The 58,523-nt window shown below is 40.6% G+C and overlaps 2 protein-coding genes across 2 annotated transcripts; one reads left to right on the top strand and one right to left on the bottom strand.

The window, feature by feature from the left end:
- Window positions 1-14,324: 14,324 nt before the first annotated feature.
- On the top strand, window positions 14,325-39,235 carry LOC134666843 (helicase POLQ-like). Its single transcript, XM_063524159.1, has 17 exons — window positions 14,325-15,166; window positions 16,962-17,140; window positions 17,603-17,794; window positions 18,161-18,242; window positions 20,585-20,775; window positions 21,198-21,343; window positions 21,647-21,808; window positions 22,040-22,209; window positions 27,362-27,554; window positions 33,524-33,663; window positions 33,950-34,104; window positions 34,482-34,577; window positions 34,746-34,837; window positions 35,591-35,698; window positions 36,040-36,127; window positions 38,238-38,372; window positions 38,741-39,235. Exons 1-17 carry the CDS (start codon window positions 14,476-14,478, stop codon window positions 38,810-38,812), a joined length of 2,892 nt encoding a protein of 963 aa, XP_063380229.1. The 5' UTR covers window positions 14,325-14,475; the 3' UTR covers window positions 38,813-39,235.
- A 340-nt stretch (window positions 39,236-39,575) lies between these two features.
- Window positions 39,576-46,981, bottom strand: LOC134666783 (uncharacterized). The gene is made up of 5 exons (XM_063524068.1): window positions 46,802-46,981; window positions 45,573-46,278; window positions 44,653-44,827; window positions 43,504-43,740; window positions 39,576-39,810 (listed from the first exon to the last, which is right to left on the bottom strand). The coding sequence occupies exons 1-5, from the start codon at window positions 46,868-46,870 to the stop codon at window positions 39,600-39,602; spliced, it is 1,398 nt and encodes a 465-aa protein (XP_063380138.1). The 5' UTR covers window positions 46,871-46,981; the 3' UTR covers window positions 39,576-39,599.
- Window positions 46,982-58,523: the final 11,542 nt, after the last annotated feature.

The raw sequence follows: 58,523 nt of genomic DNA, 5'->3' as shown, positions 1-58,523 counted from the left end.
AGGATGTCAGTAATGTATTTTGCAGCGGTCAATCCACCGCCACGGCCCCCGCCAGGCACGAAAACCAGCTCTGTTTGCGCGTCGTAGGAAACGCCGCCCCAGAACATCACGGATCCACCGCCATATAGCTCAATAGTGGGACCGGATTTTTGCACTAAAAGTTTTGATAATTCTAAAGTTGAAAAAGTGATACTTATCTGATATAGGACATATTTTTAAGCATATATGCTATATATGATGAAAAGTTAGAACGAGCGTTAGATATAAATTAGGTATTTATATATTTTTAGTAATGATTTTTTAATATTGAATTAAAGTGCAATGTTTAAGTTCTATTGTTTATAATATGTATGACGCTTTATAATGTAAAATTATTAGAAACTTTTTTAACGTGCTTCTTTGTCAAACTACAATTAGCTTATTATTTTGTCGATATTGAATTAAAGTTTAATAAATCCACAACAACATATCTAAATTTATAAGTTAATAGGCAAGCTAAAAAGCTAGAAGAATAAGATACATGCTTTAGAATTAATATGCGTTTTTTGTCCTATAAGATCTAATATTGAATTAGAGTCTGTAAAAATACGTCTATTACTATAAAATAATATACGCAGCCATATTATGGAAAGTAAGAAATTTCTGTGTGTAGCTTGCATTGTAATAGTAAAATCTAGTTAAAAAGGCGCGAAATTCATAGATACGCCGCGCTGGTCCGTCAGTCGCCGGCGCGGCGCTCGAGAGCCTATCATAGCCTACCTATACCTCGCCCCTCGCCCCACCTCCCGCTCAGTAACACTGTCTGTCTTTTCTTATCATTAATTTGTTTGTTTACCGTGCACATATATAAATTAGATGCGGACATTACGTGAAATTAAAATATCTTATTAAGTAAAAATACCTACAGCTGGTCAATCAGATCTTGTCAGTAGAAAGAGGCGGCAAATTTGAAAAATGTAGGCGCGAAGGGATATCGTTCCATAGAAAATTTGAATTTCGCGCCTTTTTTTAGTGACAAGATTTGCTTGACCAGCTATATTTCATTATCTTGACTAATATTGTAATAAAAATGTACAAGATATTCACAGCTATTTTTTACTATACATAGTTTGTCGAAGGACTGTCTCATTTCAAACATAGACAGGGAGAATCATCATACTATCTTTGACTTACACTAGTACTAGCACCCAAAAGAAAAGGATGAATAAGTATAGTTTTTTGTTTTTATTTACTGACAAATTGGTTTGACCAACTATACCTATTTCTGGTTCCTATTGTCATGTCCTGTCCTATTCAACGTCAATATCATAATATGTATATTAAAAACCAACTGCTCAATATTACACGGTATACATCCTGAATATACAATAAGGTAAGTGGCCTCACTTACCTTATTGTATATTCCGTGTGGGCCGTATATGCCTATATACAGCCCACCTTAAATTAAAATGGTTTTTTTTTTTAATAAACAGGATATGCAGTATGAAAAACTCACTCAAATAGGTTTCTCATTTATTTAAGTTTCTTCATTATACCAAAATAGTTATAAAAATATTACGATACTCTTGGAAAATATACCTTTTATAAAAGTCCTATTATGGGCCTTATTGAACACTACCAGTGTATTACTTAATCCCGCAAAAAATAATCATTTTGACAGGAGGTAATAACAGATTTTATTGTTTTTAACTTAAGAGTTATACATATACAAATAACAATATTTGATACTTCATAACAGGAGGATTTATTTATAATAAGTGAAAATAATTATTTTGGGTCTTAATAACTAAAGATATAAAAATTGTCTAGTTTACGCGAAAATAGTAGGTAACTAAACATAAATCTTTATTAGTTACAGTAGTCTCATCTTTTAACATCTGGGTGCACGGCAGTGCCCTCGCCAAGACGAGAAAAGCGCAAGGGCACTATCTACCTTTTCTCGAAGCGCTTCGTCGTTTTTTGGAACCCTCATAACTTGGGGTTGGATTATACCAGATAAACAAAGTTCTCGGACTTATTAAGCATATCAATTGCATAGCTCTTATACTTTAGATTTTATTCATATCTAAAAACTTCGATTTCGTCACTGACTCACTCACTTGATGATCATCAATACCGGGTACTGCCTGAAGTCCTCTAAGAAGCTGAAATTTGGTATGTAAGATAGTTTTAGTACACAAACAACAAATAAATTCAAAAAAAATTTATCCCTAAGGGGATGAAGATGGGGTTTAATTTTGTATGGGAAATCAACAATCGCTGCACCGATTTAGTTGAAATTTGGTATGTAGATAGGTATTGTTATGGGGAAGGATATAGAATAGATTTCAACCTCAAAGTTTACCCTTACGGGGTGAAGGCAGATTTCAACCCCAAAGTTTACCCTTACGGGGTGAAGGGTTTATATGGGGAATCAGTAAGAAGTACATTGTGTAACAGATGCCCCCAGATACTTATTTCAGGATTTTTAATAGTAAATCACCCCCAACCCTTTAAATTAGGGGATGGAAGATTGTCATAAACAACTTACAAAAAGTTACAAGAAGTGAAATCCCATCAAAAACATTTTGATGTAATATGTTGCCCAAACGAAACCATAAGGCTCGCACTGTCAAAAAGTTATCAGATCTCTTGCCAAGCTTCTAACTCTACAAGCCCCCTAACTTTACTAGCTCTACACCAAAAGTGTGTGGCTTGGCCGTTTCGTTTCTACAAGAACTATTGTATGTAATTATAATACAAAAAGTAAAATGTCTTTAAAAAACCCGTAGGAATCGGAAAACTAGGTACTTAAGTCCGACTCACGCTTGACTGCACATTTTTAATAGGTTTTCCTGTCATCTATAGGAAAAGAGCTAATATGTGTATTTTTTTCATAATTTTAGACCCAGTAGTTTCGGAGATAAGGGGGGGGGGGGGGGGAATGGTCATTTTTTGCGTATTTTCTTAGTTTCTATATATATATATTTATTTTAATTTATTGAACAATAAGCTAAATAAAGTAGTACATTATTATTCATCTCCTCCTAGCCGTTTTCGGCTACAGCGACTGCTATGCTACAGCTGAGAGCGTCGCTGGTGCGCTCTCAGGTGACTGACGTAGCCAATCCTTGCAGCAAATGTGCGGCCACATTCGCTGCATGTCAGCACCCCTCCGACGTAATTGTACGTGATGGCCACAGGTGGTCTGGCCTTTAGCTCGTCACGCTTAACGTCGAGCTCTGTGCGTCGCCTGGCTTCAAACTCACGCACCTGCGTCTGCACAATATGCCTCCACTGTGGACGGTCACCAGCTAGTGTCTCCCATGTTGACGGGGCTATATGAGCTCTCTTCATTATTATTACAAGACCCATCGTGGGCAAAACCTTGAGGAGGTTTGTATGCCGATGGGGAGTTCGAGAAAATAACATGACAATATACATATCTATCTTATACTAATTAAAATTCTAACAAAATTCTCTTATATTAATTCTTATTCTAATTCTCTTATATTAATTATAACAAGATATAGTTTTTTTTTCTTCTATTTATCATACATCTCAAAAGTGACCCCTTTATTTGAATTTCTATTATTTACTTTACATGTATGTCCTTGGGCTATAGACTTACATGTGTATACCAAATTTCAACTTATTGGTGCAGTAGTTGCGGAGCAAATAGGCTGTGACAGACGGACAGCCAGACACACGAGTGATCCTATAAGGGTTCAGTATTAATAAGAGATTAAAAATATTGAAAATTATCTTAAAATATTTTAATCTAATATTTCATCTCATACGTTCAATAAGGCCCGGGACTAGACCTTTTTACCTGCACTGACAGTGGGCCTTCTTAGCAACAAGTACAAATTCAGAATAATTGGGAATAATAGGGAGCAACTGCTATTTTTGAATGCTGGGCCTTGTTACCCGCCGGGCCTCATATGCCTGCACCTCACCTACCTTATTTATTTGTTTTACAAGGGGAAAAGTTGTTGATTAACCGCTCGTGCTAATATTGATACCCAAACAAGCGAAACATTTTTTTTTATTAAATAGGAGGCAAACGAGCAGACGGATCACCTGGTGGTTAGCGATTCCCGCTGCCCATGGACACCCGCAACACCAGAAAGGTTGCAAGCGCGTTGCCGACCTTTAAGATGGGGGTCTTTGAAGGTTTGAAGGTCGTATCGGACAGTTCATTCCACAGTTTGGCTGTGCGAGGCAGGAAGCACATTCACAAATTCAAACATTCTAAAATTGAACCACGAGCGTAGTGAGTGGTTCGTAAAGTTGATCCTTGAGCGTAGTGAAGGTTTCAAGGGACGAAGGTTAAATAAAATTTTCACCACATCAGCTCGTAGAGGCCCTCTTGATTGTTCGAAACGGATAAGAAAAGTGGCATTTAATTTGATGCAAATTTCGAGTTGTTACCGTAGGTAAATTGGATCAGTTGGTTGGTAATATTGACTTTAAAATGATAAATATTGAATAACGTTAGTTTGAAATTGATTTTATGATAAAGTAAATATTATCGGAGATGATCGCTCTTAAAAAATATATGTCGCTAGTCATTTATAACCTAAAAGCGCCAAATTACGCAAAATTATATTGAAATGACACCTGTGTATTGAATTTGAAGAATACTTTAACAAGGGTAGTTATCTGTATGACAATGCACCTAAAATAATTTTCAAATGTATCTATTATTTCTATACTTAACACGATAACGAATTCTACGTAAACGAAACCCCGGCCAATCCCTAGTACATATAGAAATAAATAATGGAAGGTAAGTTTCCATTAGTGTACTGTGTAAAATAACTATTTACCATTGATAATAATTTTATAAACGCTTTGCGTATTTTTAAGGGCACCGCGCTAACCGCTAGCCCGCGACCGTCGATCGCTGCCTCCTGCCACGGCGCACAGCGCGGCGCGCGCAAACGCCGCGCGTTTGAAATGTAACTTAATATAAGCTCGGAATGCATACTTACCAGCGAACTGATATACATGGAAGTATTCTGTCCGCTCAGTTATGACCCAACGTAAACTATTCGATTGTAGGCGGTGCTTACAAACTATTCGATTCGCAACTTCAGTTCGTCCGAGATGACAGTCAGTGACGGATGGCTAAATTGATTTATAAAAACAACGTTTTTTTGTAATTAAAAATGTCTTCATGTGTCGTGAAGTGGTGCAGAAGTTATTTTAGTTCATACCAAGGATAGTGGAATCACTTTTCACTTGTAGTAAACAGATAACTTCAGTAAAATTTGGAATAAACATGACGATTTGTTTTCAATACTACCGTGCTAAGCTAAAACGTAACAACTGCATACGACTTTCATAACAACATACGACTTTTTAAATTACGAGGATAATAGGGATGGTGTTATGCCAAATGAAGTAGACTATTTTATTAACTTGTGCTTGGTTTAGGTATTTTTTATATAAACTTGGTCAAGCAGATCTTGTCAGTAGAAAAAGGCGGCAAATTTGAAAAATGTAGGCGCGAAAGGATATCATCTCATAGAAAATTTGAATTTCGCGCCTTTTTCTACTGACAAGATTTGCTTGACCGTCTATAATTATAAATGTAGTAATGAATTCTTTCTTACAGATTTGTATTTTCCTTTTTTATTTCATGAGATGGAGCTGTAAAAAAACTACCTAATTATTTCAAATTAATAATCAAATTTGATATTATCATTTTACATTATTTCCCATGCAGATTCCCACAAGATGCTATTCGCAGAGAACTATGAAAAAAAGCTGTCCAATTAGAGAGACATGAAATTAAGTGGATGCCTGGAAAGATATCTAGAATATGTTCTATTCATGAGATATAACTCGTGAGATAATCATACCCGGTCTCCTATATGTAGATACACTTCCACTGAATTAATTTAACAAATACACACATTATCTGAAAATGTTGATCATTCGAATCCACCCTCTACCGTCACATATATGTAGGTTCTCTCTCAAGCCATTTCCGTCAGTAGAAAAGAGCGGCAAATTTAGAAAATGTAAGCGCGCGAACGGGTGTGGTCCCATACAAAATTTTAATTTTGCACCTTTTTCTAGTGACAAACTTGTTTGACCGGCTATAAACATATAAAATATTTCCATTGGAACTGAAAGTGGGGATTTATTGTGACCCCGCCTATTCAAATATTTTTGACCCGATTCGTGTACCCATGTAAATTTTGCAGGCTGTATAGCCAGTCCGAATTCTAAGACCTGAACGTGACTTTGCACTGCCATACAAATTGATAATAAAATTTGTATAAAATACTTATTGTAGCGGAATACATTTATACAACAATGATATTTACTTATGTTGAGTTAGTCTGTCATTTCATAACAACATTTTAACTAGTTATCTTTTAATATGCATTAAATTATTACATGTGAATGATTTGACTGGTTCTTCAATGTATGGCATAAACCTATCCCTGTCCAAGTCATATTCTAATCAAATATGAACCGCAAACTCTCAGCGGCCAGTACGTACAGCAAGAAGGTTATTAGCGGATTAATGTCGCTGATTGGTAGTTATTGACATTATATGCATTTCATCTACACTTAGCTATGTACCATTAGTGTAATAAAGATGACTATTATTTTGTTTACCAGCTTTGATTACAGGCTCTGTAAACGCGTCGTCTTATTTAAATGTAGGCGTAATTTTGTATGTGTGCTAATTTGGCCCGAGAATTTGAACGGTAATGTTCCTAAAGGCGGTTTCCATACTAAATATATGCGTTCACTGATACTTACGTATCAGTATTTAGTGTCGCCGTGATTTTATATTTCTAATCTTTTGTGTGAGAAGTAAGATCTTTATTATGACCGTGTAATATTAACTCTACAAACTTTAATTCAATATTGGCCATACTGCTTAACGAGAAATCAATATCTAGACAAGCACATTGTCTACATTTCTAACTTTTTACATGTATACTAAGTTGATAGATAATATCGTAATTTTGCAATATCAGCTACTCTAATTCTGTATTTACATAATAATTCCTGTTTTTACGTTCACCAGAAAGCAGCTGTTCCAGATTTCTAAAAACCGAATATTGTGAATAAATTAAAGTGTTATTGAATATGTTAAAGTTTTTTGTAACTTTAATTTTATATTTACATAGTTATTTAGCAAAAATTGAAAATTTAAATATGGCCGAACGCTCCACCTAAAATTTTCTAACTTTTTACATGAATGGTATTTAACATGCTTACAACAACATATCAAAAAAGAAAAAACTTTAATGTTATCAAAACCCATTTTTGTTCCACCGCTGGTCTAATAGGCGACCCTTTCGGAGAAGCAACATTGGGCGAACCGTTCTTCTGGCCTTCTATAGACTCTTCCTCTTCGGTCACATCCATTCAAACATATTCTGCACTCGTCCGAGAAGAGAACTGGGGTCCATTGCTCAATGGTCCAGTCCATATGTTTTTCTGCAAACTATCTTCGGGCTGTACGGTGTCGCGCCAGCAATCTGGGCCCTGTTGCAGGCCTCCTGGGTGTCAAGTTCGCTTTCTTGAGTCTTCTTCTTATTGTCCACTCACTGGCAGCCACTCCTCGTATCTCACGCAGACGCTGCTGGATGGCAACGCTTGTCAGGTGTTGATCTCGGAGAGATGTTGTGACAATGAAGCGGTCGTCCCTCTCTGATGTACACTTTTTGCGGCCGCTTCTTGGTCTTGAAGTAAAGGATCCAGTCCGTTGGAACCTCTGGTAAACTCTGCAAACTGTAGATTGACTTAAATTCAGCGTGGCAGCTACTGAACGTTGGCTACGCCCCTCTTGCAGGAGCTGGACGACTTGGCGGACTTCAGCTTCAGTGGTTTCCATTTTTCACAGGTCTTCTTCACGGGAAAATATGCGGAGATGTGTACCGGTCAACTTTTGATAAGTGACTGATAACAACCCCTCCCCTACCCCCCGTTTTATAGGGGTCAAGGGTAGCGCAACTCGTGCGCGTGATAACGCGAAATCGCTCACAAATCGGGAAAATCATATAAGAACTGTTGAAACTTGGTAAGTATAGATGGTCAAGCAAATCTTGTCATTAGAAAAAGGCGCGAAATTCAAATGTTCTATGAGACGATATCCCTTCGCGCCTACATTTTTCAAATTTGCCGCCTTTTTCTACTGACAAGATCTGCTTGATCCAGTATAGATGTATTCTGTGAACCGCATTATGATTTCAACACAAAAATAGAAAAAAAAAACAATAAATTTTGGGGGTCCCCCATACTTAGAACTGAAACTTAAAATGTCTTTTTCATTAAACCCATACGTGTGGGGTACCTATGGATAGGTCTTCAAAAATGATACAATACAATACAATAAAATACTCTTCATTGCACGCCTCACATACACTTAGTTTACAATAAATGGACAATAACATAAACAAAGACAATAGAGGTAACAACAGGCGGTCTTATCGCTTATGATATTGAGGTTTCTAATATCATTTATTTCTAAACTGAATAGTTTGCGCGAGAGACACTTCCAAAGTGGTAAAATGTGTGCACCCTCCCCTCCCCCTTTAACTTCTAAAATAAATTTAACTTCGCACTGAATGATGACATCGTACGGGGCTTAAAGCCCCCGTAACGCAGTAAACGTGTTAAAGTCACATTAAAATTCCATTTTTCGAAATAGAGATTTCAACATTTAACTTTGCAAAAGTAGATAATTGAAATATTCTAAAAGCAATAAAAATAAATTAGGTTAGATTCGAGCTACAATGACATTAGTTTGGGTTCAAGGCAAGGTTGCAGGGCCTCAACAAGGGAAAAAAGGGGGAGGGACTGTTGGCCTGGCTCAGTGAGCCAGAACTCACCCACTTATCCCTACTACTGCCGTAAGCAGGTAATGAATTCCCAATGTATTAAGTTTAGGTTTAATAAATTATAAATATATTTTATTAATAACATAATAATATACAAATATGTATAAGCATAAAGTAATAAATAAGCCTACAGCTATTAATAATGGCCGTAATCTGTATAATCCCAAAATACGGATCCCTCGTATGTGGATGCTGCTTACATAATCTCGTCTGTCAAGGTGTTTCGGCAGGAAAGGCCTTGGCAGACTTATAAATTCCTGAAATGAGGGTTCATACCTACCGACTAGAATTGGTTTCATGGTGGTATCAGATGGGTTACTGTACGGTAACCGATGGTCATCTTGCTTATAATCTCGTCTGCCAAGGTGTTTCGGCAGGAAAAACCTTGGCAGACTTATATATTTCTAAAATGGGGGTTCATACCTACCGACTGGAATTGGTTTCATGGTGGTATCAGATGGGTTAGTGTAGGGTAACCGATGCCGACCTTGCTTACATAATCTCGTCTGCCATGGTGTTACGGCAGGAAAAGCCTTGGCAGACTTATATATTCCTGAAATGAGGGTTCATACCTACCGACTGGAATTGGTTTCATGGCGGTATCAGATGGGTTAGTGTACGGTAACCGATGGTCATCTTGTTTATAATCTCGTCTGCCAAGGTGTTTCGGCAGGAAAAACCTTGCACAAGTAAGATACACAGAATAGAATCTATAGATGACAGGAAAACCTATTAGAATTATGCAGTCAAGCGCGAGTCGGACATTACTTATAGTTTTTGAACCGATCCCTACAGGTTTTTTAAAGGCAATTCACTCGCGTTTCACATATATAAAATACACTGTTAAAAATTGGGTAATGTACGGAACCCTTGCAACGCGAGTCCGACTCGCGCTTGGCCGGTTTTTATTCATTTTGAGGTACGGAACCCTAAAAAGAGAAAAGTGTTCCACATGTCTTTCGTAGAAAAATTTATATCGATTATTTATTTACAAGAACATTTAAGAACTTATTTTGCTATGAGCCTTATTTTTCGAGTCATTTGCGAAATCCTAAAATCAGGGACCTGGAAATTGATTATAATTAACTTACCCCCTTTAATATCTCTTTAAATATTGATCGTAGCGAAAAAGTGTACAGAACCTTTTTTGTGGACAATTTTATGTTTAATATTTATGTAGAATATTGTTTTGCAACGGGCCACCATTTACGAGTTATTTACGAAAAACTAAAAAAAAGTGACATGTGAACTGATTGTAATTAACTTTCTTCCTTTAATATCGCTTGAAATATTGATCCTAGAGAAAAGTGTTCTAGATGTTTTTTGGAGGAAATTTTATGTAGATAATTTATTCTTAAAAACCTATTTCGCTATGGGACACCGTTTACGAGTTATTTACAAAAAACTAAAAAGGGACTTTAAAATTGATTATAATTAACTTACCGGTGCTTTGTCTTTTTAAATATTGATCCTAGCGAAAAGTGTTCTGCATGTTTCTTGTAGGAAATTTTACGTTTATTATTTATGTATAAGATTTTTTTTTGCTATGAGTCATACTTTTCAAAATATTAACGAAAAAATAAAAACAAGGAACCTTAGAATTTATTATAATTAACTTTCCCTCTTTATTATCTTTTTAAATATTATCCCTCCCCCTTCCCCTTTCCCTGCAAAAAGTGTACTGAATCTTTTTTGTTCAAAATTTTGTGTAGATTATTAACGTCTTACAACATTTTTTGATATTGGCCACCGTTTATGAGTTATTTACGAAAACCTAAAAAACGGGACCTTAGAAGTGATTATAATTAAATCTCCCGCGTTAAAATCTCTTTGAATATTGATCCTAGCGAAAAATTGTACTGAATCTTTCTTGTAGGCAATTTTATGCAGAATACTTATGTAATAGAACATTTTTTGCTATGTGCCACCGTTTAAGAGTTATTTACGAAAAACGAAAAAAAGGGACCTTTAATGTCAAATATCTCACTTCCGGTCAAGATTTCGATCGAGCAACCGGAAAATTCGGATTCAGCGGGGTCTAATTAGGTTAAAAAACCCGGTTGTCAAAAAGTAATATGCTTTGCCAGTCGAAATCGATTTTATGAAAAATATGACCAGTCTAATTACTATATATGTTCAGAATATTATTTGAATAAACTTAGGATAGGATACTTAGGATAGGAAATAAAATGTGTGTTTTTATATCTTTAAACCCAATTACTAAGTAGACTGCACATACATTAAAGTCACATTAAAATTCCATTTTGCGAAATAGAGATTTCAACCTTTAACTTTGCAAAAGTAGATAATTGAAATAATCTAAAAGCAATAAAAATAGATTAGGTTAGATTCGAGCTACAATGACATTAGTTTGGGTTCAAGGCAAGGTTGCAGGGCCTCAACAAGGGAAAAAAGGGGGAGGGACTGTTGGCCTGGCTCAGTGAGCCAGAACTGACCCACTTATCCCTACTACTGCCGTAAGCAGGTAATGAATTCCCAATGTATTAAGTTTAGGTTTAATAAATTATAAATATATCTTATTAATAACATAATAATAAACAAATATGTATAAGCATAAAGTAATAAATAAGCCTACAGCTATTAATAATGTCCGTAATCTGTATAATCCCAAAATACGGATCCCTCGTATGTGGATGCTGCTTACATAATCTCGTCTGTCAAGGTGTTTCGGCAGGAAAGGCCTTGGCAGACTTATATATTCCTGAAATGAGGGTTCATACCTACCGACTGGAATTGGTTTCATGGCGGTATCAGATGGGTTAGTGTACGGTAACCGATGGTCATCTTGTTTATAATCTCGTCTGCCAAGGTGTTTCGGCAGGAAAAACCTTGGCAGACTTATATATTCCTAAAATGGGGGTTCGTACCTACCGACTGGAATTGGTTTCATGGTGGTATCAGATGGGTTAGTGTAGGGTAACCGATGCCGACCTTGCTTACATAATCTCGTCTGCCAAGGTGTTTCGGCAGGAAAAGCCTTGGCAGACTTATATATTCCTGACATGAGGGTTCATACCTACCGACTGGAATTGGTTTCATGGTGGTATCAGATGGGTTAAATTAGGGGTCCCGTTGGCCACCTTTGAGAGCGTCTGCCAAGCACTTCCGGCAAAAAAAATACTGGCAGACTTCGCTTTTATGTGTCTACATGTAAATTTCTAACTGCTGCCATAACTATTATTTCGGTATCAGATGGGTTAAATCAGCCCCCTTTTTTCGCACCGGAAGTGGCCTTCTTTTTCGTACTTTCGGCAAGTTCCGCCGTGGCAGACTATCGAATTCGGACTTAGCATCACTTTTATGGGAAACCATTGTGCATTTCATCGTGGTATCAAGTCGGTTAGAAAATTTGCGGCCGGCTCTTCTACTATTCCTTCGTGTAGGTATTCTAGGTTTAATTACTTAAGTGATTAATGATTGCCTATCTAATTTACTCAAAACTTAATGGGGGAGCTAATTATTTGGTCAGTCGTTTTTAAAATTGATCTGCAAAAAAATAGCAATTACCTAAATTATTTGGAAAGCATACAAATATTTTGTAGGCATTAATAAAAATCGAGCTACAACTCATGTTCAGCAAATAATTCACAAACGGACAACATTATAAACCAATATCGGTCTGCTTTTATTATAATTTATCAGCTTAATAAATACTTGGTCCGCAAAATTATTATTTGATCAGCAAGATATAGAAATTGGTCGGCAGGAAAATAATATCTGTAAGCAGTTTCATTGAAACGTATGCATATTAGGAATGGTAAGCTGATATAATAAAGTGGATTACATTTGATTTGAAAAATCAGCAGAGTTGCGGGCGGAGCAGAATCAAACCTTCAAAGAAGCCAACTGCTACTAGAAAAGTGGGTTAGGTTAGGTTCGAACTGCGACCTTTACAAAAACCAACTGTTGCTAGAAAAGTGGGTTTGGTTAGGTTAGAACTGCGACCTTTACAAAAACCATCTGTTGCTAGAAAAGTGGGTTAGGTTAGGTTAGAACTGCGACCTTTAGAAAAACCAACTGTTGCTAGAAAAGTGGGTTTTTGCTGATCAACTGATTTTTCAGCTAACCAATTTTTGCGGATCAGTTAAATTGTAATCCAAAATGAAATAAATCGCTTACCCACTGATTGCTTACCAAAATTAGATTAATGGTGGATCGCTTACTGCCGCTCAAATAATTAATTTGCCAATCAAAACAATTTAGAGCAGCTCAGTATGACATTAATTGCGAACTGGTTTAGAAATAGGTACTTGCCTACCAAAGATTGCCGACCAACTAACAATTTCTATTTATTTTTGTGTTCATTACAACAGGAATATTCTGCAGATCGATTAAATAACACCCAAATTTTATTTATCAGCATCCGTTCCGTATTGCTTGCGGTGCAACTCTAAGTACTTATACCTATTACAATACTCGTCTTTGAAGTAGGTATACCTAGGTACCTACCCAAATAAAGTTTTGACTAGTTTTGAGATTAGTTTAGTATCCCGTCTTCCATGACTAGGTACCTAAGTACCTATATGAAGTCCATGCACATAATAAACCTGATTATGTGCATCAATCGCACTAGATGCTAGCAGCGGCTGAGCAGCGGTGATGAAGTGCTTTGTATAGTTGGCGCTTGGCGCTAAGTGATAAATGCATTGCCAATAAACAATCCATCACGTGTTGCATGTGAAGCGTGCAATGAACCTTGTAGTGTATTAGTAGAAACAAAACAAACAACTCCTTATATGCAATTTTTAATGCCCTTAGTTATTTTAGAATTTTAGCGTTAGAATACGCTTAAAGTGTGTCACCGAAGCTTTATTAAACTGGGAGAGCTGGCACACAATTTGTGCACATTGTTCACAAATTGCGTAGCAAACAAACTGCTATACCTAGAGTTACGTGCCGCCTATCTCCGATCTCTTCGATGCTCTGCTGGATTCTGACACCCGGCATCAAAAGCCCCCTCCAGCTGTCTGCGAAAATCGACTCCACACTCGCGTTCGCGGCTTCGCCCGCGATTCACGCGCATAGTCTGGAGGGGGCTTAATGTTATTGTCATCTAAGGGGTTATAAGCGAAAGTAGGTATACATACCTACCGTCCTGTAGTTGTAGGTGGACAATTTAAAGAGCCCAATTACTTTCTAACATGACTGAGTTTTATGACTTTGGAGAAACTGAAACCAAAGAGTAAAGTAAGTACTGAAACCCTCTGCTATTTAGTTTGGCTTCCTTAAGCCATTGTATTGAAACCTGAACTGAAAGAAACCATCTGACAGAACATAATTGAAGGCACCAAGAAGGTAAGACGGCGATACTTACGTAGTTATATAATAATGTATTTTAATCTTGTTAAATAATTAAAATTAGAATAAAACAATCAAAATATTCGGGTCATGATGGGGCCATGTATGTATGGAATTGCGTGAAACGAAACGCAAGCGTCAAATCAACGTCAATATCACTGAAAAAAAATTATTGTCGAACCGCAAGCGCAAGTTTAGGTACAATGCGCTTGTTTACATCAACAAAAGATCGTGTTTTCATAAAAATCATCACATTAAAACCTATTAAATTATAAATACCAAATGTGAAGTGACTTTAAAAATGTATTCGATCAGGAAGTCAATGAAAGAAAATTCATCGACGCCCAAGCGGCGCCGTCTCGGCATGTCAAAGATTTTGCGGTCGCCAGAATTCTTAAATAAAAAGAATCTAGATGTGTTTTCGGTATGTAGTCCGAAAAGTGTACAACTACTGAAGCAAACAGAGCGTTGTGAATCTCCCCCGCTTCCTTGCAACCAAATAGAATATTTGTGTGACTCCGGTAACAATAGCTCAACATGTAGTGAAATACCATGCTCGCCCGGCGTTTTGAACAGCTCCGTAGTGAGGGATATTGAGAACTGGGATTCTTTATTAGTAACGAAAGTTTCGACAACGCAGAATTTGGCAGAAATTGAAGATATTTCTGATGACATGTTCTATTCAAGATTAGAGCAATCATGTAACGACGAAATCCTGACATTGCGATGCGAGCAGCATTTTCGAGAGAATATCGAAGAAACTTTCGCAGCTGTTAATGACTCTATTTATCAGAAAGTTCACAATCAAGAGGCTAAAGATAGTTTATTTGAAACAAAAGATTCCTTTTTGCTGGATATCAAAGAAACTTGTATATTAAATGAAAATGGAAAAGTTAAAGGGATAATGTCTGACAATGTAGATCATTTCTATGGCTTACCGGCTAAGACAAAGAGTTTTTTCAAAAGTTACAGGAATATTGAGAAATTTTATGGTAAGCATTTAGTATTCAAATTTATTGTTGTACATACCTACATGAAAATTTTGAAATAGCCTTTATTTCAGATAAGTATTTTGTAGTACATTTCATTTTGTTGTTAACATATATATATAAGGACTGTTCAGTTTACTAAGCGGACACTCTTACACCTCTTTTAATCGGCGAATTTAAAATCAATTGATGTACAGCTCATAACAATATAATTAACAATCCCTTATTTATCAATTGCTACATATTTGTTCCCATAATAGTCAAATATTTTTCCCGAAGGACCGAACAAATTTGGAACATAGCAAGTTAGTTCTGCAATAAGGATGCACAGGCTAGTATTCACTGCGAAAAATCGTAAATATGTACAAATTTTCCAAGTTAAACGTGAATAAAATTATTAAAACATTTGCAGAGCATCATATGCTTGAAGATTTTACAAAATCCCGGCACGGAAGCGGCCCGGCCAATCCAGAAACAAAAGTATTGTCATGCGGCTGTTAAAATCAATAAATTACTTATCGGTTCGCGAAATTCCTAAGACAGCAGGCGTTAGAGTAGGCACAGATTAAAATATAAGAAGTATGTACAATAAATGGACCCATAGAAAGAAAAAAATGGACAAAAGAATTACAGAGCAGCGAAAGCAATCGAAAAAAAGAAGCGTCAAACTGTACTACATTTTACATTAAGATAAATTTCGTAGCATTTTAATGGACAACGGAAAATGCGTAAAATGTTGCTGTAGTACGTTACCAATGGCCCTGATGCTACCATGCCGTTGTAGAAGATCATATATTCGACGAGGAGAGTAACATCAAAATTGACCAATTCATGAAGAAAGTCCTTGTCTGGCAGGCAATTGGTTCCTGTGGCCTTAAAAAGTTTGTTCTATTTTGCGACATGAACTTTGGTTGCGACATTTACAGAAAATAATGCATCTAATAACGAGTACTTTCCGTCTATCAGACGCATAATGTCACCTCTTCATTTCGGCCTGATTTGGCAAGTGCCCACTATGCTGGTCAGAAAGTAAAGCTACTGAATTTGAAAAACATTGATTTCGTTCAAAAACAAGTCAACTCATCTAATTGCCCGGAGCTCCACTCCATCGAGTGGCACTAGACCAATGTGAAGATGCACTTAAAAAAGGGTAGATGAGAAGCTAAAACATTGAAAGAATTCCAACGAATGTTGTTTACAACTTGTCAAAAAGTGTCAAAAATTTATGTGCAGGCACTTGAACGGCGCAACCGTGTAAAAGTACGAAAATCTTACCGATGTTATTATATTATACTATATTTACATTAAAATGTTTTGCGTTGGTTTCCGTTTTTATTATATTTATCTAAATAAAGCGATTCCAGAATTAGAAAAATGTAATTTATACTTTTTTGTGTGTCCGCTTAATAAAATGAACAGTCCTTATATATCTAATCTAAATTTATATCTGTATGCCTTTTGTAGGCATGAAACTTTTGTACATGAAAATGGAAAACAATTATAACTAACAGTGAATATTAGTTGTTCTTGTACTCACAGTCACAGTACCAATCAAGTTGAAAACGATATAAGTTTAATTCTTGTTTAGCTAGTAGGCCAAATGCATGTACCCACTTTAAGAATGAAATACTTATTCTTAAAGTGGGTATGCACTTTTGCAGCTGTATGTACATATTTTTAAATCATCTGTGAATGCTAATCGTTATTCATATATAAAATTAAGAAAGGTATACAAAAATTAGTTCTTCAAGCTCCTTTGCTGATGCATTAAAACACCCTGCTTCTTTTATTTCATCAGATTGGCAAGAAGAGTGTCTAAAGTTAGATGCAATCAGAGAGAGGCGTAACCTAATTTATGCCTTACCAACAAGCGGGGGCAAGACGCTGGTAGCGGAGGTCCTAATGCTGCGTGAGGTGCTCAACAACAAGAAGAATGTGCTGTTCATCCTGCCGTTTGTCGCTATTGTGCAGGAGAAGGTAAGTTGACAAGAAAAAATTGATACTGATAAATTTCAATTATGCACATCACATACCATCTCGGAGTAATTAACAATGGAGCCGCCATTAACAGGCGTTCCCCTCTGTCGAAAATAGGCGGCCAATGGTCAACCTCATGTCAACCATATGTATGGACTGACGTTTATCTGACATGACGTACCTATACATTTGATGTGCCCCTCCCCCACAAAAAACGGCAGACTATTTTGTACCGAAAATTTTAGACATGGCGTCTCCGTTGGTTATATCCTCCAAGCATACCATCATGAAGATATTGATAATTCAATTTATTAAAGTGATTTACCAATTTTCTATTTAATTTTCCGTTATGGGTAGGTTCCACTCTAGTAAGAAACATACTGAACCTATTTTTAATGAATTATGATTCTGATTGATATCCTTTGATAATATGTCTGGAACTTTTATTTTGCCATTCTACAGATCTGGGCACTTTCCCCATTCGCCGTCAACCTGGACTTCCTAGTAGAAGAGTATGCCGCAGGCAAAGGCCACATTCCCCCGAAGAAGCGCAGAAGCAAGCACAGCATCTACATAGCAACAATAGAGAAGGGGCTGGCGCTGGTGCGGAGTCTGATCGAACTTGGCAGGCTGAATGAGATCGGACTCATGGTGGTAAGTTTTTTTTACCTTACTGTTCCAAAAAAGGCAATGTCACTTTTGGGCTATTTCACAAAATATATAGATAATTAAGTGACCTATTTAATTAATTAATTTTTATTATTGTATGAGACTTAGTTCTGAAGTTATGTTTTTCAGCTGTGAAAGAGGCCACCAGGCATGACAGAAGCGTGAATTAAATTGAAACTATTATATTAAATTTCAAGTCACCAGATGATGCTGTTATGATTACATCGAAAGCGTATAAGTTAGTTTAGTTGTCTTCTTTTCTATATTATTTTATGATGAATTGATGACCAAACCCAAATTACTACAGTATGAAGGCTGATAATATGTCATTGTATTGTATGGTACTTGTAGGTAGACGAATTGCATCTGATCGGCGAAGCGGGTCGCGGAGCCACGCTCGAGACTCTGCTGTCCACGGTACTGTTCGCTAACCGTAAGTTATATACTTGCAAACAATTCAAGAAATTATATACTGATAACAGATTTTGTGGTTTGGTCGAACGCAGCCCTACGGTCCACCGACCGAGCCCAATAGTGACACTACGATTGGCGCGACCCGAACGGTCAGAGGAGGATCGCCCGCCGTTACTGCGTCGGAGTGTAATTTACTTGAAGCTACGCCTGTTTTTCGTGTTTTATGTATTAAATCCTTTATTTATTGATGTATGGTGTTTTCTCTCTTAATAATACCTAATTGTAAGCCCTGTGTGTATGTGTCTATTTTGATATTTACAGTACTTATAACAACAATGGTCCACAAAATACTAATAGTAATAAGGATGAAGGATTTGGGACTAGGTTGCCGGCTTCGGAGAGAGGGTGAAGTCATTTCTCACCTTCTGTACATGGATGACCTCAAATTATTTGCACCAAACAACCAGGACCTGTCGGAGCTACTGAATCACGGAAGTCTTCAGTAGTGCCATCAACATGGAGTTTGGTGTCGATAAATGTGCGGTTATTCATGTACAGCGGGGGAGGGTTGTAAATTCAACAAATTTACAACTGTCTGAGACAATGTCTTTCAGATCTATCTCTGAATCAGAAACCTATAAATACCTTGGTATGTCACAGTCGTTGGGTGTTGAGGACGAGGGTATTAGACGGTCGGTGAAGGAGCGCTTTTTCAGTCGGCTCACAAAAGTCCTTAACAGTCTTTTGTCAGGAGGCAACAAAGTGCGCGCCTTCAACGCCTGGGTAATGCCCCTACTCACATACTCCTTTGGCATACTAAGGTGGACTCAGACCGAGCTGGACGCCCTGGATCGGAGGGTCCGATCACTGCTCACCACACATCGCATGCTACACCCACGCTCGTCAGTTATGAGATTGTACATCCCACGTAAGTGTGGAGGCCGAGGCTTCCTAAACGCCAAGGATCTCCACAACCGTGAGGTGTACAGTCTCAGGAACTATTTCCTTAACAACGAGTGTGGGATGCATCGTGATGTGGTGGTAGTGGATAGGAACCTCACGCCGCTCTCCTTGGCAAACGAGAACTGGCGCAAACCTGTGGTACTAAGTACTGCGGTACGCAAGGCGGCATGGGAGAGTAAGGTGCTACACGGGCGGTTCTACAAGGCCCTCACGGGACCCGATGTGGACCTGCTCGCGTCGGTGAACTGGTTACGATTCGGGGACCTCTTCGGAGAAACCGAGGGTTTTGCCTGTGCAATTGCAGACGAAGTGATGATGACGAACAATTATCGGAAATATATCCTGAAGGACGGTACACTCGACATTTGTCGGGCATGCTGCCGTCCCGGAGAGTCACTCAGGCATATCATTTCCGGTTGTTCTCATCTTGCTAACGGCGAGTACTTGCACAGACATAATCTCGTAGCCAGGATTATTCACCAGCAACTTGCTCTTCTATATGGCCTTGTGGACCGCGAAGTACCGTACTACACTACAAGTACTCACCTGCGCCTGTTCTCGAGAATGGTCGTGCCACGCTCTATTGGGATCGATCTATCATCACTGACAGGACTATTGTAGCCAATAAGCCTGATATTGTGATAATAGATCGTTCGCAACGTCGGGCCGTGCTCGTTGACATCACCATCCCCCATGATGAGAATCTCGTGAAGGCCGAGAAGGACAAGTCCAGTAAGTACCTAGACTTGGCTCACGAGATAACCGCCATGTGGGATGTTGATTCGACGATCATTGTCCCGATAGTACCAACATCTTGAGAGACTCTCGCTAGGTGGTTGGATCAAGGGACAGATGCAGAAGGCGGTGATCTTGGACACGGCGCGGATAGTCCGCCGGTTCCTCTCTCTGCAGCCCTGACCACCGGTAGCTTGGGCCTTGCCCCGCTGCTGGCGGCACCCTAGGTTAGGTTTTTTATAATGTGTTTATATGTATTTTTTATTGTTTTGTAAGTGTTTTTATATTTTACTTTTATATACATATTATAAAAACCTAGCCTAAGAAAAATGATGAATAAAGGAATAAAATATAATGAAAAATTATAATAAAAATTAAATTAAATTACTTAAATGAACTTAGGCAACTGAAGCCAGGGGGCTTTAAATTATGTAACAATGTAATATTTCATCATCATCATCTCGGCCACAAGACGTCCCCTGCTGAACATAGGCCTCCCCCTTCATAAATAAATGTAACATTTATAGAGCACGAATTTGTCTTTTTATTTTCATAAATACCAGCGGCGAGTATCGAGCTCACAGAGAAAAGGAAAGCTTGCCTACGAATGTTTGGCTCTTTCTCACCATTAAGTATACCACTTTCTTGTGTCAAAATGCGCAGAGGGTATCCAGATAGTGGGCATGAGCGCGACCATCGGCAACCTCCCGGCGGTGGCCCGCTTCCTGCGCGCCGACGTCTTCCAGCGGGACTTCCGGCCCGTCACGTTGGACGAGTACGTCAAACTGGGCTCCACACTGTATAAGATCAGCGCAGGCGGCGAGGCGGAGCCCGAGAGGGAATTGAATTTCAATGTGAGAACCATTATAATAACACTACTAACTTCTTCACGCCCTTCGTTTGCATGAAATAAATGCTTCTATAGTAAATTTCCACCCCCTTAAGGGCCGATTTTCGTAACATAAACCACGTCTACTCCCGGCTATATAAATCCTGCACTAGTGTGAAGAGGTGACAAACAAAAAGACCGACGTTACTTTAGACTTTATTCAAGTGCTAGAGTCCGTCTTAGACAACTTTGCCTCGGCTTCAACAGAACAGGGAGTGTCATTATAAACGACATATTTTGATATAAAAGAGGTCATTGTCATTGCCACACTTGTTCGTTGCAAGTGCCATGCAGACTTAGCTTGGTCCATCTCTAGGAATGTTTACTATAGTTAGTTTTCATTAAATTGCTATCATGCGTTACTTCTAACCTTTCCCTTGTTCCCAGTACACGTCAGCGGCCACAACCCTCGACCCTGACTGCGTGGGTGGGCTAGTCTCCGAGGTGGTGCCGTCCTCCTCCTGCCTCGTCTTCTGCCCCACCAAGCGGAATTGCGAGAACGTGGCCAATCTACTGTGCAAGCTGCAACGCAAGTTGGTACAATAAACGTATAAATAACTAGCCCACGGTACGATGAGTAAGCAAGTTGTCATAAATTGTAGCATTTGGATTTGACCGGCCTTTGTTTATCAAATGTTGATGTTTGATAATCCAGCGACCATAAATATGTGGCGCTGTACCAATAGCGCCTCTTCAGTTATCAAACTGGGGCATGATTTTTCTATTACCTACAATCAATGAAATTTTACTCTCAAGTCAATGTTCATTATTTTTTTATTATAATGATTTTTTTTAAATATTCCTTTTTTATTTTCAATCAAAGTTTTTGTCTATAGAGAGATGGCGTTGCACCGAACAGCGGAGCGCCAATCGTTAGAAGCGGCGCTGAAGGCCGAAGGCGCGGCGCCGGCGCTCGCGCGCTCCGTGCGCTACGGCGTCGCCTACCATCACAGCGGGCTGGCCAGCGACGAGCGGACGCTACTGGAGCAAGCTTTTAGGTAACACATTTCTCCCTAACGCCCTTTCATTGAAAGATATTAAAAAAACGTGACATAAATGTATCAATGCTTAATTATGTAGAGTTATATGCACACATATATTTTACAAACATACGATGTTTTAAGGAACCGCATGTGTGTGTGTGACACTTACGACCGCTATTGCGGTATTTTATCACACGGTTTGCAATTGACATTTTCATACTCGAATGAATAAACCTGATTCCCAAGGTCGGGCGTGATATCGGTGTTGTGCTGCACGTCGACGCTGGCGGCCGGCGTCAACCTGCCCGCGCGCCGCGTCATCATCCGCGCGCCGCGCGTGGGGCGGGGCTTCATCACGCTCGGCGCCTACCGCCAGATGTGCGGCCGCGCCGGCCGGGCCGGGGTCACGGACTCCGGTAACATGTCTATACATACAACCTGCCCGCGCGCCGCGTCATCATCCGCGCGCCGCGCGTGGGGCGGGGCTTCATCACGCTCGGCGCCTACCGCCAGATGTGCGGCCGCGCCGGCCGGGCCGGGGTCACGGACTCCGGTAACATGTCTATACATACAACCTGCCCGCGCGCCGCGTCATCATCCGCGCGCCGCGCGTGGGGCGGGGCTTCATCACGCTCGGCGCCTACCGCCAGATGTGCGGCCGCGCCGGCCGGGCCGGGGTCACGGACTCCGGTAACATGTCTATACATACAACCTGCCCGCGCGCCGCGTCATCATCCGCGCGCCGCGCGTGGGGCGGGGCTTCATCACGCTCGGCGCCTACCGCCAGATGTGCGGCCGCGCCGGCCGGGCCGGGGTCACGGACTCCGGTAACATGTCTATACATACAACCTGCCCGCGCGCCGCGTCATCATCCGCGCGCCGCGCGTGGGGCGGGGCTTCATCACGCTCGGCGCCTACCGCCAGATGTGCGGCCGCGCCGGCCGGGCCGGGGTCACGGACTCCGGTAACATGTCTATACATACAACCTGCCCGCGCGCCGCGTCATCATCCGCGCGCCGCGCGTGGGGCGGGGCTTCATCACGCTCGGCGCCTACCGCCAGATGTGCGGCCGCGCCGGCCGGGCCGGGGTCACGGACTCCGGTAACATGTCTATACATACAACCTGCCCGCGCGCCGCGTCATCATCCGCGCGCCGCGCGTGGGGCGGGGCTTCATCACGCTCGGCGCCTACCGCCAGATGTGCGGCCGCGCCGGCCGGGCCGGGGTCACGGACTCCGGTAACATGTCTATACATACAACCTGCCCGCGCGCCGCGTCATCATCCGCGCGCCGCGCGTGGGGCGGGGCTTCATCACGCTCGGCGCCTACCGCCAGATGTGCGGCCGCGCCGGCCGGGCCGGGGTCACGGACTCCGGTAACATGTCTATACATACAACCTGCCCGCGCGCCGCGTCATCATCCGCGCGCCGCGCGTGGGGCGGGGCTTCATCACGCTCGGCGCCTACCGCCAGATGTGCGGCCGCGCCGGCCGGGCCGGGGTCACGGACTCCGGTAACATGTCTATACATACAACCTGCCCGCGCGCCGCGTCATCATCCGCGCGCCGCGCGTGGGGCGGGGCTTCATCACGCTCGGCGCCTACCGCCAGATGTGCGGCCGCGCCGGCCGGGCCGGGGTCACGGACTCCGGTAACATGTCTATACATACAACCTGCCCGCGCGCCGCGTCATCATCCGCGCGCCGCGCGTGGGGCGGGGCTTCATCACGCTCGGCGCCTACCGCCAGATGTGCGGCCGCGCCGGCCGGGCCGGGGTCACGGACTCCGGTAACATGTCTATACATACAACCTGCCCGCGCGCCGCGTCATCATCCGCGCGCCGCGCGTGGGGCGGGGCTTCATCACGCTCGGCGCCTACCGCCAGATGTGCGGCCGCGCCGGCCGGGCCGGGGTCACGGACTCCGGTAACATGTCTATACATACAACCTGCCCGCGCGCCGCGTCATCATCCGCGCGCCGCGCGTGGGGCGGGGCTTCATCACGCTCGGCGCCTACCGCCAGATGTGCGGCCGCGCCGGCCGGGCCGGGGTCACGGACTCCGGTAACATGTCTATACATACAACCTGCCCGCGCGCCGCGTCATCATCCGCGCGCCGCGCGTGGGGCGGGGCTTCATCACGCTCGGCGCCTACCGCCAGATGTGCGGCCGCGCCGGCCGGGCCGGGGTCACGGACTCCGGTAACATGTCTATACATACAACCTGCCCGCGCGCCGCGTCATCATCCGCGCGCCGCGCGTGGGGCGGGGCTTCATCACGCTCGGCGCCTACCGCCAGATGTGCGGCCGCGCCGGCCGGGCCGGGGTCACGGACTCCGGTAACATGTCTATACATACAACCTGCCCGCGCGCCGCGTCATCATCCGCGCGCCGCGCGTGGGGCGGGGCTTCATCACGCTCGGCGCCTACCGCCAGATGTGCGGCCGCGCCGGCCGGGCCGGGGTCACGGACTCCGGTAACATGTCTATACATACAACCTGCCCGCGCGCCGCGTCATCATCCGCGCGCCGCGCGTGGGGCGGGGCTTCATCACGCTCGGCGCCTACCGCCAGATGTGCGGCCGCGCCGGCCGGGCCGGGGTCACGGACTCCGGTAACATGTCTATACATACAACCTGCCCGCGCGCCGCGTCATCATCCGCGCGCCGCGCGTGGGGCGGGGCTTCATCACGCTCGGCGCCTACCGCCAGATGTGCGGCCGCGCCGGCCGGGCCGGGGTCACGGACTCCGGTAACATGTCTATACATACAACCTGCCCGCGCGCCGCGTCATCATCCGCGCGCCGCGCGTGGGGCGGGGCTTCATCACGCTCGGCGCCTACCGCCAGATGTGCGGCCGCGCCGGCCGGGCCGGGGTCACGGACTCCGGTAACATGTCTATACATACAACCTGCCCGCGCGCCGCGTCATCATCCGCGCGCCGCGCGTGGGGCGGGGCTTCATCACGCTCGGCGCCTACCGCCAGATGTGCGGCCGCGCCGGCCGGGCCGGGGTCACGGACTCCGGTAACATGTCTATACATACAACCTGCCCGCGCGCCGCGTCATCATCCGCGCGCCGCGCGTGGGGCGGGGCTTCATCACGCTCGGCGCCTACCGCCAGATGTGCGGCCGCGCCGGCCGGGCCGGGGTCACGGACTCCGGTAACATGTCTATACATACAACCTGCCCGCGCGCCGCGTCATCATCCGCGCGCCGCGCGTGGGGCGGGGCTTCATCACGCTCGGCGCCTACCGCCAGATGTGCGGCCGCGCCGGCCGGGCCGGGGTCACGGACTCCGGTAACATGTCTATACATACAACCTGCCCGCGCGCCGCGTCATCATCCGCGCGCCGCGCGTGGGGCGGGGCTTCATCACGCTCGGCGCCTACCGCCAGATGTGCGGCCGCGCCGGCCGGGCCGGGGTCACGGACTCCGGTAACATGTCTATACATACAACCTGCCCGCGCGCCGCGTCATCATCCGCGCGCCGCGCGTGGGGCGGGGCTTCATCACGCTCGGCGCCTACCGCCAGATGTGCGGCCGCGCCGGCCGGGCCGGGGTCACGGACTCCGGTAACATGTCTATACATACAACCTGCCCGCGCGCCGCGTCATCATCCGCGCGCCGCGCGTGGGGCGGGGCTTCATCACGCTCGGCGCCTACCGCCAGATGTGCGGCCGCGCCGGCCGGGCCGGGGTCACGGACTCCGGTAACATGTCTATACATACAACCTGCCCGCGCGCCGCGTCATCATCCGCGCGCCGCGCGTGGGGCGGGGCTTCATCACGCTCGGCGCCTACCGCCAGATGTGCGGCCGCGCCGGCCGGGCCGGGGTCACGGACTCCGGTAACATGTCTATACATACAACCTGCCCGCGCGCCGCGTCATCATCCGCGCGCCGCGCGTGGGGCGGGGCTTCATCACGCTCGGCGCCTACCGCCAGATGTGCGGCCGCGCCGGCCGGGCCGGGGTCACGGACTCCGGTAACATGTCTATACATACAACCTGCCCGCGCGCCGCGTCATCATCCGCGCGCCGCGCGTGGGGCGGGGCTTCATCACGCTCGGCGCCTACCGCCAGATGTGCGGCCGCGCCGGCCGGGCCGGGGTCACGGACTCCGGTAACATGTCTATACATACAACCTGCCCGCGCGCCGCGTCATCATCCGCGCGCCGCGCGTGGGGCGGGGCTTCATCACGCTCGGCGCCTACCGCCAGATGTGCGGCCGCGCCGGCCGGGCCGGGGTCACGGACTCCGGTAACATGTCTATACATACAACCTGCCCGCGCGCCGCGTCATCATCCGCGCGCCGCGCGTGGGGCGGGGCTTCATCACGCTCGGCGCCTACCGCCAGATGTGCGGCCGCGCCGGCCGGGCCGGGGTCACGGACTCCGGTAACATGTCTATACATACAACCTGCCCGCGCGCCGCGTCATCATCCGCGCGCCGCGCGTGGGGCGGGGCTTCATCACGCTCGGCGCCTACCGCCAGATGTGCGGCCGCGCCGGCCGGGCCGGGGTCACGGACTCCGGTAACATGTCTATACATACAACCTGCCCGCGCGCCGCGTCATCATCCGCGCGCCGCGCGTGGGGCGGGGCTTCATCACGCTCGGCGCCTACCGCCAGATGTGCGGCCGCGCCGGCCGGGCCGGGGTCACGGACTCCGGTAACATGTCTATACATACAACCTGCCCGCGCGCCGCGTCATCATCCGCGCGCCGCGCGTGGGGCGGGGCTTCATCACGCTCGGCGCCTACCGCCAGATGTGCGGCCGCGCCGGCCGGGCCGGGGTCACGGACTCCGGTAACATGTCTATACATACAACCTGCCCGCACGCCGCGTCATCATCCGCGCGCCGCGCGTGGGGCGGGGCTTCATCACGCTCGGCGCCTACCGCCAGATGTGCGGCCGCGCCGGCCGGGCCGGGGTCACGGACTCCGGTAACATGTCTATACATACAACCTGCCCGCGCGCCGCGTCATCATCCGCGCGCCGCGCGTGGGGCGGGGCTTCATCACGCTCGGCGCCTACCGCCAGATGTGCGGCCGCGCCGGCCGGGCCGGGGTCACGGACTCCGGTAACATGTCTATACATACAACCTGCCCGCGCGCCGCGTCATCATCCGCGCGCCGCGCGTGGGGCGGGGCTTCATCACGCTCGGCGCCTACCGCCAGATGTGCGGCCGCGCCGGCCGGGCCGGGGTCACGGACTCCGGTAACATGTCTATACATACAACCTGCCCGCGCGCCGCGTCATCATCCGCGCGCCGCGCGTGGGGCGGGGCTTCATCACGCTCGGCGCCTACCGCCAGATGTGCGGCCGCGCCGGCCGGGCCGGGGTCACGGACTCCGGTAACATTACTAATATGCATACAAAACAGACGCTAAATTGTTCTCCATTCAATTATCTACAATTTATAGTTGTTGAAGTGAGTTGCTAGGACTTCATTTGCAAGTTATGAGTTGCGCAAACCTTGCAGATGACAGACGTGCCGCCGCGCGGACCGCTCCGCCTATTCGTAACAAAATAAATATTGTTATGGTAAATTATTAATTAAAAAAAACCTTTTAGGCGAAAGCATAATAATCTGCAGCGCCGCGGACTGGCCCGAGCTGCAGTCGGTCCTCCGCAACGGTCTGCCGCCGGTCGTGAGCTGTCTCCCCGACGCGTGCTGCGGCCTCGTCCTCAGCGGAGTGGCTCTGCAGCTGGCGGGCACGAGGAGCGAGCTTCGTGGGCTGTTGAACACCACGTTCATGGCTACGAGGTTAGTAGATACCGGCGCTACTATACATATGGTGCTCATGAGAATTGTGGTCCTCATTGGAGTGGCTCTAGTGTTGGCAGACACGAGAAGCAAGCTTCGTGAACTGTTGAAAACCACTTTTTAACCGACTTCCATTTCATAGAAGGAGGAGGTTCTGTATTCGGTTGTGGCTATGTTGTTTTTTTTCTATGTACGTTCACCGATTACTCCGTCATCAGTAGTCCGATTTGAGTAATTCTTTTTTTGTTTGAAAGAAGTTACCTCTCAGTTAGTCCTATTTTAATTTGGTTCTGTTCTCCTCAATTTTTAAAGGCACATGCATGGTGGTTTGGGTGTTTTCTTAAGCATCTCGAGCATTTTCTCCCGATAACCACCACTTTGATGCAGTAGAGCTGATGATGATGATAATGATGATGATTTTTTAAATGTAGTATGTTCAGCGATTACTCCGGCACCTGTGATCCGATTTGAGTAATTTTTTTTTTGTTTGTAAGGAGTTGCCTCCAAGGTGTTTCCGTATTAGTTTTGGTTCTGGTCTGATGATGGAATCCATGAGGAATTGAGGGTACTCCTCAGTTTTTAAAGGCACGTGTAAAGTGATTTCGGTGTTTTCTAAAGTAACTCGAGCATTTGCTTCCAAACACCGCCAATTTGATGTAGTGCAAGTGTAGCCTTACCACGAGTTTGACATGGGCATATTCGCTAATTTAGCGACGCTAACGTCTTCGTAACTTCTTTTTATGCATCTCGCTCGCACTAATATGCCAGTACGAGCGAGATGCAAGGAAAGTAAGTTACACACACGCTAGCGAATAAATCAATGTCAAACTCTTGGTAAGCTGGTAAGGCTAGGTACTGATCGGGGGTTAGGGTTAGGGTTAGGAGTTAAGGGGTCGGGGATTAAGAGGTCGGGTAATGGTGGTTGAAGGGGTGCTGGTTCAGGGCCGAGGGGTACATGGATCAGGGGTTGATACGCTGTGAGGTTGAGTGATCGGGGGGGTTGAGGGATTGGGTCAGTGGCGGGGCGGAGGATGGATTTAGTGTATTGACACAGTGACAGGAATATAATTTCCCAGAAGGAGGACTCGAGAAAATTACTGATTACATATTTTTTAAAGTAGATACACGAATTTAGTGTTAATCATGATGTTGTTTTTCATTCATGCGTCGCGCTCTTAACAATGCGTTAAAACTAAAAATAAAAACTTATTACAAAAAAAAAGAAAACCGACTTCAAAAAGGATGAAATAAAATATTATCCTTTTTAAGTCTATGCGTTACCAACTGATATGTTTGAAGTCGGTGCCAAGCCAAGTAACAATAACAATACCAGACAATAATAATCAGCTCAGAGTTGGGCAAAATGTAATCGACTGACGATTAACGATTAAAATTAACCGACTTAATCGCGAGCAACGATTAAAAGTGACGATTAATTAATTTTAGTCGAAAAGCTCCGACTAATATTGTCACGATTAAATTAATCGTCGACTAATTACCGGCGATTAATTTTTTTAATCGATTAATTAGTTCGATTAATTTTCTCTCGATTAATTTTAGCAATACATATGGTCTTTTTAACCGACTTAAAAAAAAAAGGACGAGGTGCCTAATTCGTCTGAAACATTTATAAATAATATAAGTAACAGACGAATTTTTATGTATGTTCACTTGGAGACTATTAATTTCGACCGTCTTCGATAGGATATTATCCGTTCGATGTAAGTAGTAAGTAATTACTGCATTGACAAGTTGAAACCTTATAGAAAACAACTGATAAGTGGTAAATAATGTGTTTGCTCTTTCATACACATACGTCGTTCTCTTTCTAATTTTTATGCCTGCGCTACAAGCCCTAAACCCTTACCTAGAGATGCCGCGCTAAGTTATCCGCATTATTATAGTAACCAATGTAACCATCTTATATTATTGAAGCACATTTATAACACTGGAATGGTTTTTAATGTGTACGCAAGAAGTTTTGATTTTTAGTTACATACAAAAATGACCACCTGTCTACTTTCAATCGAGAGTTAATCGAGAAATTTAATCGATTAATATTAAGATTAATTCAATTTCAATCGTATGTTAGGTCGACTAAATTAATCGCGATTAAATTAATCGCCGATTAATTTTGACGATTAACTTTTTTAATCGATTGATTAGTCGACTAAAAAGTTAATCGATTAATGCCCATCTCTTTAATCAGCTTTATGGCTATACATCCCATTAGAACTGTATATTAATAACTAAGTATTATAAATGTGTAAGTAATTCTGTCTGCCTCTTTGTCGCCTTTTCATGGCTAAAAACTGAACCGCTTTAGGTGAAATTTGGCCAGAAAGTAAATTCCTTGAATTGTTTTATATTTTGAAATGTAGTCCTCTGAATAAGGGATGGGAAATAACTTCAGTCCCAATCCCACGCTTGCGTGCCGACAAACATGGTACGGACTGTGCCAAGAAGGTTTGGTCGTGTGTTCTTAGGTACAGTCGACGTCAAAGATATATTTACACTTTTGCACCTTACTCCTTTGTAATAAGACGAAAAGTGTAAACATATTTTTAACGTCGACTGTACCTACAGAAAGTACGTCCATTGTCGTCGTGTATAGCAATCCAACGTACATCATTATCGAATCGCACCAAAATCATGGTATGCTTCAAAAGTTGGCTTGGCACCGACTTCAAACATATCAGTTGGTAACGCATAGACTTCAAAAGGATAATATATTTTTTAATACAGTTGCTCAAAAAGTGCTACTTTACGTAGCTGTTTAGCGTGCGGAAAGTTGGTTATCTCGAACTAGTGCTTTTTACTTTTCCAATTTTTTTTAAATTTATACTTGTTCCAATTCACGACTACTTATTGATGAGTGTTAATATTAGTTTCCTTTAAACGTCGTAATCAGCATAAAAACCTACCGTTAATGTAAGAATACGAAAAATATTACATATTTCATATTTAATTACTTACCTCTTCATCATTATAACACGTTTATTTTTTAATATTCAATATTGAAAATTCCGTTCTTAATAAGTTGACTGAATGGAACGGAATAGCTGCCAAACGCCCATAGATATAATATACTTAAAGACGACGTCTAACCGAGCTGTCACTGTTACCACTTTTGTTTAGTGTACGATTAACAATGTTTTTCTTATTTTTTCGCAACTGTATTAAAAAACGTCGTTCGATACACGTGCGGAAATGCATACCTTCCGCACTAGCATCGAAATGTACTATTTTTTCATCCTTTTTGAAGTCGATTTTCTTTTTTTTTGTAATAAGTTTTTATATGTTTAGTAGTGGATTGTAGACTCTTGATTGCGCATATGAATGGTGTATTCCCAACTGTCCCCGCTCCTTGAGTCTATTACGGACAGAGGGGGACAGATGGGAATATTTTCATGCGCATATTTGATCCTGGGAACTGTCACCGACTTGCCTAATTTTCAGCCAGTGAGATTAATTGCCTAATAGGTTACTACCTAACTCGCTAAAAATTAGCAACTCGGAAATAATTATTTGTTTTACAAGGGGGCAAAGTTATTGTTTAACCGCTCATGCTAATATTGATACCCGAGCAAGCGAAAGATTCGAGCGTAGCGAGTGGATCTAATAATCGGATCTTGAGCGTTGCGAGGGTTTTGCCCCCGAGTGAAACACAACATTTTTCACCACACCAACCCGAAGCAAATATTAAATATAAAATATCAAACAAAATCAAACCAAATCAAATGAATGTTATTAAATATTTATCATCCAACATCATCATTTAAAAGTCAATTCTACCAGCAAACGTAAGAAAACAACTCAAAATTTGCATTTGATTACTTTGCCTCACATGTGAATAAATTGCAACTTTGCTATCAGTTTTTGAAGAGCAAAGTAACTATGGTAAGCCTTTCCGAGCTGGTGTGGTGAAAAAGTATTTTTAATACAGTTGCTCAAAAAGTGCTACTTTACGTAGCTGTTTAGCGTGCGGAAAGTTGGTTATCTCGAACTAGTGCTTTTTACTTTTCCAATTTTTTTTAAATTTATACTTGTTCCAATTCACGACTACTTATTGATGAGTGTTAATATTAGTTTCCTTTAAACGTCGTAATCAGCATAAAAACCTACCGTTAATGTAAGAATACGAAAAATATTACATATTTCATATTTAATTACTTACCTCTTCATCATTATAACACGTTTATTTTTTAATATTCAATATTGAAAATTCCGTTCTTAATAAGTTGACTGAATGGAACGGAATAGCTGCCAAACGCCCATAGATATAATATACTTAAAGACGACGTCTAACCGAGCTGTCACTGTTACCACTTTTGTTTAGTGTACGATTAACAATGTTTTTCTTATTTTTTCGCAACTGTATTAAAAAACGTCGTTCGATACACGTGCGGAAATGCATACCTTCCGCACTAGCATCGAAATGTACTATTTTTTCATCCTTTTTGAAGTCGATTTTCTTTTTTTTTGTAATAAGTTTTTATATGTTTAGTAGTGGATTGTAGACTCTTGATTGCGCATATGAATGGTGTATTCCCAACTGTCCCCGCTCCTTGAGTCTATTACGGACAGAGGGGGACAGATGGGAATATTTTCATGCGCATATTTGATCCTGGGAACTGTCACCGACTTGCCTAATTTTCAGCCAGTGAGATTAATTGCCTAATAGGTTACTACCTAACTCGCTAAAAATTAGCAACTCGGAAATAATTATTTGTTTTACAAGGGGGCAAAGTTATTGTTTAACCGCTCATGCTAATATTGATACCCGAGCAAGCGAAAGATTCGAGCGTAGCGAGTGGATCTAATAATCGGATCTTGAGCGTTGCGAGGGTTTTGCCCCCGAGTGAAACACAACATTTTTCACCACACCAACCCGAAGCAAATATTAAATATAAAATATCAAACAAAATCAAACCAAATCAAATGAATGTTATTAAATATTTATCATCCAACATCATCATTTAAAAATCAATTCTACCAGCAAACGTAAGAAAACAACTCAAAATTTGCATTTGATTACTTTGCCTCACATGTGAATAAATTGCAACTTTGCTATCAGTTTTTGAAGAGCAAAGTAACTATGGTAAGCCTTTCCGAGCTGGTGTGGTGAAAAAGTATTTTTAATACAGTTGCTCAAAAAGTGCTACTTTACGTAGCTGTTTAGCGTGCGGAAAGTTGGTTATCTCGAACTAGTGCTTTTTACTTTTCCAATTTTTTTAAATTTATACTTGTTCCAATTCACGACTACTTATTGATGAGTGTTAATATTAGTTTCCTTTAAACGTCGTAATCAGCATAAAAACCTACCGTTAATGTAAGAATACGAAAAATATTACATATTTCATATTTAACTACTTACCTTTTCATCATTATAACACGTTTATTTTTTAATATTCAATATTGAAAATTCCGTTCTTAATAAGTTGACTGAATGGAACGGAATAGCTGCCAAACGCCCATAGATATAATATACTTAAAGACGACGTCTAACCGAGCTGTCACTGTTACCACTTTTGTTCCTACGATTAACAATGTTTTTCTTATTTTTTCGCAACTGTATTAAAAAACGTCGTTCGATACACGTGCGGAAATGTCATTCTTCACTCGTCCCGAGTCTTGCCACTCGCCTGCGGCTCGTGGCAAGATATCTCGGAACTCGTGAAGTAATGACATACCTTCCGCACTAGCATCGAAATGTACTATTCCGAATTTTCCGGCAGTACATAAAGAATAAGAAAGCCATTTATGGCTCCGGCTTCCTTAAAACATTTTGTATGAACTTAAACGCAACATATTACCATATACGCCATTGCCATAGAGATATGGGTACCATCGCCCACACTGTTAACTGTCCATCGCGCGGTGGACCTTCTTACAAAATGCAAAAGGATCACTGATGGATAGTTAACAGTGCTGCTGTTTGTACAATAAAAAGTTGGATATTGTTACAGCTCAGAAGTGGACATAAAGAAAATATGCGACGAGTCTATCCGCTCGCTCATACAGACCGGCGCCCTCGACGTCGGACCGAGGATAGTCTACAGCGATAGCAAACTGACTGTTAGTAAACTAGGACGGGCGGCTATCAAAGGTATGTCTTTAAATGTCTGCACAGGTCTAGATTTTTTTTTATTAGGTATATCTGGATTCAAATAATTATAATGATGTTTATGACTGATACATAAGATACATTCTAAGATAAAGCCTGAGTCTGCCAGAATTAGAAGGAATATTACCTCTAGTTACAAATCTTTCCCAGTTTTCTAATAAGAAAATCCATTGACAACTTTAATTAGTTTATCAACCAACTTTGGAGTTGCTCGATATTTTCTTGTTGGTGCTAGGTTATTTCAAAATGTATTATTTTGTTGAAACAGGTTGCATGGAGCTCTCAGTAGCCAAACAGATGCTGCAAGATCTAGAATCAGCGTCTCGCGGCCTGGTACTAATGGGAAGCTTGCATTTGCTCTATCTAGTGACACCACACGACGCGGCCGGCGTGAGGCCAGACTACAGGCATTACTATTCGCTGGTAACACAATTTTCAGCTAAAAGTTAGTTTTGATAATACAATTCTTGGTGGATTTAATCAATGGTGGTACGTCGATCGTCCCTTTTAGGCAATCATGAACTTCTCAAATTAGGCGAATTGGTGGGAATCGTGTTCTATGCACGCTTCGTCACTGGTACGTATTCCCTATATCTTTCCTGGTACGTATCTTTCCCCGTTTTAGTCACGTGGGGCGAGAAGTTTCTTCACCATCTGTCCCCGTGTTTAAGATGCAAATGGTAATGAAACTGTTGTTCTAAGAGGGGACCGGGAACACATGGAAATACACCATATTGTTTTGTAAAATTTAAGGTCACCATTAAATGAATTATATAGGTAGTTATTGTGTGCCGTTTCAGTACTGCAACCTGGACGAGGACGCTGTGCAGACGGCGAAGATTCTCGGCATCACCGAGATGAACGCCATCCGGATGATGACTGGCAAACCGATCACGGTACGTGGCTTTATACATATTTTCTTGTAAAGCTGAAACACTTTTGATATCGTTATTCATAACTTAAATCTTGACACGATTTTCACTCATACGTTAAGTTCACGTTTCATAAGTGCTCGTGATTAAGTCCCGTTTCAGTTTTAAAATTATTAATAATTTTGTCAACAGAACGTATCTGAAAAAGTTCTGTGCCGATTTTACGTGGCCTTGATGCTGTACGACCTGTGGAAGCAGGTGCCCTTCCACGCTGTCGCAGACAAGTGAGTCATTTATTTAATATTTCGGATATCCTCGTTTTACGTTGTGATTATCATTCACAACATTTTTGACCTTTACCACAGTATAATAAAGAGTACTAACGTACAGTATGGACACTCCCTGCCTCCCGTTGAAAGTGCCGCCCACCCGCTCTCGGTTACCTCACAGTTACCGGCTGGCAAGGCCGCGACGACGCGGTGCGCAGAGTGGAGGCCACGTAAAATATTCAAATATTAAACAAATATTTACAAAACCTATCAGATCACACTGAAAACAATATCTATATGAACAAAAAAATCATGTTTTCAACTTACGTAATATTTTGGTGGCCTGATTTCCTTACAAAAATTTTGTTACTTCGTTTATACTGATTCAAAATAAGAAACTATTGTATAAATCGAGCTTAGATACCCACCTCACAGCATAATACGATTCTTATTTATTAATAATTCGTGCAATGAGTTTTGAGTCACTGAGGTCATCGAACTTGACAACAAAATGGCGAGAACCCTCGCACGTCTTATCTCACTCACACACGCATAGTACGCGTTCACCTACAAGAGCTTAGCTGTGCGCGTAGGAACGCGTTTGTTTCATACATTTGATCGCCAGTGTCCGGGGTGTGCCTTTACGCTCAGTATTCCCATCTGTCCCCGGTTCGGCCAAGTTCGCATGCAGCCAGGAGATTGAGACGGGTGATGCTGGTTCGATTTCTTTGTTATTGTTTTGTTAGTATCTAAATAATTATGTTTTAGATACTGCGTGTCGCGCGGGATCGTGCAGACTGTCATGGCGTCCGCCGCAGCTCTTGCGTCGAGCGCCACGCGCTTCTGTGAGGAGCTGGAACATCTGTGGACCTTCAGGTATATTGTGTTCTTACCACACCCTCCGCATATTTTTGGTGGGCACTTCGCCCGTGTGCAATTAGTTATACTATTTTGTATTTTTATGACTATTCATAGTAAGATAACAGCCTAGAGGTAGAGACTCGTTGCGACATTCGTTATTGCCCGTCCCATATTGAGATGCCCTCCTCCAATTTAGGAAGGCTTTAAATCTTCTCGGGCAGAGTGTAGAGTTAGAATTGATATAGCTTTATTTGACGTTCATTAGCGTATTTTAATATGCCTACTTGTAAATAAACTATCTTTATCGATGTTCGTCCATATGTAAGGCTCCATTTCTACTCATAACATGTTCGCAGGGCGTTGTTCAGCGAATTATCCCCTCGCCTGGCGCACTGCGCCGCGCCCGAGCTCAGCCAGCTCATGGAGCTGCCGGCCGTCAAGAAGGTAACACGCATTACTGTCTGTCCCCGACACCCCGACTCCCCGTCCGACCTGACCGCGGGGACAGCTCGGGATAGTATTATTTCTATCCCACCAAAAACATTCTGTAAAAAACTAGCCAAGTCTCGATGCAGCTGCTTGTTTATCTCTAAAAAGTAATGAAATCTAGACAAAGTCGTGCCAAGTCTAAGGTTCCTTACTGCGATTTCTTTATTATTATAGTTAATGTTGTGTGACTTGGCCGTTGAAGGGTACACAAGGGTACAAAACCAGGTGCTCCACGACACCATTGCACCAATCTGTCGCCAGAACCGCTACCCATTGACGATGGAAAATTGCCACTTGGAAAACGTTGATTCAATAACCAGTCAATTGTAAGCTTGATAAAGCTGCGTATTTCAATAATACTTATGTATGGGCGAGCCTGAAACAAACACTTCTTTTTGGTGCAATGGCAGATTGGTGCAATGGTGTCATGGAGCACCTGGTTTTGTACCCTTGTGTACCCTTCAACGGCCAAGTCACACAACATAAACTATAATAATAAAGAAATCGCAGTAAGGAACCTTAGACTTGGCACGACTTTGTCTAGATTTCATTACTTTTTAGAGATAAACAAGCAGCTGCATCGAGACTTGGCTAGTTTTTTACAGAATGTTTTTGGTGGGATTTCACTTCTTTTTGTAGAAACGTGGGCATATTGATTTATTTTATTAGATTTTCTTATTTAACACATTTTTTTTTCTTTTTAGGAGTAGTTTTTTTATTATTACAAATCTTTCTTTTCTTTTTTTCCGGTTCTGATTCTTGTACAGTAGCAACAGTTTTTCGTATTGCCCATTCATTAAATCTAATAATTAAATAATAATCAGTAATCCGTCACTAATCATCATATAATGACTTGGCAATCGCACATAATGCTTTACTCGTACCGTACTCGTAAATATGTGTAATGCTCAAACTGCAATTAGCGCTAGCGTTATGTTCAATTAGAATTATTTTTAATAGGTGACGATGATCCTTTTGTCATTATGCAGCCGTGCGATGGCCAAGTCATTATACGTATTACAAATTAAAGATATCTTATTGATACGGTTTTAACACCCCCTGGCACTGATTAAAATAACCGACTTGGTTTCACATTACATCTCAAAACTTTTTTGAAGTAAAAGCGTTGCGAGACTTGCACCTTTTTACATGTAATGTTTTTGATGGGATCTCATCTCTTTTTGTAGGCAGTCCTTCTTTTCGGGTACTCATACCCATACTATGTATACACATATCATAACTAAACATATCTTCATTCATACTCACATCGTACATCGTAGTGTACCTTTACTTTACTTTACCTACTATTTGTAGGAACTGCAACAGTAACTTTGTAATATCATATATTTATATGGGATTACAAACTTACTTATGCAGTTCTTAGATCTTTAAAACGTGACTGATATTGCAATATTTTTAGGTTTTCCCTTTATGTGGCCATTAAACCCTAACTCTGTACCAAATTTCAGCTCTCTGAGTTTATGGGAAGTACTAGTTCTATTCTGATGATCATGAGTGAGTTTCATAAATGCGAAACTTTGCTTTCGCTTAACTTCGGAACTAAATGAGCTACAGACTTGAAATTTTGGATTTTAAGTATGTGATTATAGCTTACTGGATGACCAAAATTTCTGCGTTCTGGTCTTATCCAGAGGTTCTCAAATAGGGGCCTGAAAATGCGGCGAAATGGTTCCAGTAAAGGATGGTACGGCAGTGTTTGCTTCGCGCTCGACTTGGCGGGGGCACTGCCGTGCCCCCTGATTTGTAACCTTAGGCACAGTTACGAATTTCCAGCGGGAACAGAATTTAATTTCCCGCTGTGATCATGGCAGATGGAAAAGATTCATTTCCATCTTGACCCCGTCAATGATAGTTGGGACAACGAAATAATTCTAAACTACTCCCAAATATTTAATTTGAAGATAATGGTGCATTGAAGTCTCACATATTAGCAAAACTATTCACTACCACTATTCTGGTTCGTCGATTAAAACTATTAAATGGTCAGAAAAGGTAGGAAAACTTACAAATGGACGGTGTATGTTTTAAAGAGTTAGTATTGCAGGCGCGCGCGCTGCAGCTGATGCGCGCCGGCTTCAAGCGCGTCGAGGACCTGGCGAAGGCTTCAGTCGACCACCTCGCAGCGTCCGTCGCCCATCTCTCGAGGTCCGCCGCCACACACCTCGTGAGCGCCGCTAGAGTATGTATACAACACTACACTGGAACTGTACTACAGCTTCGTAAGCTTGTCCTATTTATAGGACAATCATAATATGATTGTAATACGAATTCGTATCAAAAATTTATAACTGCAATTCGACGACAATAATTACCTATTTCGTGAATCTGTGGAATAATTTATTTTAAATACGGCTAGAGGTAGACCAAGATAAGTCTGCAACCATTTTGATAGCACACGCAGTGCAAGTGTTATTTTAAACGTTAAACTTCTATGAAATTATGACGTATAAATAACACTCGCACTGCTATTAAAATCGTTGCAGACTTTTCTTGTTCTAACTCTAACATGGTACATTTTAATGTACCTAATATTACTGTACTTTTCAGATGATGTTGATCGAGAAAGTGGAAAACTTGCGCGCAGAAGCCGAAGATGTCATGGAAGAGTTGAAGGTGTAACATAAAGTCATAAAATTATGTTCCTATTATAATAAGTTGCCATCTATAATTATATATATCCATATCCATATATAGGAATAATGAACTAGAAATTTCCATCTTCCACATTATAGTTCTACTATTAAGGTGTGGAGGTATGGAGTGGTTTTGGTTCGCTCATATACTTTCTACGGGTATAACCTAAACGAAATAAGCCTTTTAAATATTCTGAAATAACAACTTAGTTGTGCCTTTAAATGACTATGAATTGAATGGTTATGTATTATGGTTGTGAAAAAAATATTATGTAATAATATTTGCATTAAAATAATAATCTTAAGAATTAAGTAAAAATTAGTAAAGACTGATCGATAGTGAGTAGTGAGTTACTTTGTGTTAAATAATTGCTAATGTATTAAATTAAATCTAAATATAATAAGTGACTAATATTAAGTGTTATTTGATTGAGAAAATATATAAAGATGCATATCATTAAGATTGTTTCATTTCAGTACCTTAACTTTGCTCAACATTATTTAATTCCTAATTATATGAGGTAGGCAACCATAGTAAAGAATAAAAGTGGGTTGAATCAACTTTTTCCCGTCGCTTGCTGCCATGGTTACCCGGTTCACCCGGTCTCGGGTCACTTTGTAACATCCGGTGCGATAGGTAGGTAGGTGCAAAAAAAATAGTTGGTCCACTCATAAGTTATGGACAGATGTTTGGGAGAAAAGGATATGCTTTACAAACCTGGCAATGTTAGGCAAGTAAAATACGCGTCTAGCTTGTTATAATATTTATTTCCCTATCTTCTCTTATACAAGCAAGGTTTCAAAGTCAACGGCACATGTCTAGCTTTTTTCGACGCCTCCTGAATTTTCTTAAACTCCAGGAAGTAGAACACCTTGTGGCTCTGATCAGTCTTGAGGAGCTTGAACCCGAGCCGCTCGACTCCTCGCGTGAAGTCTTCCAGCTTGTCGAACCGAGACTCCACCTCGGCGATCAGGAGATGGCCTCTGGAAGATGTAAGAATGTCATGTTGACTCGTAAATAATTCTGAAATTACAGTAACTTAAATATAAACATCCCGTAAAAAAGGATTTGAATTTTCATTGACATCGATAGATGGATGTCTCGATACATTGGTTAGGCTAATGAATGGAGAATGCTGAGGTAAGAGTTGGGGCGAGAGAGCGAGAAAAGTAACGTTTATATAAAAATGCAAGCCTTTATCGCCAATTGTACTTTTTGACGTGAAACGTAGGTAAACGTCTTTAAAAACCCGTAGAGGCGCTCGGATCAAAAACCGATGTAACGAAAAAGTGTTATGGCGCGGCGGCTTATATCTCCGAAACTATAATACCTATAAACATAGTTTTGATACAGATGTGTAGAAGAAAGTAGCCATTACTCGGAACAGCACGTGCCGCTGACATAGATGGCGCTGATTATGCGCTATACACGACGTATTCGGAGCAAAAATGACCCCTATTTTCAGTGTTCATTTAGTAATGACTCATCAGCCCATTAACCGATTTCGGTGAAATTCATGTCATTTGATAGATCTTACTTTATTTTAATGAAATATGAGTAAAATAAAGTACGTGGAATTATAATAAGCTGTTAAAAAATAAAAATGTGACAGTTTTTACAGAATTTTTATCACTGCTCTTGTTTGAGGCCACCGTGTGCGAAAAAAAGGGCGCAAAACTGACAAAATATACCTGAAATAGTAAGACAAAGCAATAACGGTTCTTTTAATACCACATTCACCATAGTAATACATGCTCGTCTCCTCAATTAATGCATTAGCATCAACGGCGGAGCGGCGGCGCGAGTTACTTTGATAGAACACATAGAAGTATGACGGCTGCTTAACAATCCCGAGTTCCTAATGCTAATGCTAAGATTACTATATACTTAGTAATCTTAGTTAGGTACTTTCTGATGTAATGGGTAAAACATAATTTAGAAAAGGTCACTTCTGTGGACAATAGGTACTATAAAAGGTAACGACTGTGGTTCATATATATCCCGTTTTTCTCATTTGAGTCTCAAGTATTAAATGAAATATTCTGCCTGTAAAGGTGCTGCGCAAAAAATTGCTTTTAGATTCCCTTAAATGCGATGGCTACAGGAAAAACACGAACGAGTTTGCTATAAAACGTGTATTACCCGTATAAAATATCTATTCTCGTAATTTTGGTGTGTTATTTACAAAAAAATTGTACCTAATCGTTACATTCATTACTCCAAAATGAATTGATCATTTAATTATTTAAATAGGTGTGACGCTGTAATTAATTATTTTAAAGTACCCATCAAATGCTGTATTCAAGTTCATCTAGATACAGTGAATCATTATGACCCCAAATAATCTTTACAGATAAAATTTAGATATTACTCAAATATGTGCGACTTCGGTATTCAAACACAAAGCAATAGTACAAGAGTCTAACTAACTAAATGCAGTCGAAGGCTGCGCTCTACGTAAGGCCGAAGGCAAGAAGCGTCCAGGATGTCAGTGCTTTAACACAGAACAATATTACAAGTGTCTAAATGCGAAGGCCGAAGGCCGAGCTCCGCGTAGGGCCGAAGGCCCGAAGCGTCCAGTCTGTCAGTTCTGTGTTTAACCACTGACATCATGGACGCTTCGGGCTTCGCATTAAGGCACTTGTAATATTGTTCAGTGTTACAGCATTTAAATCCTGGACGCTTCGGGCCTTCGGCCCTACGCGGAGCTCGGCCTTCGGCCTTCGCATTTAGACACTTGTACTATTTTTCTGTGCTAAAGCACTGATGCCCTGCACGCTTCGGGCCTTCGGTCCTACGCGGAGCTCGGCCTTCGCATTTAGACACTTGTACTATTGTTTTATGTTAAAGCACTTAAATCCTGGACGCTTCGGGCCTTCGGCGCTACGCGGAGCTCGGCCTTCAGCCTTCGCATTTAGACACTTGTACTATTGTTCTTTGTTAAAGAACTAACATCCTGGACGCTTCGGGCCTTCGGCCCTACGCGGAGCTCGGCCTTCGGCCTTCGCATTTAGACACTTGTATTATTGTTCTGTGCTAAAACACTGATGTCCTGGACGCTTCGGACCTTCGGCCCTACGCGGAGCTCGGCCTTCGGCCTTCGCATTTAGACACTTGTACTATTGTTCTGTGTTAAAGCACTAACATTCTGGACGCTTCGGGCCTTCGGCCCTACGCGGAGCTCGGCCTTCGGCCTTCGCATTTAGACACTTGTACTATTGTTCTGTGTTAAAGCACTAACATTCTGGATGCTTCGGGCCTTCGGCCGTACGCGGAGCTCGGCCTTCGGCCTTCGCATTTAGACACTTTTACTATTTTTCTGTGCTAAAGCACTGACATCTTGGACGCTACGGGCCTTCGGCCCTACGCGGAGGTCGGCCTTCGGCCTTCGCATTTAGACACTTGTACTATTGTTCTGTGTTATAGCACTTAAATCCTAGACGCTTCGGGCCTTCGGCTCTACGCGGAGCTCGGCCTTCGGCCTTCGCATTTAGACACTTGTACTATTGTTTTGTGTTATAGTATTCAAATCCTGGACGCTTCGGGCCTTCGGCCCTACGCGGAGGTCGGCCTTCGGCCTTCGCATTTAGACACTTGTACTATTGTTCTGTGTTAAAGCACTAACATTCTGGACGCTTCGGGCCTTCGGCCCTACGCGGAGCTCGGCCTTCGGCCTTCGCATTTAGACACTTGTAATATTGTTATGTGTTTAAGCACTGACATCTTGGACGCTTCGGGCCTTCGGCCCTACGCGGACCTCGGCCTTCGGCCTTCGCATTTAGACACTTTTACTATTCTTCTGTGTTATAGCACTTAAATCCTGGACGCTTCGGGCCTTCGACCCTACGCGGAGCTCGGCCTTCGGCCTTCGCATTTAGACGCTTGTACTATTGTTCTGTGTTAAAGCACTAACATTCTGGACGCTTCGGGCCTTCGGCCCTACGCGGAGCTCGGCCTTCGGCCTTCGCATTTAGACACTTGTAATATTGTTATGTGTTTAAGCACTGACATCTTGGACGCTTCGGGCCTTCGGCCCTACGCGGAGCTCGGCCTTCGGCCTTCGCATTTAGACACTTGTACTATTGTTCTGTGTTATAGCACTTAAATCCTGGACGCTTCGGGCCTTCGGCCCTACGCGGAGCTCGGCCTTCTGCCTTCGCATTTAGACACTTTTACTATTGTTCTATGTTAAAGCACTTAAATCCTGGACGCTTCGGGCCTTCGGCCCTACGCGGAGCTCGGCCTTCGGCCTTCGCATTTAGACACTTTTACTATTGTTCTATGTTAAAGCACTTAAATCCTGGACGCTTCGGGCCTTCGGCCCTACGCGGAGCTCGGCCTTCGGCCTTCGCATTGGCGGTCCACACCACGTTTCACGTCAGCCATAGCGGCTGTGTCCCTGATACAGCCTCTCTCATTTTTTAATTTAGTTATCTTTAGGCCCTGATGCACCAACCACGTTTGGCAGACTAATCAAAGCCACTCGGCAGTGAACAAAGAAAAAAAAATCAGTAAACAGTTTAACACGTTCATTGCGGTATGGGGTCGAAAGACCCCTCTAACAGTGAGATACGGTTTAGCGCCACACCTACCCTAATACGATTAAACTATTTCCATCATCAGACCAGCCTGGCAGTTTCTATTGTCACTGACTAATATATAAATAAAACACTCACCCAGTCTTCAGCACCCTGTTCCCTTCAGCCAAATACTCGGCCAACTGCGTCCCCATCAACGCCAGACAATACACCACCACGTCCACCGACGCGCTCAATAGTGGCGTACGGGCCATGTCACAAGCTTCAATCCCTGGTGATGAAGCCACCAGGTCAAATGAGCGGACCTTCTGGGGAATCCGACGGGAAAGAGCGGCAGAGCCGCAACCCATGTCTGCTATGAGGTGGGTTTTAGGCCTGCAAAAAAGGCAGAAACAATAAGAGTGGATAATGTTGATCACTCGGGGCTGAAGTACTTTAAGGGTACCTCACCCTTAGCAGCATGAAGTCCTGCATCTTAAATTAGTTTTAAATACTTGTATAGGGGAGATTTTACATTTTGGTGCCGTGACCAGGATATTTTTAATAGAGTATTAGTTTAATTTAAAAACCATAAAATTAGAGTTTTAAGAGTGACCCAAGAGAATTAACCATGGCAACGCAATACAACACTTTAAACACAAAAATTCACTCGCTGTAGTGTGCCTGTAAAACTATCTCTTTTTAGAGCGTACTGCCAAAGTTTTTACACGAGTGGTCTATGGGTCAGCTTTACGAAGCGGGCGTACAATGCACTAAGAGTGCAATACAATAACGCATTCAGGGCCCTGTTGCGGCTCCCTCGCTATTGCAGCGCGTCGGGCATGTTTGCCGACGCGGCCGTCGACGATTTTTATGCGATAATACGCAAAAAGTCGGCGTCCGTCATACGACGTGTGCGAGGGAGCGGCAACAGCATCCTGCAGATGATCGCGGACAGGTTGGATTCGCCCGTCCTCGGCCGCTTCATGGATCTGCATGTTATGAGGAGGCCATGGGATGCATGAGGCGACAGAGGGGGGTGGTCGCGTGTATTTTTGTGTTGTTAGGTACTTGTTATTTTATAATTTAATTTTAGTTCTATTTTTATGTGCTCTTTCTCTCCTGTCTTTTTACAAATAAACTAACATAGTTGTTAAGTTAAGAGTTACTAACCATATTATGGAACTTGTTTTCTGAAATAAATGATTTTTATTTTTTTATTATTTATTTATTAATTATGGCAACGCAAAGCAAGAGTTGATTCACCCAGGTGCTTTTCCACTTTGGACATGTACTTGGTAGACTTACATTTTCATGATCCTCTTGACAATGAGGTCCAGCGGGTTAACAGGCCATTTCTTGATCTGCTGCTGGTAACCTTGGTGGTATGTCTCGAAGGCAGCTGGGTCAGCTTGGAATAACTCTTTCGCTTCTGTTCCCGATGAAGTGTACAGCTTTTCATTTAGGTATCTGAATTGCGCAGCTGAAAAGTACATCCACTGTTAACATTTTTTTTTTTTATTATGAATGGCCTTACTCATGGCCACAGACTAGCCGAGGCGTAGACGTGGCCTACGATGGAGCGAGCTCGCCCAGAAGGTGCCTGTTCACTCTTGATTTGGAGGTTGCCGGGTTATAAGAACACGGAAATATAGACGCCGGCAAGGAATTCCATTCCTTGGCAGTGCGCATAAGGAAAGTAGAAGCAAAGCGCTTCGTGTGAATTGGTGGAATATCTACCAAGTAAGGAACATCAACATTTTGTATTTCTTATAAAAAAACGTTAATTCGGCTCATATTATTATTATAACTAGTGGCTTTGTGAACTGTAGAGCTTGTCAGCATAGCTTAAGGCTGAACGGCGGAGCTATCGCCATGTAGAATAATTAAGATGACAAAAAATTTTTTTTAGCGCTAGTGAAACGAATATGCTTAACCCCTGTTAGATTTTTCAGTTTTCCAAAATAAAAATAAATAAACTGCGTCATGATAGCTCTTACCTACGCTGAAGAAATTTGGCTACTTATTCTCAAGTATAAAATAAATATCTAAACACTGCCTAATCCAGTGATAAAAATTTTGCATTCTTTGCCTTTCAGTCTGTTATAATATTGACAGTCGTAATTTAATATTTTTGTTGTTAAACTGTTAGTGATATAATCAAAGGAAATATAATAGCACAATGTACTATAAAGTTCTACAACAGTAGTTTATAAAGTATTCCTTACCTTGCAATTTGGCGATCATTCTTTCTCGCAGTGAATTAGAATTTCCACTAACATTGATAGAGTTCCTGTTGCTTTGCTCCAGCATTTTCTTTATCTGTTCCTTTTTCTTGTCAAATTTCACTTTAGGCTTTTCTCCAAACAGAATATCTTCTTGGTCTTCATTTTTAAAAGTCTCACTCAATTTCTTTTTTTTAGCATTATTAATTGCCTCATCCGCTTTGTCTGTGTCAACATTATTGAGCTCTATGTCACTTATTTCAAGGTCTTTGTTATGTTTCCGCTTTTGGGGTTTTTTTTCTGTGCCATTAGTTTCATTTGACATAGTGAATGCTTTTTGGTTCTTATTTTTTTGTTTAGGAGATTTGTTAAGTTTGGGTTTCTTAAGTTTATCATGTTTCTTATTAACTCCATTATGTTTATTGGTATTTACAGGTTTCAGCTCATTTTCCTTAGGTTCTGGTTTATTAGGGTTCAATACAAATCTACCTGGTTGATTATTATTTGAACTAGCTTTAGATTCAATATTTTGAGGTTTACTCAAAGTTTGATATATTTGCCTGTTTTTCTGCCTGATTTTCTTCAACTTCCGTTTGTCCGTAGATTTCTTGGAGGTTGTTTTTTTTTTAATGTTGCCATTTACTGGAGGTACAGGTTTGACTGAAGGCTCTTTGGTCACTGGTGTAGACGACTTTTTTCCCTTTTTATTCTGGAATATAATAGTTATATACAATACAAGTGCAGAAAAGAGGAAATTCGAAACTAGTGGCGATAAATTAAAACACGACTGAAGGTCGAGGTTTTAAATCGACAGGAGTTGCGAATTACCTATTCGCACGTGTATCGTACGTTTTACAGTACATATGGCCCTTTAAACTTTTGTCATCGCACGAAAAGTGCTGTTTTACGCACTAGTGCGGGAAAATAGGACCATATGTACTGTAAAGAATATTTTATGTGTGTTGCTGGAATGGGAATTAAAAACTGTAATACTTTGAAATACTGTTAAGTATATAACGTTTCTTAAATAGTAAATAACCATAAGTTTTTACGACCGTAAGAGGTTATGTTTGTTTACATTTATAATTGTACACTTGTGGTCTCTATTTGTTGCATATCAGCGTAGAACCTTGTGCTTGTTTTGTCCTTGTATTAGGTAAAATATCTGGTAAGGAAGTAACGTTTAGTTGATTTAAATTGCATAAAAATCTAGTCAATAAGTATGCACTTACGTTTGCAAATTTGGAGAAGTTTACACTAGTGTCGGGCACATCGGTGCTCCATTCTGGCACTTTGAACATTTTCACGTATGTTTAATATACAAATTTCTAACGTGTTACATAGTTTTTATAGAAGACACGTGAAAAATACACGCATACACGCCACTAAACTAGATTTTGCATACAATCGAACTGTCAGATGGTTGACGTGACTGACAATGTCTGTGCCAAAACGTTTCGATATTGCATAGTAAATTTTTGTTGTGCGAAACACAGATATAAAATCAAATCAAAATCAAAAATGTCTTTTTAATACAGTTGCTCAAAAAGTGCTACTTTACGTAGCTGTTTAGCGTGCGGAAAGTTGGTTATCTCGAACTAGTGCTTTTTACTTTTCCAATTTTTTTAAATTTATACTTGTTCCAATTCACGACTACTTATTGATGAGTGTTAATATTAGTTTCCTTTAAACGTCGTAATCAGCATAAAAACCTACCGTTAATGTAAGAATACGAAAAATATTACATATTTCATATTTAATTACTTACCTCTTCATCATTATAACACGTTTATTTTTTAATATTCAATATTGAAAATTCCGTTCTTAATAAGTTGACTGAATGGAACGGAATAGCTGCCAAACGCCCATAGATATAATATACTTAAAGACGACGTCTAACCGAGCTGTCACTGTTACCACTTTTGTTTAGTGTACGATTAACAATGTTTTTCTTATTTTTTCGCAACTGTATTAAAAAACGTCGTTCGATACACGTGCGGAAATGTCATTCTTCACTCGTCCCGAGTCTTGCCACTCGCCTGCGGCTCGTGGCAAGATATCTCGGTACTCGTGAAGTAATGACATACCTTCCGCACTAGCATCGAAATGTACTATTATTGCAAGATTATGGTACATTCACAGTAGTAAAGATGTTACAATGTTTATCAGAACACATAATCTACCCGTCAGAGCATGCAATAGGTTCATCTCCTTCATCTCATCAGTACTGAATAATACCTATAATAATATCTAACATTTTTACATTTAGAGGAACATTAATTATTACATGAGATCGTTAAAATTATAATCAAAATATTCATTTAAACTATAAAAACTTGCTTTTATGAGTATGTTCTTTAATGTAGTTTTAAATGTTGTTCCTCACATCATTTTGATGTAGTTTGGCAAATGATTGTATATTTTAATACTAGTGTAATACATCCCTTTACGTACTATTATCAATTTTGAGTCAGGAACTTGTAAGTTGAGCAAATACTTATTTCTAACAGGCCTGTTTGTTTGTTTAATATGAAATTCAGAGCGTTGTTCTTGATAAAGATACAGCATTGCAAAATGTAAATACTAGTTAGGGTTAGGAAACCTTGGGTCATGAATATAGTCCGATATGACTCGTCATCTCTCAATCCAAAAATTATTCTAACACATCTCTTTTGTAGGATGAAAGTTGATGAGGCATTTACAGAGTTTCCCCAGTAAATGATACCATAGTTTAGAATGGAATAAATATAACCGTAGTATGCTAAAATTGCAGTTTTCGTGGTTGATACATTTATAAGTACTTGCAGTCCATAACAGAATTTTCTTATTTTACTTAACCATCTCAATGTGTTGTTTCCAATTCAGATGACTATCAATTACGACGCCCAGAAATTTGTATGATGAAACTTCTTCAATTTGGGTACCTTGGTAATTAATATTCAGCTGAATTGGTTTAGCTTGTTGGGGTCTGAATTGAATATATTTAGTTTTAGAGAGATTTATTTTAAGATTAAGAGTTGAAAGCCAATGTATAATTATTTCTAGGGTCTTATTTATCGTTGCCTCGTGTTCAGATCTGCTTAGTCCCTTTCCCAATATCAGTACAGAAGCGTCATCTGCATAAAGTGTGCTGAGATGCGGATTTATTCTAGAGAATTGATTAATATAGTCCTTCGTTCAACATATTTAAAAATAAACTTAAACGGTATGTAGTTGAAAATATTTCGCTTAAGCAGGTATTTTAATACGACAGTTGAAAATATACAAATAAACACGGCTTATAAGCTTAATGAATATTTTCAAATACATCATAACATTAATAACCGTTATACCATAATAATATCTAACATAAAAATGCAACTTGTAATTTCTTATAATTTCTTAATAACATACTTTTAGACTAGAAGCATGATGACCTATACCTACAATTATTAATTATTAGCTACTGCACTCGCAGAGTTATGCATGTTGTTGTTACGCTACCCACTCTTATTATTAGTTAATATTGTACAGCTTTTGCATCGCACGGGCGCGGGTGCGCTACGAATAGCAACCTTAATCCTATATCACATAAATAACTATACGAATTTACTCGTGTTTCCTTGAGATGCAAAAACATAATAATACCTACACCAAGTTATTGTATAGCATTAAGTTAAATTTGTATTCTCATTTTAAGAGGGCGTAGAGGAGGGTAAATTTTCAGATTCTGTCAAATTACCCCATTTCACGCACAAACGCAGCTCACGCACACTACCTCAATTTACTGGGACAGGTCAGTGACCCCTAATGTTTTTTTAAAGGTGCTGTCTCGAGTTTAGTGTTAACTACTGACCTCCTTTGAGGAATTAAAACTGTCAAACTTTCCTTTGTGAGAAGACAGAGAAAAAACACTTTTTATATATAGCTTTCCTTGTTTGTTCATGTCATGTCATAGGTATGTGACGTATTAGGTAATTATTTATTTTCGTTGTTGACTTTTGTATTAAGATAGGTACAAACGGCGACGCTCTTAACTGTCCATCGGTAGACCTTATGCCTTTTGTAATAAGGTTTACGAACTGTCAGTTAACAGTGTGGTGGTGTGCGATGGTAAGTATGCGGTTTGTAGACATAGACCAAATTAAAACTAGGAGTTTTATTATTAAAGATATAAGAAATCGTCTATTTTACCTACTCGAAGTGAACTACTTATATCTAAAATTATCCCTTCATTAGTTATATATAGGTCTTGTAACATATTTTTTACAAGTAAACACGCTTATTATATTTTACTTATAACTAATTTTTAAAGCTCTATTGATAATAAGGCTTTAAAAACATCTAATAGAATGCAGGTACTACGCTTATACTTTTGTAAGCCAGTAAGTGATGCTTACTTAAAACTTATCGGGAAATCAAAAATCTCATAATTACCTATATTAAAATATTTAAATTTACTATTCCATCTCATACGTTCAATAAGGCACGGGACCGGGCCTTGTCACCTGCACTGACAGAGGGCTTTTTTAGCCCCACATAATATTAAAGAACTGTGTCCCGGATAGTATGGGTTCTGGGCCATGACCATGACGCGTCCCGAAGTAACTTATACAGGGCGTAATCGTTAAGTGTAGCCAGGCTATAATTTCGTAAATATAACAGATATCAGAAAACTTCAAATTGTTATCGAAAGTGCGTTACCCAATGAGTAAAATTACATTAAGGGGTCATCCATTAATTACGTCACACGTTTGGGGGGGGAAGGGGGTCAAGAAAATGTGACATGTTGTGACATGGGGAGGGGGAGTCACAAACACTGTGACGTCACTTTAACTTCATCACTATTCATCAGTAACCGAAAATTAATTTATATTTTTTTATTCGCAGTACATTTAAATAATGAGGTTTTGGAAGTATGTAGGTAATTTTCGTTCCTAATTGGTTTTGTGTTATAAAATTATATATATTTATTTTACCAAAAATATTTTTTTTTTAAATAATGCCGAGTTAGTACTGCCCATTTCGTTGAAAACAAAATTACCTAAAATGTGACGTCACACCAGGTGGGGAGGGAGTTGCAAAATGTGACCAAGTGTGACAAGGAGGGGGGGAGGGGTCAAAAAACCTAGAAATTAATTTGACGTAATTAATGGATGATTCCTAATAACTTTTTTAAATAAAAGCAGAAATATCCCAAACATTAACGTCAAACCCTCCCATACATTTAGTACGACGACTCACCCCTCACTGTAATAAAATAATAAAACTACCGTTTATGAAATAATAAATCTATTATTTCATAAACGGTAGTTTTATTATTTTATTACAGTTTATCATCGCAAATAATGAATCTCAAGCAGTTTTATCTCTTACGACACCAACGTTCTTTGAAGGGTGAGTCGTCATAATCATAAATCATTTAATCATAAATCATTTATGTTGCTTAAAACATGGTACAATAGATGGTCAACAATTATAAGTGAAGCACACATTTCACCAGTAGCTGGCATGCAAAATTTATACCTACAATTATCGTATCGTCGTACTACATGTATGGGAGGGTTTGTGAGTTAATGTCTTAGAGTAGAGTTAATGTCTGGGATATTTCTGTTTTTATTTAAAAAAAGTTATTAATGTAATTTTACTCATTGGGTAACGCACTTTTGATATCAATTTGAAGTTTTCTGATATCTGTTATATTTACGGAATTATAGCCTGGCTACACTTAACGATTACACCCTGTATATCATTAGATAGTTCATAGCCTATATCTATCGAATATATCGTTCTTATGAGCGTATTTGGTGGGCATACCTTATAAGTTTCAGTACAGGAAAAAGTACATATGAGCTGTACTTTTAATTGTTAGTACAATCGGTATCAAATAGATAGTGACGGCCAAAGTGACCAAATATAGCTATAGGATCTAAATGTGAACGAATAGGGTTAGGTGAGGCATATAAGGCCCACCTTTATTTTAACTGAAATAGTTTTATAAATAATCAGGATATTATTACCAATTCAATTCAATATAGATTTCTCATTTGTTCATGTTTCTTCATATACCAAAATAGTTATAATAATATTCCGGCGCTTTTGAAAAATACACGTTTTATAAAAAAACCATACCATGTTGGTTCGGAGCCGGGCCTTGTTACTTGCACTGTCAGTGTCAGTGTCTGAGTCATAGTACAAGTTCAAGAATAACAGAGAATATTACCGGGCCTTATTACCTTTTATCATGAATTAATTTCATCTTTAATTTAAATGGTCTAGTAAAATAAGGCCTACATGAGTCATGGAAAAACAAATTGTATTTTATTTAGAAAGTACCTATATGTTGTTCATAATCTTCAGTAAGCTGACCTCTAAGAGTCTATCTATTATAATAATTAATGTAGATTGACAGTTTACTTGGCAAATTGTACTTTTACCTTTAGGTTTTATGTCGGAAATATCTCACCCAATTTGTAATTAATGATGTTTACTGATTGTTAATCTTAAATATACCTACTTAATATTATGAAGGGCACTTATATTATTTTAGCGGACCGAACGGATGTATATTATTGTGGACCACTTTTTTATTTAAATAATTAAATTGTAATTCATTTCAAAAAAGGTTATTACAATTAGGGATATAAGTAGATACCTCACCTATCTTATTACAAAGCATTACAAAAATTTCCAAAGGCCAAAGCCACGCTGATAAGCCATAAGACCTTAAAACCTATAAACGACCTCATAAACATAAACGTTCACTGAAAAAAACCAAAGGCATTTCTCATAATTTTATTTCGTTACTGAGTTATCGTTTTGCACCGAATATCAATGAAATAAAAGCACGTTGTTGTTTGATAGATACATTTATATAAACATCGTCACATGAAACCAATATAGGTACTCGTAAAACAGACCACTGCTGGTATTGGCTTTAAATATCGTTCTTTCAACTGATAATATAGCCACAAAAACTCGCTGAGACTGCAGGTCGAGTCTTGATTTCAATTTCTTGATGATATATCATTGAATTAACTTTCAGAGCTCGTGATAGCTCTTAGAATAGCAACAGAACTAGTTGAAACTAAGAATTTTATTGCTGAAATTATGTGAACAACATTGCTCCGTCTTCATAAATAAAATTTTAATAATTTATATTGCTTAGGCTAAAATGTGAAGAATTTTGTTGATAAATTGTTTATCTAATATATTGACATTATGTCATATATGTTTTTAAAATGACGTAACATGAATACCAGCACAATGAAAATTTATTCCAATAAGAAATAACAAATCTTCAAACTTTTTTCATTTTAAGTGAATTAGGAAGAAGCTAATTACACTGATTTGGTTGTATTCATATATTTTATTAAATAATTTGTTATATTTTTTAAGTATTATGACTTGTGAATAAAAAGATGTCGAAATGTTTATGACTCTAGATCTCCGTGTGACGTTATTTATTTACCCTATTTATTTTGAACACAGTTTTTCACTGGTATCATCATTCGTATACGGATATGAATTTCAAACTGTCAAACTGGGAGATCCTGGTACGCGTCCGCTTTGAACCAAGCCCAGCGGGCATCTGATTGAAAGGAGAATTTGACAGATATGGCGGATGTATGGAAATTTTACGAAAGTTTACGTTTACGATTGAATTTCTCTGTAGCCTTTAAGAGGAAAAATAGGAAAAGCCTGATTCGTTGTAGTCCAGTTATCTGGCTTTCGAAATCACTCGATTTTATAGCATGAGCATCGATTTTTTTATACAAATTTTACTAAACGCTGACACTCGTTCATCTCGTTTTAGGTACAACTTTGCATAAGTGTATTTATTATATTGTAAAATATTTCAGATTTTCAAGGGTGATTCGTTGTAAACACACTCTTTGGGATAATAATGACATTTATTATAATTTTTTTTATCAAGAGATGTGAACGTTAGCGACTAAACGGTGACTGCCTTTTTCGCTGATTTTGCTCGATGCAGTCTTAAGTGAATAATGTATATTCTTATGAGAATAAATGTCTTAAACCATAATATAAATGAGAAAAAACAGTGGTCCTAGGATGCTGCCTTGAGGTACTCCGATTTTATTGTTTAAAAATGTGGATAATTTTGACTGAATTTTTTTTTCTCTTTTATCATAATATGTTATTTGGGTAGCTTCTACACGATTCAGCAAATAAGACTTAATAAGTTTGTGCGCAACACCTCTTAATGCCCACCTTCTCAAGTATGTTAAGTAATGTTTGATAGTCTACACAATCAAATGCCTTAGACATATCTAGTAGGAGCACTACTGCAGGAGATTTTTCATCTATTTCGTTTCCTACGCCTTTCATTATTTTCATTAAAGCATGAGCAGTTGACAAATACTTCCTAAATCCACATTGAGCATCATCAATACTATTATTTTTGTTAAAAAAAGACATCAACCTAGTGTAAATAACTTTTTCAAAAATTTTGGAGAAGTTTGGTAGTAGAGCGATAGGGCGGTAATTTTTAGAATCTGTTACGTCTCCCTGTTTAAAGACTGGAATTATTACTGCTTTTTTTAGACTATCGGGAAATATGCCATACTCGAGAGACAGGTTAATTATATATATACTAAAGGTTTCAGAATATAAGGAGTGCTACGTTTTATAATTTGTATTGTAATTTGATCATGTCCCGTGCTGTTCTTGTTTTTCAGAGTACTAATGATTGTCCCTCCTTCTTCTTCGGTTACAGGTGACAAGAATATAGATGAAGTTACATTTTCTGTTAAATGATTATAATTATTGCTATTAAAGTCAGCATCGAAATTCATTTGAACGTACATATCATTGAAGGCATTTGCGATTTCCGATGGATCAGTAATTTTAAGGTTGTTGCATTTTATTTCCTCTATGTTTTTGGGGTGTTTGATTATTAGTAATACTATTGATGAGTGCCCAGGTTGCTTTACATTTGTTTTCACTGCGGTGTATATATTTAATATTGCTATTTCGTTTAGATCTATTAATTACTTATTTCAATATAATTCTGTACATTTTATAGTATTCTTTTAAATTAAGGTTGTTTTTTTGTTTGTGTAAGTCAAGGTAAGTTTTTCTTTTATTTTTGCATGAAATAGATATCCCTTTTGTTTTCCACATATTAGTAACTCTTGGTTTAATCCTTAGTCTTACAGTAGGAAAACAAAGATTATAGTAGAGACTAAATTCATCTATAAAACTGTTATAAGCTACATTAACTAGCATCTTTAGTATTTAAAACTTCTTCATATTGTAGAATTGACATGCATGATATAAATTTTATTATGTTCTCTTCACAGTAGTCTCTAACTAATTTAAATTTTGCTTCATTGATGTAGGTTTTCCTTTTACATTTTATATAAATTTTTTGCGCTGTGTGGTCAGAAAGTCCATTATTTATAATTCGGGTTTGACAGTTTTTTATATTTGTAATGAAATTATCAATACATGTCTGGGTACTTAGTGTTATTCTTGTGGGATCCTTTATTTCAAAATGCAATTTATATATTTCTAACAGGTCCTGAAAATGTTTTCTTTTATTAGATGCTTTTAAAAGGTCTATATTGAAATCTCCGGCAACAATAATTTTCTTTACAGATTTTTTGTCTTTGTTATATATTTTACAAAGTATTGAGTCAAATTTTTCTAAAAACGTTGTAAAGTTGCTACAGGGTGTTCTGTAAATACATATTATAATGTAATTTAAATCGGGAATTGAAATTCCACATGCTTCAAAGTGGTTTTCAACTGATATTTCATTAATCCAGTTTAATTTATTATATTTAAGATTATTCTTTACATATATTATAGAACCCCCTCTCTCTTTACATTTTCTAGAGAAGTGAGATGCCATAGTATAACCACCTATTTTTGTCAATTCAGCATCATCGCATTTAAGAAATGTTTCAGTAAAACACAATATATCTGGCTTTACATCGCATTCTTCATTCATTATCTCCAATTCAGCTATTTTATTGTTAATTTTTAATATGTTTTGATGTAAAATACGTAAAATACAAAGAACATTGAGATTGTCATTAATGTCATTATTACATTTTTTTAAAGCTATTTGTGGCTGTTTTTTGATATCAGGAACGAAAAAACTTATTACAACCTTTGTTTACTTCAGTTAGGTTGCTTACATTTGTTATGGTTTGGTTCGATTCAAAGATATTACTGGGGCTTAGTTGGTTATTTTCTACCACCCAATGTATGTTGTAATTTAAGTTTTCTAAAATGTTCCTCATCATCATCATCATCTCAGCCATAAGACGTCCACTGCTGAACATAGGCCTCCCCCTTGGACCTCCATACGTGCCGGTTGGAAGCGACCCGCATCCAGCGTCCTCCGGCGACCTTAACAAGATCGTCTGTCCATCTTGTGGGTGGACGTCCTACGCTGCGCTTGCTAGTCCGTGGTCTCCACTCGAGCACCTTTCGACCCCATCGGCCATCTTCTCTGCGTGCAATGTGGCCTGCCCATTGCCACTTCAGCTTGCTAATCCGGTGGGCTATGTCGGTGACTTTAGTTCGTCTACGGATCTCCTCATTTCTGATTCGATCACGTAGAGAAACTCCGAGCATAGCCCTCTCCATAGCTCGTTGAGCGACTTTGAGTTTTGAGATGAGGCCGATAGTGAAATGTTCCTCATACCAGCATTATTCAGCCTTCCAGTATTCATTGAGAACATATCAAAGCTTACGTTTTGGTTCGAGTCATAAACATAAAAACATTAATTATGGTTGGGCAAGTCTTTAAATAGTAAATGGTTAAAACATTCGACTCTACTGTTGAATATCGGTTTGCCACATATATAGTAGTATACCCTATAATGGACGTGGAACCAGTAATGGGACAAAAAAACATAATTCCTCTAAAATAAGTATCTAAAAGTAGTTTATAAACACGGGCTGTATATTATCATAAATAAGAGCCCTAGAGCTGTTTCAGTTTGAAGTTTCATTAAATTTGGTTGCTTTTTAAGAAATTGGCGTCAACCCAAAAGTTATCGTGTCACTGAAAAAAAATACCACTACGAATTCTTAACAACTTCGCTAAGAGAGGTGAGTTAATTTATTAAATTTCAATTAATTAATACTTGATGAAAACTAGAATGTGTTTTGTTAATTGCATTTATCATGAGATAAGGTATACAACACACTATGTTGTGACTCCACAGATGTAAAAAAATAGTGGTATTTGGCCCAATCCCATTATAGGAGCTGTAAAACTGCGTACCTCCTATGATGGGACAATTGACAGAATGATGCTTGCCATGCCATAATTTCATGTTTAAACAATACAGAAGTAAAATGTAGTTACGAAATATGTCAATCATGAGGTATTCTCGGACTTCGGATAAATTAATATCATTTTTCCAAACTTTTATTTAACTTGCCCTGTTAGTTAGTGTGGGTCCAATCTTGGTAGCTGAATTTGAGCCACTTTTCGATTTCCGATTCAGTTGGTGTAAGTACGTAATTAAGTATAATGCAATATTATGATAACTCTTCTTCCTCGCGCTATCCCGGCATTTCGCCACGGCTCATGAGAGCCTGGGGTCCGCTTGACAACTAATCCCATGATTTGACGTAGGCACTAGTTTTTACGAAAGCGACTGCCATCTGACCTTCCAACCCAGAGGGTAAACTAGGCCTTATTGGGATTAGTCCGGTTTCCTCACGATGTTTTCCTTCACCGAAAAGCGACTGGTAAATATCAAATGATATTTCGTACATAAGTTCCGAAAAACTCATTGGTACGAGCCGGGGTTTGAACCCGCGACCTCCAGATTGCAAGTCGCACGCTCTCACCGCTAGGCCACCAGCGCTTATGCAATATTATGATAACATGGACCTAATAATCTGATGATGGAGACAGGAGGTGGCCATGGGAACTTTATCGCAATAAACCCTAACTAATTGTGTTTGGGTATATTAGAATTGTCTCGATGGATCTAATACAATAATAATTGGATGTGGAAAGAAAAATACATTCAGCGATAAAAGCTTATACCAAAAATTGATTTTTTGGCCGTAACTTATTCCCCATTTCAATATTTTATACTGATAGAGCAATGTCCATTATAGGGGGCCCATTACTGGATCCACGTCCATTACCGGGGGCCCATTACTGGAGCTTTGGTGTCCATGACTGGAGAAAAAAAGCATAGTTTTAATTTGTGAAATATGTGGAAACTAATTGCTGTATCTTTGATACAACACGCCTAAAACATGAAAGACAGATAGGACTTTCATCTTTTAACACGCTAAGCGGTAGACCATTTACATGTATACGGGAAATATCATAAATACTCCAAATTTCCTCTTAAATGTCCCATGACATGACTGGTGCTGTTACTATATATGTAGGGCACGCTACAACAAGATTAGTAAATGTAATACTTTTCGAAGCTTCTCTTATGTATTTTATAAGTTCAACAATGTCATTTGATTGATGAAAGTCCTCTTCTCCTATTAGAACGATACAGTAGTCATACATTGACATGCCATGTAGTCGAGTCTGTATATTCTTGAATAGCTCTTTGATACTACCACCTGAAGTGATGTGATGGCAGAAAGAAGATCCTTTAAAATAGTCGTTATTTCTTACAATATTTACAATTTTGTTTTTATTGTTGTTACTTAGCATAAGCAGTTTTCTTGTTTGGAATGAGTCATGACCGTAGTTATTAGGGCTTGAGTTAGCCGGGCTCTTGTCAACTGGCGCCGTGGAGGTTATCGCAGCATCAGCAGCTCGACGTTTGGGTGTTAAGTTTTCAGGCATAGACAGAGTTTTCACAGATAAACACTCAGAGGAGGCTTTGTTTCTTGATTTATTTTTCTTAGTTGGTACCAAAATGACTGGTGAAATCGGTGTAGGTGTAATATTTTCTTCATGTATAATATTTTCGTAAGCCTCATATTTTTTGCGTATCTCACTTATGT

This window comes from Cydia fagiglandana, chromosome 8 (assembly GCF_963556715.1).
Source record: "Cydia fagiglandana chromosome 8, ilCydFagi1.1, whole genome shotgun sequence".
Taxonomy (NCBI): Eukaryota; Metazoa; Arthropoda; class Insecta; order Lepidoptera; family Tortricidae; genus Cydia; species Cydia fagiglandana.
This window is presented reverse-complemented; position numbering and strand designations above follow the sequence as displayed.

Bases quoted from the DNA above. Each gene is read 5' to 3' on its own strand.
- LOC134666843 (XM_063524159.1), top strand. From the start codon at position 14,476: ATGTATTCGATCAGGAAGTCAATGAAAGAAAATTCATCGACGCCCAAG. The intron at 20,776-21,197 runs GTGAGAACCATT...CCTTGTTCCCAG, and splicing joins AGAGGGAATTGAATTTCAAT to TACACGTCAGCGGCCACAAC. The intron at 34,578-34,745 runs GTACGTGGCTTT...TTTTGTCAACAG, and splicing joins TGACTGGCAAACCGATCACG to AACGTATCTGAAAAAGTTCT.
- LOC134666783 (XM_063524068.1), bottom strand. From the start codon at position 46,870: ATGTTCAAAGTGCCAGAATGGAGCACCGATGTGCCCGACACTAGTGTA. The intron at 46,279-46,801 runs GTAAGTGCATAC...ATTATATTCCAG, and splicing joins ACTTCTCCAAATTTGCAAAC to AATAAAAAGGGAAAAAAGTC. The intron at 44,828-45,572 runs GTAAGGAATACT...TGTACTTTTCAG, and splicing joins AATGATCGCCAAATTGCAAG to CTGCGCAATTCAGATACCTA.